The 72,089-nt window shown below is 42.5% G+C and overlaps 2 protein-coding genes across 2 annotated transcripts in view; one reads left to right on the top strand and one right to left on the bottom strand.

The window, feature by feature from the left end:
• Positions 1–39,613: 39,613 nt before the first annotated feature.
• On the bottom strand, positions 39,614–45,504 carry LOC124267462 (ganglioside GM2 activator-like). The gene is made up of 4 exons (XM_046702385.1): positions 45,262–45,504; positions 43,770–43,946; positions 40,812–40,982; positions 39,614–40,259 (listed from the first exon to the last, which is right to left on the bottom strand). The coding sequence occupies exons 1-4, from the start codon at positions 45,430–45,432 to the stop codon at positions 40,122–40,124; spliced, it is 657 nt and encodes a 218-aa protein (XP_046558341.1). The 5' UTR covers positions 45,433–45,504; the 3' UTR covers positions 39,614–40,121.
• A 22,318-nt stretch (positions 45,505–67,822) lies between these two features.
• Positions 67,823–72,089, top strand: part of LOC124267501 (putative ankyrin repeat protein RF_0381) — a 10,926-nt gene continuing 6,659 nt past the window's right edge. The window contains exon 1 of the mRNA XM_046702425.1: positions 67,823–67,907. Coding sequence (XP_046558381.1) covers positions 67,823–67,907 — 85 coding nt within the window. The remainder of the gene's footprint in view (positions 67,908–72,089) is intronic.

Below are 72,089 nucleotides of genomic sequence, written 5' to 3'. Positions count from 1 at the left end.
ATAACTCTGTCTATATGGAATTTATTTAATGAGAACTCTGTCTAACTCTGTCTATATTGGATTTATGGTCTATGGAATTAAATGAGAACTCTGTCTATGTGGAGTTTATTTGAATGAGAACTCTGTTGACTATATGGAATTTATTTAATGAGAACTCTGTCTATATGGACTTTATTTAATGAGAACTCTGTCTATATGGAATTCATATAATGATAACTCTGTCTATATGGAATTTATTTAATGAGAACTCTGTCTATATTGACTTTATTTAATGAGAACTCTGTCTATATGGAATTTATTTAATGATAACTCTGTCTATATGGAATTTGTTTAATTTCCAGAGAACCTGTCTGTCTATATGACTCTGTCTTTATTTATTTATGACGACTCTGTCTATGTAGACTTTGTTTAATGAGAAACTCTGTCTATATGGGACTTTATTTAATGAAGAACTCTGTCTATATGGAATTTATTTAATGATAACTCTGTCTATATTAGATTTATCTTAGGAACTCTGTTTAGGACTTTATTTAGAGGAACTCTGTCTATATGGAATTTATTTAATGATAACTCTGTCTATATGGAATTTATTTAATGATGACTCTGTCTATATGGAGTTTATTTAATGATGACTGTCTATATGGAATTTGCTTTAATGATAACTCTGTCTATATGGATTTTATTTAATGAGAACTCTGTCTATATGGACATTTATTTAATGATAAACTCTGTCTATATGGAATTCATTTAATGAGATGACGACTGTGTCTATATGGAATTTATTTAATGAGAACCCTGTCTATATGGAATTTATTTAATGAAACTCTGTCTATGTGACTCTGTCTTTATTTAATGAGAACTCTGTCTATATATGGACTTTATTTAATTTATAGACTCTGTCTATATGACTTTATTTGAATGATAACTCTCTCTATATGGACTTTATTTAATGATGACCTGTCTATAGTGGATTCTTTATTCTAATGAGAACTCTCTATATTGGACTTTCATTTAATGATAACTCTGTCTATATGGACTTTGTTTAATGATGACTCTGTCTATATTGACTTATTGCTCATGATGACCTCCTGATAAGCGGGATTTAGTTTATCGATGACTCTTCTATATTGACTCCTGGTTTCAATGATGCTCTCATATATGGATTTTGTTTAATGATTTGACTCTTTCTATATGGATTCTTTTGTTTAATGGAAGACTCTCTCTATGTGGAGTTAATTTCTAATGGATGACTTCTATATGGATTTTGTTTAATGAAGACTTTCTCTATGTGGAGTTAATTCCAATGATGACTCTCTCTATGGAGTTTAGAGCCTACCTGAATGACTTCTCCATGTTTTGCTTCCATTCTAACCTGATGACCTCCCACATGGAGTTTTCAATTTAATGATGACTCCCCCACATGGAGTCCACTACTTCCCACGACCCTCTGATGGTCTCCATATGAGCCAATAACACGACTCATACTGACCTTGACTTTGCTCTACGATGACTCCCATACTGGACTTCTGTTTTACTTTATGACTTTCAGATACCATTCTAGTCTCTACTGATGACTTTCTATATTTGACTTGTTGCCTTCATGATGACTTCTGTATAATGATCTCTTTTGTTGAATGATATTCTCTCTATATGGGACTGTTGCCTAATGATTTGACAATCTCCTTATATGGATTTAGCTTCAATTCCATTTGACTCTCCTCTCATGGATCTTTGCTGGTTTCCATGTGATGATCCCCCATACTTAATGGACTCTGCCTTTATGTGATTACCTCTCAGGTGATTCCAGCTTTTAATATTTGACTCCTCATGGATTTTGGCTTGGGAATGATTACCTCTTGATAGATGGATTTTGGGTTTGAATGATGATACCCCCATATGGATTCTAGGCTTTAATGCAATGACCTCTACATTGATCTCTTTGTTTCTAATGATAGCCTCTATATGGATTCTTGTTTAATGATGACTCTCTTATATGGATTTTTGGTTTAATGAAGACACCTTCATAATGGACTGAAGGTTTATCAGATGACTCTCATAGATTGACTTGTTTAATGAATGATGCTCTCTATGGATTTGGTTTAATGATGACTTCTCTATATGGATTTTGTTTTAAAATGAAGATACCTCCCATTTGGAGTTTCATTTCAATGAGGACTCCCATTCATAGCATGGGCTAAAGTTATTTAATTACGACGCCGTTCATATTGGAGTACATTTCATAAGGATTACTTGTTCTACAAGCGGCTACATAATGAGGATTCCACCCATATGGAAATTCTATTTAATTAGGACTCTGTATGGATCTCTTTGTGTTAGTGAGGTCTGTGTCCATATGGAATTTTATTTAATGGGATCCCCTTTACATGGAGATTATTTAATGGGGACTCCTACCATATATGGACTTTATTTAATTGATGACTTGACCTTTAAAATGCAACTTACATCAAGGTTATGAAACTCTACATTTAATGGTTTGACGGTGAACTTGGCAGAACTCCAATCTTTATAAGAAAAATTATTTCAAATGTAGTGTTATCCTCTGCACAAACTACAATATATACTGATACGATCTGGAATTATCCTCATGTGTTATATAATTACTGTTTATTTAAATAATACAATACAATCTTTCCTTTGAATTCACTTTACAAGGTGTATTAGATAGAATTGATTATCAGTGTATTTGTAAATCCTCGGTGTATACATATACAACGTCTTCCCCTAGCTTTGAAAGCTTTTGAAAGCTAAACAAGTTTCTAACGGACCCGTTTTCAACAGTGAAGGAAAGCATCAAATCTCAGCCCGAAAGGAATGTATTATCAACATTATAAACAATTACTTCTTGCTTTGAAACATACCCCTACTTTTACCGAACTATGTTTCTGTTCCTATTCTAAGATCTCAGAACCTTTAAATCTAAACCTGCCACTTGAAACTGGAAGGTAAGGTGCCAGCACACCGCAGGATGAAAGATATTGTACACTTCGGTAACTCTTAAATGTAATCGGTGATGAACTACACTATATTCTTAAATGTCCAGCACTAAATCTCACATCGTGAACAATATATACCCACTCAAAAATAAATGCCCCCAACAACATATCTAAATCAGTCTTTATAATTTCGCTAACTACTATTAGATATAATATTTTGGGGTCACATTTTATCATACAGTTACAAACCAAAACAATGCCAGCAAATCTTTAATAAGGCTTTATACTTTATCTACTTGTTAATATATGCACTTATGTATGTGTAGGACCCGTACATATATATATAGGAGTTATTCATTGTATTCAACTGCTCATCCAAGACGCATGCATATGAATCTGGTACGTGAATTCGTTGTTAAGCATATTGCCTTTTACCGAAGGCTGATTTTTTTAGTAGCGAAACCAGTCAAACAGACTATATTTACTCTGACTCTGGTTCATAAAAAGTTTAGTTAATGAGTACTGTGTCTCTTTGTGGACATGTGTAATGAGTAATGTGCCCGTATGGAGAATGTTCAATGAGCACTTCCATCCATGTTGACTGTGTCGGTGTGGCATCATGCCCGTGTGTGATCTGCACCTGTATGGACAATGTTTTAATGAGTAATTTCCATCCATGCTTGACTGTGTCGGTGTGTCACTGTGCCCGTGCGGGATTCCCAGCCTGTGTGGACAATGTTTAATGAGCGTCGATCATCCATGTTGACTGTCGCGGTGTGTATCATGCCTGTGTGGATCTGTGCCTGTATGGACAGTGTTTAATGAGTAATTTCTATCCATGCTGACTGTGCCGGTGTGCATCATGTCTGTGCGGATGTGTCGGTATGGACAAATGTTTAATGAGTAATTCCATCCATGTTGACTGTGTCGGTGTGTATCATCGTCTGTGTGATCTGTGTCTGTACGGACAGTGTTTTAATGAGTAATTTCATCCATGTTGACTGTGTCGGTGCGTATCATGTCTGTGTGATATGTGTCTGTATGGACAGTGTTTAATGAGTAATTCCCATCCATGCTGATCTGTGTCGGTGTAGTATCATGCCTGCAGTGATCTGCGCTACGTGTATGGACAGTGTTTAATGAGTGCTCATCCATAAAGTTGACTGTGTCGGTATCATGCCTGTGTGGATCCCGTGCCTGTGTGGACAGTGTTTAATGAGTAATTTCATCCATGTTGACTGTGTCGGTGTGTTCTTTCATGTCTCAGCGATAGCGCGTGTCATTGTATGGACAGTGTTTAATGAGTACTTCATCCATGTTGACTCGTGTCGGTGTGTACTCATGCCTGTGTGGATCTGTGCCTGTGTGGACAGGTGTTTAATGAGTTCATCATCCATGTTGACTGTGTCGGTGTGTTTCTATGTTCTGTGTGATATGTGGCCTGTATGACAGTGTTTAATGAGTACTTCTATCCATGTTGACTGTGTCGGTGTGTTTGGCGTCTGCGTGATATGCGTCCCAGGCTGGACAGTGTTTAATGAGTACTCATCCATGTTGACTCAAGTCGGTGTGTATCATGCCTGCGTGATCTGTGGTCTGTATGGACAATGTTTAATGAGTAATTCTATCCATGTTGACTGTGTAAGCCGGTGTGCATCATGCCTACGTGTGATCTGTGGGGCCGTATGGACAGTGTTTAATGAGTACTCTATCCATGTTGACTGTGTCGGTGCGTATCATGTCTGTGTGATCTGTGCCTGTATGGACAGTGTATTAATGAGTAATTCTATCCATGTTGACTGTGTCGTGGTGTGGTATCATGTTCCGTGTGATATGTGTTCGGTATGGACAGTTTAATGAGTACTCTATCCATGTTGATCGCAAGCCGGTGTGTATCATGCCTGTGTGATCTGTGTCTGTATGGGATAATGTTTAATGAGTACTCTATCCATGTTGACTGTGTCGGTGTGTATCATGCCCAGTGTGATCTGTGTCTGTATGGACAGTGTTTAATGAGTACTCTATCCATGTTGACTGTGTCGGTGTGTTTCGGCGTCTGTGTGATATGCGTCTGTATGGACAGTGTTTAATGAGTACTCCATCCATGTTTCGGATCAGTGCTCGGTGTGTTTCATGTCTGTGTGATATGTGTCTGCATGGACAGTGTTTCAATGAGCAATTTCTATCCATGTTGACTGTGTCGGTGTGTTTCATGTCTGTGTGATCTGCGCCTGTATGGACAGTGTTTAATGAGTACTCTATCCATGTTGACTGTGTCGGTGTGTATCATGTCTGTGCGATCTGTGTCTGTATGGACAGTGTTTAATGAGTACTCTCTATCCATGTTGACTGTGTCGGTGTGTTTCATGTCTGTGCGATCTGTGCCTGTATGGACAGTGTTTAATGAGTAATTTCATCCATGTTGACTGTGTCGGTGCGTACTGCGTCTGTGTGATATGTGTCTGTATGGACAGTGTTTAATGAGTAACTCTATCCATGTTGACTGTGTCGGTGTGTATCATGTCTGTGCGATCTGTGTCTGTATGGACAGTGTTTAATGAGTACTCTATCCATGTTGACTGTGTCGGTGTAATGTTTCATGCCTGTGTGATCTGTGCCTGTAATGGACAATGTTTAATGAGTACTCTATCCATGTTGACTGTGTCGGTGTGTATCATGCCCTGTGTGATCTGTGTCTGTATGGACAGTGTTTAATGAGTACTCTATCCATGTTGACTGTGTCGGTGTGTTTCATGCCTGTGTGATCTGTGCCTGTATGGACAATGTTTAATGAGTAATTTCATCCATGTTGACTGTGTCGGTGCGTATGATGCCCGTGTGATCTGCCTGTATGGACAATGTTTAATGAGTAATTCCATCCATGTTGACTGTGTCGGTGTGGGTATGATGCCCGTGCGATCTGTGCCTGTATGGACAATGTTTAATGAGTACTCTATCCATGTTGACTGTGTCGGTGTGTTATCATGCCTGTGTGTGGATCTGTGCCCGTATGGACAATGTTTAATGAGTACCTATCCATGTTGACTGTGTCGGTGCGTATCATGCCTGTGTGATATGTGTCTGTATGGACAGTGTTTTAATGAGTACTCTATCCATGTTGACTGTGTCGGTGTGTTTCATGTCTGTGTGATCTGTGTCTGTGATGGGACAGTGCGTTTAATGAGTACTCTCCATCCATGCGGTGACTGTGTCGGTGTGTTTCAAGTCTGTGTGATATGCGGCCATGTATGGACAGTGTTTAATGAGTACTCTATCCATGTTGACTGTGTCGGCGTGTATCATGTCGGTGTGTATGATGTCTGTGTGATATGTGTCTGTATGGACAGTGTTTAATGAGCACCCCATCCATGTTGACTGTGTCGGTGTGTATCATGTCTGTGTGATCTGTGCCTGTATGGGACAATGTTTAATGAGTACTCTCATCCATGTTGACTGTGTCGGTGTGTATCATGCCTGTGCGGATCTGTGTCTGTATGGACAATGTTTAATGAGTGCTCTATCCATGTTGACTGTGTCGGTGTGTATCATGCCTGTGTGATCTGTGCCTGTATGGACAGTGTTTAATGAGTAATTCTATCCATGTTGACTGTGCCGGTGTGTATCATGCCCGTGCGGATCTGGGTACATGTATGGACAGTGTTTAATGAGTGCTCTATCCATGCTGACAGTGTCGGTGCGTATCATGTCTGTCGTGGATCTGTGCCTGTATGGACAGTGTTTAATGAGTAATTTTATCCATGTTGACTGTGTCGGTGTATCATGCCTGTGGGATCTGTACATGTATGGACAATGTTTAATGAGTGCTCTCATCCATGTTGACTGTGTCGGTGTGTATCATGTCTGTGCGGATCTGTCCTGTATGGACAATGTTTAATGAGTGCTCTATCCATGTTGAGTGTGTCGGTGTGTATGATGCCTGTGTGATCTGTGCCTGTATGGACAATGTTTAATGAGTACTCTATCCATGTTGACTGTGTCGTTGTGTATCATGCCTGTGTGATCTATGTCTGTATGGACAATGTTTAATGAGTACTCTATCCATGTTGACTGTGTCGGTGTGTTTCATGTCTGTGTGATATGTGTCTGTATGGACAGTGTTTAAATGAGTAATTTCATCCATGTTGACTGTGTCGGTGTGTATCATGCCCGTGCGATCTGTGTCTGTATGGACAATGTTTAATGAGTACTTCTTATCCATGTTGACTGTGTCGGTGTGTATCATGCCTGTGTGATCTGTAAAGCACGATGGACAATGTTTAATGAGTACTCTATCCATGTTGAGGTGTCGGTGTGCATCATGTCTGTGTGATATGTGTCTGTATGGACAGTGCCTAATGAGTACCCCTATCCATGTTGACTGTGTCGGTGTGTATCATGTCTGTGTGATCTGTGCCTGTATGGACAGCGTTTAATGAGTACCATCCATCCATGTTGACTGTGTCGGTGCGTATCATGTCTGTGTGATCTGTGTCTGTATGGACAGTGTTTAATGAGTACTCTATCCATGTTGACTGTGTCGGTGTGTTTCATGTCTGTGTGATCTGTGTCTGTATGGACAGTGCTTTAATGAGTACTCTATCCATGTTGACTGTGTCGGTGTGTATCATGCCTGTGTGATCTGTACATGTATGGACAATGTTTAATGATGAATTCCCATCCATGTTGACTGGTGTCGGTGTGTATCATGTCTGTGCGATCTGTGTCTGTATGGACAGTGTTTAATGAGTACTTTATCCATGTTGACTGTGTCGGTGTATGTATCATGCCTGTGCGGATCTGTGTCTGTATGGACAGTGTTTAATGAGTACTCTATCCATGTTGACTGTGTCGGTGTGTATCATGCCTGTGTGATCTGTGTCTGTATGGACTATGCGTTTACTTAAATGTGTCTAATGTGCCCCGCATTTGTGTGCCCCGTAGACCGTGCCTGACCGGGACGTCAGTGATTCGTGCTATTGACGTTCAACTATGGCCAACATATAGCGCCACAACCCAGTGCACTTAAAAGAACCCACGAATCCGTTGGTATATGACCAGATGGTGGCCACATGAATACGTGCAAACACCTAGACGCGGGTACCAACAACGTGCACTGAACTTGGATAAAGTACTGGTGACTATGTGTCCCCAGTCCACCCAGCTGTGAATGGGTAATTCTGTTAGGATGAGAAAGCCATAATAACTCGGTGCGCCTTAGTGGCTGCAGGAGTTGTATACTCCCCAGGGAATTGAGATTGATAATACGATGTGCTGTTGAGGTTGACATCCAGTGATCGAGGGGAACAAATACCAGCGCCTTGGAGCATGCACCAGTTGGTGCGGATATGTGCGCTATATATCCTATAGCATACTATTAACATTTCCTGTCTGTTGTCTCTCAGCTGATGTATGAAATACGTCCCTCTGGTCGAGAACTCCGTGTTGTCAACCAGCCAGGGTCCTGTTTCACAAAATGATCTTTGCGTAATGACTCTCGTAATTCTACGTTAATGACTCTCGTAAGTCTACGTTAATGACTCTCGTAAGTCTACGTTAATGACTCTCGTAAGTCTACGTTAATGACTCTCGTCAGTCTACGTTAACGCATAGGAGTTGCGGTAGTCGCAGTCACTTCTTCTCGCAGTGTTACAGCAGCTTGGTGAGGCGGATCCCAGGCTCTGATCACCACCCGTCAATCACGTCGGACGTTAACTGTGACCGTCCCTCACGCTGTTTGCGTTGTGTCACGTGTCAACATACAAGCTGTTTTACGTAACCTCATGTTGGAGTGTTGTGACATCACCTGATCGTGACGTCGGTCAGCCCTGCTGTCGTGTTTCCCACACAGACTTATGTCACAGTCAGTCAGCAGTAATTGCCGTTACCAAGTGAAAGACATCATCGAGATGTGACATCAGATTATTTCACTGGAATACCCTATGCACTATTTTCGGCATTAAATCAACAACATATAAACATGTATGTTGTGAGTTTACACTTCTTTTGTGACCATTCATGACATATTCCAATATTAGGTGACGGCATCCGGGTGAAAAATTAATGCTTGGTGCCAAAGTTACCATTCAAGATTTCTATTCATGGAATAAGATAGTGGACTCTTATTACGAGTGACGCTTACTAAACACCGTCACGTCTTCAGCTGGAGTGAGTGAGGGGAGTTTGGTTTACGCCGCTTTAGCAATATTCCAGCAATATCACGGCAGGGGACACCAGAAATGAGCTTCACATTGTACCCCATGTGGGAATTGAACCCGGGCCTCGGCGTGACGAGCGAACGCTTTAACCACTAGGCTACCCCACCGCTCCTCTTCAGCTGGAGGAAGACCGGATCGTTAGTAACATCTGTGAGGGTTAGGAGCCGTTTGTTGTGTCTACAAGAGCACGAAGCATCAACTAAACGTAAAAGCGATTCCTTGACCTTGGGAAATATATAACACTCAGAATCAGATATTGAAGTGATGTATCTGACATTCAAGGTTTACGTTCGTTATATAGTTGACGGTTTCTGGTGTTGTGGGTCACATAGAATTTACATCCATCAAATCCATCCTTGTGTTTGTTTATACATCTCCGTGGTCGGCTCCAGATTGCCCTCTCTGGCCGAGGAAACAATAATACCTTATTTATGTTATTAGCAGGGGGTAAAAATAGTTCATAACTATTTGTTCAGCGTTGTGATACACATGAAGTACAACGGAAGCCGTGTCTGTCTGAGACAGGAAACACAAATAATGCAGGCCAGTGTTATCTTATTCAAAAGGGCCGGTGGGGTAGCCTAGTTGGTAAAGCGTTCGTTCGTCGCGCCGAAGGCCCGGGTTCGATTCCCCACATGGGTAAACTGTGTGAAGCCCATTTCTAGTGTCCCGCGCCGTGATATTGCTGGAATATTGCTAAAGGCGGCGTAAAACTAAACTCACTCACTCACTCCTTATTCAAAAGCATATTTGACATTTCCGAAAATTCATTGTAGTATGTTCACGGCGAGTTGACAATCTGAACCTAATCCATCCCATCAGGTCCAAGTATCATGATTCAACCAAGTCACAATGTCTGACCTACGTGTACCCTGGACCACCGGATCTGACTTAGTCACAACCTGCTACTCGCTTGATTACACTATTTAAACCAACACCCTAACGTCAAGCCTGATTGTAATAAAGGAGTTGTTCATCCACATAATTATGTTATCTTCACTCTGTACTTCAACTTCTAAATGCCGTTTAAAGACGTCACGCTGGGAACATGTTCTCTTACCGGAACATCAACAGAATACCGATCACAGTGAATCCGACAGGGGGTGTTACACATGGCACACTGATGTTAAAACCACACGTGCTCTGTCAGGCATGTCACTTAGCTCTCCATCTCAAGGGTTATTGTTAAATTGAGTTAAACTTGAAAATACATAACGAATCGAGTTGTACCGACTCGTTTGCCAGGAGGGGCCATCAACGGCCATCAGCTATCTTCTACAACTGTATGTTCTGGGGGAACCACGGCCATCAGCTAGCTTCTACAACTGTATGTACTGGGGGAACCACAGCCATCGGCTGGCTTCTACAACTACATGTACTGGGGGAACCACATCCATCAGCTAGCTTCTACAGCTGTATGTACTAGGGGAACCACAGCCATCAGCTATCTTCTACAACTGTATGTACAAGGGGAACCACGGCCATCAGCTATCTTCTACAACTGTATGTACTGGGGGAACCACAGCCATCGGCTGGCTTCTACAACTACATGTACTGGGGGAACCACATCCATCAGCTAGCTTCTACAGCTGTATGTACTGGGGGAACCACGGCCATCAGCTATCTTCTTCAACTGTATGTACTGGGGGAACCACGGCAATCAGCTATCTTCTACAACTGTATGTACTAGGGGAACCACGGCCATCAGCTATCTTCTACAGCTGTATGTACAAGGGGAACCACAGCCATCAGCTATCTTCTACAGCTGTATGTACTAGGGGAACCACGGCCATCAGCTAACTTCTACAACTGTATGTACTAGGGGAACCACGGCCATCAGCTATCTTCTACAGCTGTATGTACAAGGGGAACCACAGCCATCAGCTATCTTCTACAGCTGTATGTACAAGGGAAACCACGGCCATCAGCTATCTTCTACAGCTGTATGTACTGGGGGAACCACAGCCATCAGCTATCTTCTACAGCTGTATGTACAAGGGGAACCACAGCCATCAGCTATCTTCTACAGCTGTATGTACTAGGAGAACCACAGCCATCAGCTATCTTCTACAGCTGTATGTACTGGGGGAACCAAAGCCATCAGCTATCTTCTACAGCTGTATGTACTAGGGGAACCACGGCCATCAGCTATCTTCTACAGCTGTATGTACTGGGGAACCACAGCCATCAGCTATCTTCTACAGCTGTATGTACTAGGAGAACCACAGCCATCAGCTATCTTCTACAGCTGTATGTACTGGGGGAACCAAAGCCATCAGCTATCTTCTACAGCTGTATGTACTGGGGGAACCACGGCCATCAGCTAGCTTCTACAGCTGTATGTACTATGGGAACCACGGCCATCAGCTAGCTTCTACAACTGTATGTACTGGGGGAACCAAAGCCATCAGCTATCTTCTACAGCTGTACGTACAAGGGGAACCACAGCCATCAGCTATCTTCTACAGCTGTATGTACTGGGGGAACCACGGCCATCAGCTATCTTCTACAACTGTATGTACTGGGGGAACCACGGCCATCAGCTAGCTTCTACAGCTGTATGTACTAGGGGAACCACGGCCATCAGCTAGCTTCTACAACTGTATGTACTGGGGGAACCACGGCCATCAGCTATCTTCTATAGTTGTATGTACTAGGGGAACCACGGCCATCAGCTATCTTCTACAACTGTATGTACTCGGGGAACCACGGCCATCAGCTAGCTTCTACAGCTGTATGTACTAGGGGAACCACGGCCATCAGCTAGCTTCTACAACTGTATGTACTGGGGGAACCAAGGCGATCAGCTAGCTTCTACAGCTGTACGTACTGGGGGAACCACGGCCATCAGCTAGCTTCTACAACTGTATGTACTGGGGGAACCACGGCCATCAGCTAGCTTCTACAACTGTATGTACTGGGGGAACCACGGCCATCAGCTAGCTTCTACAGCTGTATGTACTAGGGGAACAACGGCCATCAGCTAGCTTCTACAACAGTATGTACTGGGGGAACCACGGCCATCAGCTATCTTCTATAGTTGTACGTACAAGGGGAACCACGGCCATCAGCTATCTTCTACAACTGTATGTACTAGGGGAACCACAGCCATCAGCTATCTTCTATAGTTGTATGTACTAGGGGAACCACGGCCATCAGCTACCTTCTACAACTGTATGTACTAGGGGAACCACGGCCATCAGCTATCTTCTATAGTTGTATGTACTAGGGGAACCACGGCCATCAGATATCTTCTACAGCTGTATGTACTAGGGGAACCACAGCCATCAGCTATCTTCTATAGTTGTATGTACTCGGGGAACCACGGCCATCAGCTACCTTCTACAACTGTATGTACTAGGGGAACCACAGCCATCAGCTATCTTCTACAACTGTATCTACAAGGGGAACCACGGCCATCAGCTAGCTTCTACAACTGTATGTACTAGGGGAACCACGGCCATCAGCTAGCTTCTACAACTGTATGTACTAGGGGAACCACGGCCATCAGCTAGCTTCTACAACTGTATGTACAAGGGGAACCACGGCCATCAGCTATCTTCTACAGCTGTATGTACTGGGGGAACGACGGCCATCAGCTATCTTCTATAGTTGTATGTACTGGGGGAACCACAGCCATCAGCTATCTTCTACAACTGTATGTACTAGGGGAACCACGGCCATCAGCTATCTTCTACAGCTGTATGTACTGGGGGAACCACGGCCATCAGCTAGCTTCTACAACTGTATGTACTAGGGGAACCACGGCCATCAGCTAGCTTCTACAACTGTATGTTCTAGGGGAACCACAGCCATCAAGTATCTTCTACAGCTGTATGTACTAGGGGAACCACGGCCATCAGCTAGCTTCTACAACTTTATGTACTAGGGGAACCACAGCCATCAGCTATCTTCTATAGTTGTATGTACTAGGGGAACCACGGCCATCAGCTACCTTCTACAACTGTATGTACTAGGGGAACCACGGCCATCAGCTATCTTCTATAGTTGTACGTACAAGGGGAACCACGGCCATCAGCTATCTTCTACAACTGTATGTACTAGGGGAACCACAGCCATCAGCTATCTTCTCTATAGTTGTATGTACTAGGGGAACCACGGCCATCAGCTACCTTCTACAACTGTATGTACTAGGGGAACCACGGCCATCAGCTATCTTCTATAGTTGTATGTACTAGGGGAACCACGGCCATCAGCTATCTTCTACAGCTGTATGTACTAGGGGAACCACAGCCATCAGCTATCTTCTATAGTTGTATGTACTCGGGGAACCACGGCCATCAGCTACCTTCTACAACTGTATGTACTAGGGGAACCACAGCCATCAGCTATCTTCTACAACTGTATGTACAAGGGGAACCACGGCCATCAGCTATCTTCTACAACTGTATGTACTAGGGGAACCACGGCCATCAGCTAGCTTCTACAACTGTATGTACTAGGGGAACCACGGCCATCAGCTATCTTCTACAACTGTATGTACTGGGGAGGGGAACCACGGCCATCAGCTATCTTCTACTTCTACAACTGTATGTACTGGGGAACGACGGCCATCAGCTATCTTCTACAGTTGTATGTACTGGGGAACCACAGCCATCAGCTATCTTCTACAACTGTATGTACTAGGGGAACCACGGCCATCAGCTATCTTCTACAGCTGTATGTACTGGGGGAACCACGGCCATCAGCTAGCTTCTACAACTGTATGTACTAGGGGAACCACGGCCATCAGCTAGCTTCTACAACTGTATGTTCTAGGGGAACCACAGCCATCAAGTATCTTCTACAGCTGTATGTACTAGGGGAACCACGGCCATCAGCTAGCTTCTACAACTTTATGTACTGGGTGAACCACGGCCATCAGCTATCTTCTACAACTGTATGTACTAGGGGAACCACGGCCATCAGCTAGCTTCTACAACTGTATGTATGTACTGGGGGAACCACAGCCATCAGCTAGCTTCTACAGCTATCTTCTACATCTGTGTACTAGGGGAACCACGGCCATCAGCTAGCTTCTACAACTGTATGTACAAGGGGAACCACGGCCATCAGCTATCTTCTACAACTGTATGTACTAGGGGAACCACGGCCATCAGCTAGCTTCTACAGCTGTATGTACTAGGGGAACCACGGCCATCAGCTAGCTTCTCCAGCTGTATGTACAAGGGGAACCACGGCCATCAGCTATCTTCTACGGCTGTATGTACTGGGTGAACCACAGCCATCAGCTATCTTCTACAACTGTATGTACTAGGGGAACCACAGCCATCAGCTAGCTTCTACAACTGTATGTACTAGGGGAACCACGGCCATCAGCTATCTTCTACAACTGTATGTACTAGGGGAACCACGGCCATCAGCTACCTTCTACAACTGTATGTACTGGGTGAACCACAGCCATCAGCTAGCTTCTACAACTGTATGTACAAGGGGAACCACGGCCATCAGCTAGCTTCTACAACTGTATGTACTGGGGGAACCACAGCCATCAGCTAGCTTCTACAACTGTATGTACAAGGGGAACCACGGCCATCAGCTACCTTCTACAGCTGTATGTACTGGGGGAACCACGGCCATCAGCTATCTTCTACAGCTGTATGTACAAGGGGAACCACGGCCATCAGCTACCTTCTACAACTGTATGTACAAGGGGAACCACGGCCATCAGCTACCTTCTACAACTGTATGTACAAGGGGAACCACAGCCATCAGCTAGCTTCTACAACTGTATGTACTGGGGGAACCACAGCCATCAGATAGCTTCTACAACTGTATGTACAAGGGGAACCACGGCCATCAGCTACCTTCTACAACTGTATGTACAAGGGGAACCACGGCCATCAGCTAGCTTCTACAACTGTATGTACTAGGGGAACCACGGCCATCAGCTAGCTTCTACAGCTGTATGTACAAGGGGAACCACGGCCATCAGCTAGCTTCTCCAGCTGTATGTACAAGGGGAACCACGGCCATCAGCTATCTTCTACGGCTGTATGTACTGGGTGAACCACAGCCATCAGCTATCTTCTACAACTGTATGTACTAGGGGAACCACAGCCATCAGCTAGCTTCTACAGCTGTATGTACTAGGGGAACCACGGCCATCAGCTATCTTCTACAACTGTATGTACTAGGGGAACCACGGCCATCAGCTACCTTCTACAACTGTATGTACTGGGTGAACCACAGCCATCAGCTAGCTTCTACAACTGTATGTACAAGGGGAACCACGGCCATCAGCTAGCTTCTACAACTGTATGTACTGGGGGAACCACAGCCATCAGCTAGCTTCTACAACTGTATGTACAAGGGGAACCACGGCCATCAGCTACCTTCTACAGCTGTATGTACTGGGGGAACCACGGCCATCAGCTATCTTCTACAGCTGTATGTACAAGGGGAACCACGGCCATCAGCTAGCTTCTACAACTGTATGTACAAGGGGAACCACGGCCATCAGCTACCTTCTACAACTGTATGTACAAGGGGAACCACAGCCATCAGCTAGCTTCTACAACTGTATGTACTGGGGGAACCACAGCCATCAGCTAGCTTCTACAACTGTATGTACAAGGGGAACCACGGCCATCAGCTACCTTCTACAACTGTATGTACAAGGGGAACCACGGCCATCAGCTAGCTTCTACAACTGTATGTACTAGGGGAACCACGGCCATCAGCTACCTTCTACAACTGTATGTACAAGGGGAACCACAGCCATCAGCTATCTTCTACAACTGTATGTACTAGGGGAACCACGGCCATCAGCTAGCTTCTACAACTGTATGTACAAGGGGAACCACGGCCATCAGCTAGCTTCTACAACTGTATGTACTAGGGGAACCACGGCCATCAGCTAGCTTCTACAACTGTATGTACAAGGGGAACCACAGCCATCAGCTAGCTTCTACAACTGTATGTACAAGGGGAACCACGGCCATCAGCTAGCTTCTACAGCTGTATGTACAAGGGGAACCACAGCCATCAGCTACCTTCTACAACTGTATGTACAAGGGGAACCACGGCCATCAGCTACCTTCTACAGATGTATGTACAAGGGGAACCACAGCCATCAGCTAGCTTCTACAACTGTATGTACAAGGGGAACCACAGCCATCAGCTAGCTTCTACAGCTGTATGTACTGGGGGAACCACAGCCATCAGCTAGCTTCTACAGCTGTATGTACTAGGGGAACCACAGCCATCAGCTAGCTTCTACAACTGTATGTACAAGGGGAACCACAGCCATCAGCTACCTTCTACAACTGTATGTACAAGGGGAACCACGGCCATCAGCTACCTTCTACAACTGTATGTACAAGGGGAACCACAGCCATCAGCTATCTTCTACAACTGTATGTACAAGGGGAACCACAGCCATCAGCTACCTTCTACAACTGTATGTACAAGGGGAACCACGGCCAACAGCTACCTTCTACAGATGTATGTACAAGGGGAACCACAGCCATCAGCTACCTTCTACAACTGTATGTACTAGGGGAACCACGGCCATCAGCTACCTTCTACAGATGTATGTACAAGGGGAACCACAGCCATCAGCTAGCTTCTACAACTGTATGTACAAGGGGAACCACAGCCATCAGCTAGCTTCTACAACTGTATGTACTAGGGGAACCACGGCCATCAGCTAGCTTCTACAGCTGTATGTACAAGGGGAACCACGGCCATCAGCTACCTTCTACAACTGTATGTACAAGGGGAACCACGGCCATCAGCTAGCTTCTACAACTGTATGTACAAGGGGAACCACGGCCATCAGCTACCTTCTACAGATGTATGTACAAGGGGAACCACAGCCATCAGCTAGCTTCTACAACTGTATGTACTAGGGGAACCACAGCCATCAGCTATCTTCTACAACTGTATGTACTAGGGGAACCACGGCCATCAGCTAGCTTCTACAGCTGTATGTACAAGGGGAACCACGGCCATCAGCTACCTTCTACAACTGTATGTACAAGGGGAACCACGGCCATCAGCTAGCTTCTACAACTGTATGTACTGGGGGAACCACAGCCATCAGCTAGCTTCTACAACTGTATGTACAAGGGGAACCACGGCCATCAGCTACCTTCTACAACTGTATGTACTAGGGGAACCACGGCCATCAGCTATCTTCTACAACTGTATGTACAAGGGGAACCACGGCCATCAGCTAGTTTCTACAGCTGTATGTACTGGGGGAACCACAGCCATCAGCTAGCTTCTACAACTGTATGTACAAGGGGAACCACGGCCATCAGCTATCTTCTACAACTGTATGTACAAGGGGAACCACGGCCATCAGCTAGCTTCTACAGCTGTATGTACTGGGGGAACCACGGCCATCAGCTACCTTCTACAGCTGTATGTACTGGGGGAACCACGGCCATCAGCTAGCTTCTACAGCTGTATGTACAAGGGGAACCACAGCCGTCAGCTAGCTTCTACAGCTGTATGTACTACAACTGTATGTACTGGGGAACCACGGCCATCAGCTACCTTCTACAACTGTATGTACTAGGGGAACCACAGCCATCAGCTAGCTTCTACAACTGTATGTACAAGGGGAACCACGGCCATCAGCTATCTTCTACAGCTGTATGTACAAGGGGAACCACGGCCATCAGCTACCTTCTACAACTGTATGTACTGGGGGAACCACAGCCATCAGCTAGCTTCTACAACTGTATGTACTAGGGGAACCACGGCCATCAGCTAGCTTCTACAGCTGTATGTACTGGGAACCACGGCCATCAGCTACCTTCTATCAGCTGTACAACTGTATGTACAAGGGAACCACGGCCATCAGCTACCTTCTACAGCTGTATGTACAAGGGGAACCACGGCCATCAGCTAGCTTCTACAACTGTATGTACAAGGGGAACCACGGCCATCAGCTAGCTTCTACAACTGTATGTACTGGGGGAACCACAGCCATCAGCTAGCTTCTACAACTGTATGTACAAGGGGAACCACGGCCATCAGCTACCTTCTACAACTGTATGTACTGGGGGAACCACGGCCATCAGCTATCTTCTACAACTGTATGTACAAGGGGAACCACGGCCATCAGCTAGCTTCTACAGCTGTATGTACTGGGGAACCACGGCCATCAGCTATCTTCTACAACTGTATGTACAAGGGGAACCACGGCCATCAGCTATCTTCTACAACTGTATGTACAAGGGGAACCACGGCCATCAGCTAGCTTCTACAGCTGTATGTACTGGGGGAACCACGGCCATCAGCTACCTTCTACAGCTGTATGTACTGGGGGAACCACGGCCATCAGCTAGCTTCTACAGCTGTATGTACAAGGGGAACCACGGCCATCAGCTAGCTTCTACAGCTGTATGTACTGGGGGAACCACGGCCATCAGCTACCTTCTACAACTGTATGTACTAGGGGAACCACAGCCATCAGCTAGCTTCTACAGCTGTATGTGCAAGGGGAACCACGGCCATCAGCTAGCTTCTACAGCTGTATGTACAAGGGGAACCACAGCCATCAGCTATCTTCTACAGCTGTATGTACAAGGGGAACCACGGCCATCAGCTATCTTCTACAGCTGTATGTACAAGGGGAAACAAAGCCATCAGCTATCTTCTACAGCTGTATGTACAAGGGGAACCACGGCCATCAGCTAGCTTCTACAGCTGTATGTACAAGGGGAACCACAGCCATCAGCTATCTTCTACAGCTGTATGTACAAGGGGAACCACAGCCATCAGCTATCTTCTACAGCTGTATGTACAAGGGGAACCACGGCCATCAGCTATCTTCTACAGCTGTATGTACAAGGGGAACCACGGCCATCAGCTATCTTCTACAGCTGTATGTACAAGGGGAACCACGGCCATCAGCTATCTTCTACAGCTGTATGTACAAGGGGAACCACAGCCATCAGCTAGCTTCTACAACTGTATGTACTGGGGGAACCACAGCCATCAGCTATCTTCTACAGCTGTATGTACAAGGGGAACCACGGCCATCAGCTATCTTCTACAGCTGTATGTACAAGGGGAACCACGGCCATCAGCTATCTTCTACAGCTGTATGTACAAGGGGAACCACGGCCATCAGCTATCTTCTACAGCTGTATGTACAAGGGGAACCACAGCCATCAGCTATCTTCTACAACTGTATGTACTTGGGGAACCACAGCCATCAGCTAGCTTCTACAGCTGTATGTACTAGGGGAACCACGGCCATCAGCTAGCTTCTACAACTGTATGTACTGGGGGAACCACAGCCATCAGCTATCTTCTACAGATGTATGTACAAGGGGAACCACGGCCATCAGCTAGCTTCTACAGCTGTATGTACTGGGGGAACCACGGCCATCAGCTAGCTTCTACAACTGTATGTACTGGGGGAACCACAGCCATCAGCTAGCTTCTACAACTGTATGTACAAGGGGAACCACGGCCATCAGCTACCTTCTACAGATGTATGTACAAGGGGAACCACGGCCATCAGCTATCTTCTACAGCTGTATGTACAAGGGGAACCACGGCCATCAGCTATCTTCTACAGATGTATGTACTAGGGGAACCACAGCAATCATCTATCTTCTACAGCTGTATGTACAAGGGGAACCACAGCCATCAGCTACCTTCTACAACTGTATGTACTAGGGGAACCACAGCAATCATCTATCTTCTACAGCTGTATGTACAAGGGGAACCACAGCCATCAGCTAGCTTCTACAGATGTATGTACTAGGGGAACCACGGCCATCAGCTATCTTCTACAACTGTATGTACTAGGGGAACCACGGCCATCAGCTATCTTCTACAGATGTATGTACAAGGGGAACCACGGCCATCAGCTATCTTCTACAGCTGTATGTACAAGGGGAACCACGGCCATCAGCTATCTTCTACAGATGTATGTACTAGGGGAACCACAGCAATCATCTATCTTCTACAGCTGTATGTACAAGGGGAACCACAGCCATCAGCTACCTTCTACAACTGTATGTACTAGGGGAACCACAGCAATCATCTATCTTCTACAGCTGTATGTACAAGGGGAACCACAGCCATCAGCTAGCTTCTACAGATGTATGTACTAGGGGAACCACGGCCATCAGCTAGCTTCTACAGCTGTATGTACAAGGGGAACCACATCCATCAGCTAGCTTCTACAGCTGTATGTACAAGGGGGACCACAGCCATCAGCTATCTTCTACAGCTGTATGTACTAGGGGAACCACGGCCATCAGCTATCTTCTATAGCTGTATGTACAAGAGGAACCACAGCCATCAGCTAATTTCTACAACTGTATGTACTAGGGGAAGCACAGCCATCAGCTAGCCTCTACAACTGTATGTACAAGGGGAACCAAAGCCATCAGCTATGTTCTACAGCTGTATGTACTAGGAGAACCACAGCCATCAGCTATCTTCTACAGCTGTATGTACAAGGGGAACCACAGCCATCAGCTATCTTCTACAGCTGTATGTACAAGGGGAACCACGGCCAACAGCTAGCTTCTACAGCTGTATGTACAAGGGGAACCACAGCCATCAGCTATCTTCTACAGCTGTATGTACAAGGGGAACCACGGCCATCAGCTATCTTCTACACGGCTGTATGTACTCAGCCACGGCTTCTCAGCTGTAAAGGGAACCACGTGTATGTACAAGGGGAACCACAGCCATCAGCTATCTTCTACAGCTGTATGTACAAGGGGAACCACAGCCATCAGCTATCTTCTACAGCTGTATGTACTAGGGGAACCACAGCCATCAGCTATCTTCTACAACTGTATGTACTGGGGAACCACAGCCATCAGCTATCTTCTACAACTGTATGTACTGGGAGAACTTCACAACTGTATGTACCATCAGCCATCAGCTTCTACACAACTGTATGTACAAGGGGAACCACGGCCATCAGCTATCTTCTACAACTGTATGTACAAGGGGAACCACGGCCATCAGCTAGCTTCTACAACTGTATGTTCTGGGGGAACCACAGCCATCAGCTATCTTCTACAACTGTATGTACTAGGGGAACCACGGCCATCAGCTAGCTTCTACAACTGTATGTACTAGGGGAACCAAAGCCATCAGCTAGCTTCTACAACTGTATGTACAAGGGGAACCACAGCCATCAGCTATCTTCTACAACTGTATGTACTAGGGGAACCACAGCCATCAGCTATCTTCTACAGCTGTATGTACAAGGGGAACCACATCCATCAGCTATCTTCTACAACTGTATGTACTAGGGGAACCACAGCCATCAGCTAGCTTCTACAACTGTATGTACTGGGGGAACCACAGCCATCAGCTAGCTTCTACAACTGTATGTACTAGGGGAACCACGGTCATCAGCTATCTTCTACAACTCTATGTACTGGGGGAACCACGGCCATCAGCTAGCTTCTACAACTGTATGTAATAGGAGAACAACGGCCATCAGCTAATTTCTACAACTGTATGTACTGGGGGAACCACAGCCATCAGCTATCTTCTACAACTGTATGTACTGGGGGAACCACGGCCATCAGCTAGCTTCTACAACTGTATGTACTAGGAGAACAACGGCCATCAGCTAATTTCTACAACTGTATGTACTGGGTGAACCACAGCCATCAGCTGTCTTCTACAACTGTATGTACTAGGGGAACCACAGCCATCAGCTATCTTCTTCAGCTGAATTTTCTGGGTGAAATGTACCAAACCTGTGTATGTACAATGGCAAAATACTAAACATTTGTATATTTTTTTTTATAGGATATTTATATAGCGCACATATCCACGCACTGGTGCATGCTCAAGGAGCTTGTATTTTTCCCTCGATCATTGGATGTCAATCTGAACAGCACATCGTATTATCAATCTCAACTCCCTGGGGAGTATACAACTCTTCCCACCAGTATACAACTCTTGCAGCCACTAGGCGCACCGAGTTTTTGTGGCTTTCTCATCCTAACGAGGTACCCATTCACAGCTGGGTGGACTGGGACACATAGTCACAGTACTTTGTCCAAGTTCACTGCACGTTGCTGTACCCGCAACTAGGTGTTTGCACATATTCATGTGGCCACCATCTGGTCAAATACCAACGGATTCGTGGGTTCTTTTAAGTGCACAGGGTTGTGTACTGTACACTAGGGGTTGTGACAACACTGAAAGAGTCTGCACGCAAAGTTGACTCCAAGGTTTTTACACCCGGTCACAGGTGGGCTCGATCCCGACACCTCAACCTCGCTGGATCACTAGCCTGGCGCCATTAATATCTGTATGTACACCGGAGAAAATCATGAAACATCTGTACGCACACCTTACATCTGTATGTACATATGGGAAATACTAAACCGATGTACATGTATATACGCTTTTTTCTGTATCTACGTCTGGCAAAAATGCAAAACATGTTTGTACACCTGGTCTAAACCATTAAACATGTTTATGTACACCTGGACGAAAACATGTGTATGTACACCTGGATGAATACATGAAACATGTGTATGTACACCTGGACGAAAACATTTGTATTTACACCTGGCTGAAAACATGAAACATGTGTATGTATACCTGCACAAAAACATGGGGTTTTACATCTAGACAAAAACAGGGGTTTTTACACGTGGACGAAGGCATGAAAGATATGTATGTACACCTGGACAAAAACATGAAAAATGTGTATGTACACCTGCACGAAAACATGAAACATGTGTATGTACACCTGGACAAAAACACGAAACATATATAGATTCACCTGAACCAAAACACGAAACATGTCTATTTACACCTGGACGAAAACATGAAACATGTGTATAAACACCTGGACGAAAACATGAAACCTGTATTTACACCTGGAGGAAAACATAAAACATATGTATGTACATCTGGAGGAAAACATGAAACATGCGTATGTACACCTGCACGAAAACATGAAACATGTGTATGTACACCTGGACAAAAACACGAAACATATATAGATTCACCTGAACCAAAACACGAAACATGTCTATTTACACCTGGACGAAAATACGAAACATGTGTTTTTACACCTGGACGAAAACACGAAACATGTGTATTTACACCTGGACGAAAACATGAAACCTGTATTTACACTTAGACGAAAACATGAAACATATACAGGTTAACCTGAACGAAAACATGACACCTGTGTATGTACACACCTGGACATGAAAACTCTGTCAGTGCACCTGAAAAGCGACTTAACAAATGTATGTGCACCTGGAATTTACATGGAGCATATATACGTAAACATACGACTGGGAAAACACGTACGACTGGGAAAACATCAAGTATCTGTCTGTACAAAAATATACTATACGTCTGAGTATTTCAACACGAGAAACACAAGTGCTTAACTTACTTCCAGCTGTATAACTACAGGTGTGATCAGTTATACCTAATGTGATGGGGTACAAATAGCACCAGGCAAGCCAAGCGTTTATAACTGGAGAAACCGACGAAATATCTGAAGCCCGGTGGATAATAATGCCAATATTAATGGACGCCTTTCACTACAGAATGAAGTTCTCTTGTCCAATGTGTACCTATTAACGCATAGTTCGGTTCCAATGGGTTTCAGCTGTTCCCCAAAAGAAATATGTCGTCCATATATGTCTAATCCCCTGCCCTTAGAGAGAGCCCCTGTTACGACCAGTCTTTGTGTATACCCCTGTGTGTCCACATAAACCATTGAACGGTCTGAAAACCGAACCGATATTATTACGACCAGAACGTTTGATTAAGTCGGAGTTTCCTTAACTGCATTGTATTTTCCTGTAATGGGATATTGGGATTAGGGTACAAGAAATGGCTTTTATATATATTCCACTCTGACATGATGTTTGTGAGGGTGGGGTGAGGCATTATGGCAGGTACATGTATGCGACAGTAGACACACAATAGTAACTGTATTTCAACTGTTGAGGTGTACATTTCCCGCTCTCACTGAAGCCACACTGTGTGGACAACTAACAATCACTGAGTGAGTATAGAGTAACTGCGAGCCAGGGTATCATTGACTTGATAAAATGGGAAATTATAAGAACGAACGCGAAGGGACATATATATCAAACGTTGCCTGAATGATGAGCAAATACAAAGTGTAATTGTGTACAGAGGCATGCATTCATCGATACATAGAGAAGGTCGTCCCTTTGCATTAATTCAGGAAAAAGTCACATCTGCTTCTTTACATTATTAGGATTTGTAACATAATCGGTTAAACACTGACCCTTGTCAGAACCCAAGAAAGTCAGACATGTGAAAGGCATGTGAACCTAATAGATTGCTATATGCAAGATTTGGGGAAAGAAAGCAACATTTGCCAAATCATGCCACCCAGCCTAGCCTGTCCCTCCTCATCATTCTCCCCGCCCGGCCACCACCATCACAGACGCCACCACCCCGCATTCCTATTCACCCCTACATCACCTCACTATTCACTATTACCCCATATCATCACGTCCAAGGTCCGACCAACCCCCACCTTCCCATCTTCCACCTCCCCATCGATCTTCAAACCTTCACACCTTCCGAACAACCCACCTCTCCAGCTCCCAGCTCCCCACCTTCCCATCTTCCACCTCCCCATCGATCTTTAAACCTCCCCACCTTCCCATCTCCCCACCTCCCCATCTCCCATCTCCCCACCTCCCCATCTCCCATTTTCACCATCTCCCCACCTCCACATCTCTCCCCGCCTCCCCACCGACCATCCTTTCCACCCCACCCACCCCCTTCCTATCTCCCCACCTGTTGCAGGGTGCACTAAGGACAGTAACCTCTTGAACCCAGCCATCAATGCATCCATATCTCCCCTACACGAAGACGTATACAAACCACAATCAAACAGCTCTTGCTGCTCGTTCCCCCCTGTTCTGTGTTCAAGCAGCCTAAGGCAAACAACACCCGCATTGTCTCTGTCACTCAGGGGGGACACCCGACCGCGCTGCAGGAGCACCTTCACATGGCCTCAGGGTTATTGTCAAGTTCAGACAACGATACTGAATAGGGACGTAAGCCGGACTGGATTGGGTATCAAGTTGATTAGTCGGGTCACAAGAAAACCCTGTCAGCGTTGACCTGGTCATTCCATTGGACACCCCTATTTGTGGGACTCCTACTCTATCGCTACACACAAGACCGTCTTACTTCAACCGGCAGGGGAAAGGCAAACGTAATTGAAAACTGAACTGATCCATGTGACCCAGTTTGACTTGAATGTAGACAGTTGGTTCGTGATAAAAGACACCTGAAAAGGTCATTTATGTAAATTGATGAATTTATCTCTCCATGCGTTTCAGGAATCTGGCGTCATGTCATCTCTATCACGCATAATTTGCAACAGAAGTATTTGGACAATTCACTCCCTTGTTCTCGGGCCATAAAAATAATGAGTGAGTCATGCGTGAACGATTTTGCGGGCAGCTCCATGCTGAAGCCCAGCGTCGCTGAAACTCTACCCTAAACCCCTAACTTCCCGGCATATAGTACAACGCTATAGTCCGTCTGTGGCCCTCTTCCTGGGAAAATATTTGGGGTCATTTTTCACTCAAGCCGGCCTGGACAGGTGTAGTACATTCCAGACTTTGATATCCCTTTAACATGCAATCTTTTCTCCCTGGAAGTACTTGTTAAGTGGGTGGACCAGTACTCACCCATTGTGTACTGGGCACCACGGAAGCCCCTTAAACCCACGTGTACATAGATCTACCGCAGGTAGCTACAGTGCCCCAGGGTGCCCGGCAGTCGGCTCAGCATCACCGTACGTTTGAGTCGCACCAATAGCTAGGAATTAACTACACCAACAGGGAGTGATATTTGTAAACCCAACCCGGGTTTTAATAGCTTTTCTGCATAACTGGGAAATAAACGCCGAAACGTCCCACCGTCGCCCGTTTAACAGCGAGTGAGAGTCCCCTTCCCAGGTGGTACGGCCAGGGTCGGTGATGGTCACTTTACTTGATGTACACGCTGACCATTACAAGACTGACCTCACGGGTCAGGTAGCGTGTTATCGCATTCTTCACGCCTGGGCTACTGGAGTGGATTTTCTTATTGAAAATGTTAACTGCAGCTGAAAATCTCATCTCTTTATTCTAAGCTTGACCGAGATTAAATATCTATCGCCGATTGATCTTTGTGGAGCAGTTGATAAAACAAACATAAAACTCTTACTGTCTGTATCAGCTAAAAGGGAATGTCATTTATCAAACTGCCGAGTAAATTCAAGCAAGTTTATTATTATACCTGCTCTTAAGACCTACATGTTTGTGTTCAGGCTCATATTTGGTTAGTCATATAGTTCGCGCACGATCACTATTGTCAGCGACATTGCACAACACAATTACTTGGATCGTTAACGTCTCATGCCCCTAGCTGGTGGCGTTTTCAAGCGGACAAGACCCATGGGAACGTCAGCACAGATTTACTGTTAGTTAAGTGTACGCGTTTGACGTTCTACAGACTTACACTGCTCAGAAACATTATCAGATAGTACCAAGCATCATTCCTGTTCAGCACCGTGTACCACGACAGTATAGGGGAGTTCCGTTGTGAGCAAGATACCCATCGCGGATCGTTGGCTCTTAGTTGTTTCACGTCTTAACCTTCAACCAGCAGGATAGAGAGCGGGAGAAATAGACAAAAGACGCAAAACATTATTACTGACTGTGGAAAATATTTTATGAAATTTAACATTTGACATCTCTTGACTATAACCTTTAAATCAGTTCTTGATATGGATGAAGGCGAGTTTTAAAATGTATATAAAGAAACATCATGCTCACCCAATGTTTTATGGATGTAGAGTAAGAGCATTTTGCATCGTGTCAAAGCATGTATATCCACAGCGCAAACTGACGTTAGAAAACTTGCTTATTTCACGATCGGAATGAACATTCAGAGCGGGCTGGAGAATGCAATCACAACAATACAACCTAACCCTCACATGCAAAGAGGGGAAAGCGACTGTATTGTGGGCATATGAAGGCAAACCCGGGTAGGACGGTCTGTATGTCTTTGGTATATGAGGGGGGGAGTATCATGATCTTGTCAATATCTCAACTTGTAAGTATGATTGCGTATCAAGACACACGCATTTAATACTATAGAAATCAGTGACAGCTAAACCCATGCATACCTAATAAATTCGACCTTCAGTACAACAATTTGTCCTCCTTATTGCAACCATAAACTATCACTTTAAACTTCAAATATGCCTTCAGGAGTAGAAATGAAATGTGAATCTTTCTTTAGTTGATCATATACTATACCATGTGCACTTCATGTATATGAGCCTTATATACAATAAACATTTGAATTGAATATTGACTTCCTAAACACCACACCCTGGTATTAAGGCAATTTATATTGACTTGAAATGTACGTCTTCTCAAAATGTAGAACATTAACGACATTACAAACAGAACCCTATGATTACCCTGCTGATCTGTGACGCTGATCTGTGGTGAACTGTGTCGACCTGCGAGCACTCGACTCGCACTTAATAGGAACATGCTATTATCCCCGCTAATTCACATGTGACTTTCATATACCACTCGTCCAAAGAAGAACTTGTCTGCTCAAGTACATAATTTGTATTGAACTAAATGGCCTTTCTGTTGTGCTCTGTAATATTTACCTACTACACCTCTATCCTTTGTTACCCAACAGATGACTCTACCATTGAGCATTCACATAATTATACGCCGCCACAATCATATGTATGGCCATGTCACTGAACAACCTACTATTGAACTCTTGTAAATTTACTTTCCATTCGGCCAGCCTATATTACCCTACCATTGCACTCTCATATAATACCTTACCATAGTGTAATTCTATGTTACCGGGCCATTGGGTATATTGTTCCATATATCTACCTACCATTACCCAATAATTGCCATCTCCACGATTGCACTTGGTGCTTCTTAATTACCGTACGTATTTATACCCTTCTATGGCATTTCTCAACTGCCCTAACACTGGACACGAACGTAGTGGTCAACCATTGTGTTCCCCGTGTTTGAGCATCATGTTGTATGACCATATCGTGCTATTTCCTACACTGTCATCTCATGAAGATGTGAACTGTCATTTGTAGGTACACGTAAATCTCACTAATAGCTAGCTCTACTATTGTGCTCTCTTACTTAGACTGACTGACTGACTGAGTTTGGTTTTACGCCGCTTTAAGCAATATTCCAGCAACATCACGGCGGGGGACACCAGAAATGGGCTTCACACATTGTGCCCATGTGGGTATGCGAACCCGGGTCTTCGGCGTGACGAGCCAACGCTTTAACCACTAGGCTACCCCACCGCCCCCTCTTATTTAGACCTGCCATTGTTGTTTATGCGTACATTTCCCTTCCCCAATATTTCTATATTACCTTGTCCTTTGGTCATTTTTGTATCGCCCTACCCTGCTGCATGTTGTGTTTTGCCCTACATCAATATTTCTATATTACCTTGTCCTTTGGTCATTTTTGTATCGCCCTACCCTGCTGCATGTTGTGTTTTGCCCTACATCAATATTTCTATATTACCTTGTCCTTTGGTCATTTCTACATCGCCCTACCATGCTGCATGTTGTGTTTTGCCTTACATCAATATTTCTATATTACCTTGTCCTTTGGTCATTTCTATATCGCACTACCATGCTGCATGTTGTGTTTTGCCCTTCCGTTATGACATCAGTAACACCCTTCTTTGTTGTACCCTCCCATATTGTCCTGCGTTTGACCTCTATCATCAGTATCTAGATATACAATATACTGAGTCAAAAAAGAAACTTCACAAAATGTAATTTGAAAAATAATGAATAATTTTTCTCTGATGACGGATACATCTATGTATCCGAAATGGGATCCCTATCTTTCGACTCTAGAAAAACGTTAGCAAAACCCACTCAAACCCAGCCATTCGTCGTGCAAATGACGTTAGTGCCAAATCAGGTTTTGCACGTGCAGTCGATCACGTGATTTTCGCATCGAAGTTTTCGTCATATGCACGTGTTTGCATTGGCCTCAAGAATTGAAAAAACACTTTTAAACCACAGTTCTAAAGGTATTTGAAATGCCACGATTGTCCAATGTGCAACGTGAACGTGCTGTTGGCATGTTGCAAGCGGGAAGATCAGTTATTGACGTCGCAAGAGCAATGGGATGCAGCCGTCGTACTGTGTATGACTTGTGAGGTCGTCTACAACAAACTGGCACCACTTCTGATCGCCCAAGCTCGGGTCGTCCACGTGTAACGTCACGAGCAGAAGACCGTCAAATCGCCCTACGTCACCTACGTGACAGGTTTCTGCCGGCTACACGAACCAGGGCTGAGATGTTTAGAGGTCGACTGTCCTCACAGACCATTCGAAATCGGTTGCGGGCTGTCAATCTCCATTCTCGACGTCCATATCGTGGGCCAATATTGACGCCGTTTCATCAACGTCAACGTCTGCTGTGGGCCCAACGTCACCTCCGATGGACCCAGAGAGACCGGAATCGTGTCGTCTTTAGCGATGAATCCAGGTTTACCCTCAGATTCGCGGACGGCAGGCATAGAGTCTGGAGACGACGTCGTGAATGGTATGCCCAATGTTGTGTACAGGAAGTCGACAGATTCGGGGGCGGAAGTTGCATGGTGTGGGGTGCCTTCTGTGGGAACAACCGTTCTCGACTTCTGGTCATCCGTGGAAACCTCATAGCTGCTGCTTACCGCGACCAGGTGCTCACCCCTGAACTCGTTCCTTTCATGGCGGCTCATGGCCCAGGTCTACAGTTCCAGCATGATAATGCTCGGCCGCATACCGCGATGTTGACACGAAATTTCCTTCAAAACGCTGAAATCAACGTCATTGACTGGCCATCGAAGTCCCCTGACCTTAATCCAATAGAGCATGTTTGGGATGCACTTGGGAGAAGGCTTCGTGGTCTTAGGAACCAACCTCAGAATTTGCAGGAACTTGGCTGTGCCTTGCAAGAGCAATGGCGCAGAATCCCAACCACCAGTTCACAAGGATCAGGCAGTCGATGAGGAGACGGTGTTTGGCAGTGGTGAATGCGCGGGGCGGCCATACACGAAATTGAACTGAAAAATGTGGCATTTTTATTCTTGTGACTTGACATTCTGTATACCCATGTTTTGGAACGGCGGTGTAGCCTAATGGAACTGATGATGGCACTGTCAGTGTATCGAGTACATCACACAGATCTCAGCAATGAAATAATAACAATTTAACCATCTTACTATCTGTTGTTCTTTTATAGTGCCCTGAAGAAAGAATGTGAAGTTTCTTTTTTGACTCAGTATATGTACCCAGGAATCAAGGTGACTCGGAATTTGTGACCCCAGTACGATCAGATCATGGCTGCAGAGCACGGTATCTCCCGCCGGTGCCTGGTAATCTCCCGGTCACTACTGGATGTTTGGACAGCACAATGTGTAGACATCCCCGAGAGACGAAACCAATATGACCCTCCAGTAGGTGCTGCTGTGATCCCAGCTTGTGATGTCTGCCGTGTATATCATCACATGACATGTCAATACAACAGCTTCTGCTACTACATCACACTGCTACAGCAATTGTGTAGCGACATCTGTTTGATGTCATTGCATTACATGTCTCCAACAGCCCCAACCAGACATGTCTAACATGTCAACAACTATTGACACTGGGGCATGTATTTTTATTTCGTGTATTTGAGGAGAGTGACACGTTTCAAACCAGGAAGAAACTGCAGGCAGACGCAAACAACACACTCATAGCGAGAGACAGCCAATTTGAATAGGCGTGACCCAAACCAGACGGGATTACAGCAATACAGCGGTCTGTAAATAATCGAGTCTGGACCAGACAAGCCAGTGATCAACAGCATGAGCATCATATTGCCCAATTTGGAACCGATGACATGTGTCAACCAAGTCAGCGAGCCTGACCACCCGATCCCGTTAGTCGCCTCTTATGACAAGCATAGTCGCCTTTTGTGGCAAGCATGGGTTCCTGAAGACTTATTCTACCCCGGATCTTCACGGGTCTTGAACACGTTATGCTCCAGATTTTATGTAAGCATAACTCTGTGTGTTCCGGTCTATTTACTGAGGATAGATAACGTGAGGTAGACAAGTACAACAGACAGGGAATTCTTCACCATTGTCAGCAGCAGCAGTGTGTAACGACCGTTAATGTCAGTGATTACACACTGTTCAGCTTCAAAGTATGTTTCATTCTCAAAAGCTTGTGACAAATCTTGTAGCGGGGAAGCCTTTTGGTTAAAGCGTTTGCTTTTCCGGCCACACAGATAGGTTGTCCTAACATTGGAGCAGTGCGTGATGCCGGCCACACACCTAGGTTGTCCTAACATTGGAGCAGTGCATGAAGCCGGTTTCTGGTGTCCCCGCCCTGGTGGTGTGGAATGGAATACGAAAGGTCCGCACTCACTAACTCATCTGTGACTGTGCTTTTAAACATGAATGCTCGGAAATATGGGGAACAGTATATACTGCCATAAATAAACCTATGCTGCCATAAATAAAACCTATAACATAATTCATTTCAAACTGTTTGGTAGGGGTACATGTCCTCCAGATACAGTAACTGTAAGCGAAACTGGGCGCCTCTATATATACTGAACATCAATGAAAACGCACGAGTCTAAAATTGTCCATATTTTCATCAAGATGGATTTCAGCATGACAATGATCAATGAATATAACTAACATGAAGTCGAAGGGCATGTCCAGTTGAAAACATTCTTTAGCAACACAGTATGACAGTATGACTCTTAATTCCAAACTGCTTCAACATGCAGCCACGCCATGAAAAAAAGCGCGAATTTCATTCTGAAGTCATACTGACTGTGATATTAAAAGCAGGTGTATGAGAACCAATTCGCATTGCTTCACTAACGATTGTGAAACAAGGACAGAGATGCCGAGGTTAACACCTCACGAAAGAGAACGTGCACTAGGCATGATTCAGGTTGGCACCAGCAGCAGGGATATTGCTCGACAACAGTTACTTAGGCGTGCCCACTCCACCATCGTTAGGCTTCACAGAAGACAGGCAGCACCCGTGATATTTAATGACCTTGGCAACAACGTGTTACGACGCTCCATCAGGATCGCCATGTTGACCTTGTCCATACAATGATTGAACATTGCCGACTCCCAGGACTGCTGCACTAGTTCAAGGTTGACGTGGGGGTCATCAACGCTGACTCCATGCGACGCCGTCTACACACTACAGGGCTCCATGCTCGACGTCCTTACGTTGGAACAATTCTGACTGACAGACACCGTAATGATCGTGTACAATGGGCTAGTAGGCATTTTCAGTAAAGGTTACAACAATGGCATGGTGTGGTAGTCACTGGCGAGTCACGTCTTCATCTACGTAATGCTGACGGCCGATTACGTGTTTGGCGTAGACGTGGTGAACGTTATGCTGATGAGTGTGTGGTTCAGACAGACCTTTGGGTGGTGGGAGTGTCATGGTCTGGGGTGGAATAAATTACAATCACAGGACTGCCTTCATGTCTGTCAAGGGAGAGTTAATGCACTTTATTACCTTGAGAAGATTCTTCAGAATCACATCGTATCTGTCTTCAATCACCACCAAGATGTCCATACTTTTCAACAAGACAACGCATGGGCACTCACAACAAGACTATTATTCACTGGCCAGCACAGTCGCCAGATGTATGTATCCCCCATGGAGCACTTGTGGGACGAAATTGGTCAAAGACTTTCGCGGCGACAACAGATGCGACACATCCAGGAACTTGAGGCTGCGGAAGTGGAATGGCATCCTCAAGAACTCTATTCGGACGCTTATTGACTCAATGAGGAGACGTTGAACTGCATGTGTCAATGCAAATGGCGGTCACGCGCGATATTGACTTTTCGATTTGACCCCAGGTGTGTTTCATCCTTTCTGACTGTGGAACATTTCAATGAATGAGCGTCTTTTCTGTGTTGTTGTTTTTTGTCAGTCGTCCATCTGTTATTATCCACTCAAGAAATATCAATGCCTGACACGTGCTTTCAATAATCTGAACCTTTATAAGTGGTGCGTTTTCATTGATGTTCAGTATATTTGTAGAGCGTAGCAAATAACGAAGTGTTAAGAACAGAAGCATGCAGATATCCCCTCAGTGTTCATACACAGTTGCTAATGCTAAATATAACTTAGTATTTGATTTACTAAATAGCAGCTTTTCCACATCAATAATGAATCTCTGCGAAAGGTCTATGTTCCGAATATATATACATATGTACTTCTCCTTTAAGCGGGTAGCATAGCATAATGTTGACATTCAAGATTTTATGAATATATTTAAGCAGCGAGTAAAGGATGCACAAAACAGACATGGAATGTTTTCTTCTTCACATTACCTTAGCATTTATAGTAATCTATAGTCACCTGACATATGATTACATTCTATCTATTACGAGACGAATGTTTAATATGATCTTTTTGTAATTGTTTGATATTTCAGTAGATAATATCCATGTAAATGGATGTTGTAGATCCAGCTAAATATATTGACGTTGCTTAAGGCATATATGTAACTTGTCATACAGACAAAATTGAACACGAATCCCACGGGTTTAAGTTTAAACGCGTTAACTTATCGTTGTTTCCTTTATGCCAATTTCAAATATTAATGATACGTGGTAAAACTCACAAAATGTCCTCTCAATGGCTGCGTATATACACACAAGCAACCAAACCTTTTCCATATTCATAACGGCTCTACTAAAAGTCAGAGTTTATTGTGGGTTGTGACAGTATGATGGGCATCTGTTCATGAGCCGCCACCCAGGAGAGACGACAAACGATGTTGGTATATGGGCTAGTTCTCTAGAAACAGAGCATATTTCTATGAGTCTAGATATCAAGACCTCATTTTTGTCACACTTGCATAAAATTTGAAATGTTCCGCTATAGCACATTTGGAACGCTTTACTGAGGTTTTGGATGTGTCAGCCGAGCTCCCGCGTGTTTTGAGTGAGAGTCCTACGTCGTTCTGTTAAATTTTCTTTGAAAACACTTGTTTAATTGTAACGACAATGTTCGGAAATGTGGACACTAAAGGCTTGAGTTGTTTGAATATTGCTCGACATAAAGGGAAAGTTGAGCTGATGGAAAATTGCTCGACGTGGAGGGAAAGTTGACCATTGAAAAGTAGAAGTCTCTCCCTTCTCATAGATCTTGTGAAACCCATTTCTGGTGTCCCCCACCGTGATATTGCTGGAATATTGCTAAAAGCGACGTAAAACCAAACTCAGTCAGTCATAGATCTTGAACAGAATTTGTGTTACTCCGAATTGCTGTGCACAGATCTACATATGAAACACACAAGTCGTTCCCACTCGACTCTTGTAATGGTTCTACAGGTAGGTAAATCAAGGAATCAGTAATCTGACGGTTATTGAACATGTTTTAAATTGGATTAAGAGAGATGTAATTCTTTTTATCACATGACAATACATTCTGTTTGACAAGTAAAGTATCTCATGTCCATGATGCTGACTAAACCTGTCCCACTGTCTGATTACCAATGCTCACGGTATAGTGTTTATATTCAGTTACATACATGTATTTTCAAATTCTATATCGTCAACTATCACAGGTGCATAAATCGTTCGGAAATATAACTGTTGTTCTGGTCGAGAGGAACTCTAAACGCATAAAAAAAGTTATTGTGGATTTGTATGCTGTCTATATGGATGTGTGGATGCAAGTATATGTACCGCCTCCTTGGTGTAGTGGTTTGAGCGCCCGGCCGGAGAGTGGAAGGTCGCGGGTTCGATCCCCGGCCGCGTCATACCAAAAGACGTTAAAATATAGTACTTGTTGGTCCCTGCCTGGCGCTTGGCATTAATTGTACAACTTTCCAAGGCGTTCCGACTAGCACCTTTACCTGGCAGGTAGATGGTATTTTACCTGTCGGTATCCCTCACCTGGGATGGTGTGTCGTTACCTGAACTACGGTATACCCCCCGTACTTCGGTCCTGACGATAAGGGATGTGCGAGCGGTACAGTGTCAGTACCCGGGGGCCCTTGGACCTTTACCGTAGTCCATCCAGCAAACACAAGACGATGATCTTCGTTCAATAGTTTTTATTAACACTGTGTTGCTGGTCAACCTACTCTATGGTCACTCTATAAGACTTCAGCCGCAAAGCTTCAGTCTTAAGCCAAATGCTGGTGCTTCAAGATAATTTCTCAGACGATTCCTTGTGACCAACAGCAAGAGCAGGCCCGCACCAGACTCCCGTTTCTGGGCTTTGCTCCAGCTTAAACCTGGGTTCCTACGTCACAGCCAACACCCTTTTCATTTTTTCTATTGGTCAATAACCCATAACTTGACTATCTATTATTCTCCCCCCACCTCTATTTCGTACCCCCATTACCATATTTGTACGACCGTGAGGTGGATTCCAGGAATCTCAGAGTCTCTCTCCCCTAACCATATATGGCTCGTAGAGTACCAAGAACTGGTAGCCAGGTCCCCGGCCACGTCGCTCCATCTTGATAGTATAGTAATTTTCCCTATCTAAGCTATGAGTCACCTCACCCTGCCCTCATCAGCTCCAACGACCTACTTTCATGTTCATTACCTACGTTACTGACTTTCTACCTTACTTCCTACCTTACAACGTTATTAATCACTTCATATCTTAAATATATTATTAAATCCTTTCATACTTTATATCTTCTCCCCTCTTAATCACCTGTCATTAGTAATGTTAATTGTATATCTCTTATTGTGGCAAGTACCATAATCTCTTGCCTATAATACAACAACGACTGGTCGGTTCGGAGCCAGTGTAATGTGTCTGAGTGGGGTATTCATGCTTAACTGCGGAATGGTATCTCAGTGAGCTAGCACTAAAAAACCAGCCGAGGTCTGGGCTAGTTCAAGCAGCCGCACATACACACGTATGCAAGTCGTCATATTTTTTTAAGTGCGACGTTAAACACCATTTCACCTCACCACACCCATGAGTATGTTTGGTATTTATGTTCGTGTGTGTTGTTTATGTGTGTGAGTAGACTTGTGTGTGATAGTAATGTGCAAGCGTCTGTATGTGTGTGAGGTCTTTCTGTGTATGTGTGTGCATGTGTTAGGTATTTGTGGGTTAAGCTCCTGCATGTGTGTGGTGTTTCTGTGCTTGCATGCCCATGTTTGTGGTGTATATGTGCATGCGCGTGCATGTCTGCGGTGCGTGTACAAAAGCGTGTGGTTGTTGCTGGCGCGTATGCGTATGCGTGTACACATGTGTAGTGTCTCTGCGCACGTGTGGGAATGTATGCGATGTTCGTGTGTCAGCTTGTCAATGTTGGTGGTCTTTCACCACACAAACGTGCCTGACAACGAATGAGATTTTACAACGCTTCGTGTGGTTTCTGTGAACTACCGTAACATTTGTAAATGTATACATTATATTCCATAACCAAACTACTTATGCACTGAGAAATACAAATTAAGAGAGATTAAGAGAGATTAAGAGAGATTTAAAAGGGACTGATCTACAAGAGTAGCTCCAAGATCTGTAGAACAAGAGATTGGTGGCTGAATTGATGGTGGTTGGCGATGAGGGAGTACTTACACGAAGTAATAATACTCCAGCAATATCATAGGGTACTAATTACATGTTTCACACATTGACTCATGTGTGAAATCGAACTCAGGTGCCGAAAGAAATGTTGAACCAACAGGTCACTAAATCGTCCCTTTCCACACCAGGTTCGTTGGCGTGACTGGTGCTCAATATATTCCTTACAGCTTGCACAACAAGCTACTGAACTAAGCACATTTCGTCTACCTGATGTGTAATGCCCTAAGTGGTTATGCTGCATGTATGATGTACATTGTATCATCTCACGCCCATAGCAACCCAGACACACAGGCTAATGGCATAGACGGGATAATTCAGCGGACTCTGGTCTTGTGGGTTGAGGAATTGGTAATATCTCTTGTATTGCTGATTATCAGGATGTCCGGTTGTAACGCACCTTTACAGCAATGTTTTCCCCCTATGCACCAGAAATCCATACTTCTATTTAATACCTGACACATCGACTTTGTTTAATGTGTTTAAGGTTATTACACCTCAATGATGACCCTTGTTCGTATAGACAACTCATGACAAACCCTCAACCCAGTGAAGATGAAAACATTCGATGTCAGTTTTGTGCATCGTTTACTCGCTGCTTAAATCTTGAATGTCAACAATATGCTATGCAACCCGCTTAAAAGAGAAATTAGTTGATTCCGTAAACTCGAATAACGCTACAGCTTGTCATCTTGTAGCTGTAATGCAGCGAACAGCGTCGATAAACAACGACATCTAACATATTGATCAACGAGTTGATTGATGGTGTCATTGGTCATACATGTAATGGATCAAGACTACAGAAGGAACTCACTCACCCTTAGCTTATATGACATTATATCGTGTCATTATATCGCTAGACCTCGTTGTCTGGTGATAAGGCGTCATCTTACTGCGATCCCAGTGTTACACAGAATTCACTGGTCCCCGCTGTTGTCATCCTCGACTGAGGGGCAGTGGGGTAGCCTAATGGTTAAAGCGTCCGCACGTCATGCTGAAGACGTGGGTTCGATTCCCCACATGGATACAATACAGGTGTCCCCCGCCGTGATATTGCTGGAATATTGCTGAAAGCGACGTAAAATCATACTCATTCACTCACTCATCCCCGACTGTACAGGGTGTTTTATCTATAACTCAATGAATAATCCCCAATATAGTCACTGAGACTTATCGATTATAATTGCAAACTCATCTCAGGCCTTCACCCGTTCAGGGAATACTTTTATTGATTTGTTTGGGGTTCAATCCTGCTGAGATCAAAGATAGAATTAAGGGGACTAGATCAATACCGAAATATTCTGTACACAGACGGTCATTATTTCAGATAAACTCTTATTATGACGCAATGTTTAAACTGTTTACTGAGCCCAAGATCTTCATACTATGACATGCACAGAAACCGACGTATGCACGGGTACTAGGGTGTCTTCTCTATAGTTACTAGGTAAATGATATCTTGGTATGTACTTACTAGATACTAAGATATATTAGTACCGGGGTTCCCGTACGGGAAATCACTGTTCTAACGATGAAACAATTTAACCATAATTAAGCCAAGGGCTTAAATATCGAACATGCACACGCAATATGTTGATTACATAAATAGACTCGGGTTATTTTTAAACTCTTTTATCAGAAAACTGGTCAATAAATTCAAAATTGAATGACCACATGGGTCAATTTAACTACAACTGCATGCACATCATTAAGATGATGAATTTCTGTCATGAATGAAAAAAACCCGTCGAGGTTCGCCATGCGTTTGGAAAGTGTGTTAATACGGTAATTCCCGGCATGTAGTAGGTGGGTACAAGGCAAACTTAGCATCTAATTACGGGATGTTGAATATCTTAGTATGTAGGCATTTGGCCGCTGTGTGTCGTATTGTTTAATTACGTGGTATCTTAGTTTGCGATAACTGTGTAATACGAAGACATCTTATTATTACTGTGTAGTAAGATATCTTAGTATGTTGTAACTGTGTACTATCATGATGTCGTATTATCTAACTACTGGGGTATCTTAGTATGTAATAACTCTAATCATGGTATCTTATTTATTGTCTAATAACTCTGTACTTGTGCTTTATAGTGTGTAAGTACTCGGTACTGAGGTATTTCCGTATCAACTTCTCAAGGAGGCTCTTACTCCAGTATCACTTACATTGGATCATTATTAGAATAACCTTTACTAAGTATGTATTTACAAAATACCGGAGTATCATAGTATCTCATTATTGACTACACGGTTATTGATACTCCATTAATTGGCATGAAGTATTTTATAAAACTATTAAACTATACTCATGCCAATAATGGTTGTCACCCCTTCAATTTTTTTTATTGGAGAGGGGGTGTGAGGATGGGGTTTGTGGGGTGGGGGGGAGGGGGTGACAACCATTATTGGCATGAGTATATTTCCCTGTCACAGCTGACGTAGGTGAGTGAAACGGACATAAAATGTTTCCAAACTACATTCGTTTAACACTGTAAATATGATTCTTTTACTTAGGAAGAATGTCCGTGTCAAGAGTTTGACTACCGCAGAAGTCGGGATTCGAATCCGGAGTGTGCCGATACTTTCTGGTCTTCGATATTATCTAACGTCAGCAGTTCACTGACACTTACGACACACCAGCATGCCAGCGACCTCCACATGCGTGGTACGGAACTTCGGCGGGAACGATGAATCCACACCAACGGCGGAGGTTTCGCCGATCTTGTTACATCACAAGAGATACGAACAAGATTCCCTTTACACAACCCTGACCTGTTCCCCTTTCATCATATGTTCCACTATTTTTATTCAAATGAGTAGGTACATTCAACCATAATAAAGGCCATAATTGTACACAGTGAAGAGTCATGACTCATCAGTTTCATCTTAATCAAATCGTTTAACCTGGGTAGTTGCATAGAAAAAAATCCTGCTCAAGCAATTGGCTTGACGTTCATTTTGGGGTTACATCTTAAAACGCAAAGAATGGGTTTGGCAAGGCAAAAATCATTCAGGGAACTGTTAGAGGTACCGGTGCTATGGCACAAGAACACGGCATGGTTGTCCTCAGAAACTGCATAGATTGTACTGACTGCTCTGGAGGGATGCGACTTTGACATGGGTCGAAATATGTTAATATTCCGTCAATGAGACTATAAATCCATGATAAGATTTTTTCCATATACTGTGCTAGGGTTGATTTAAGATTAAGGTTGAGTAGAAGTTGAAATGGTCATGATGATGGTAGAAGAGAGGGTGTTGGTAGACTATTACAGCTGTGGCGGACACTGGAACATGTCAGGCCAACGTGAGGTAGACCTGGTAGCAGGCCACGGGGGCGTTGTTCATCGTCATGTTCAGCTGACCAAAGTAGTCCCCAGCAGGCAGGAAGGAGGCATCCACCTCAAACTGAGTCTTGGGCAGTGTGTAGTTTCCCCTGGAAACAGATACACGGTGTCGTGTGTTGTACAGAAAATAGACCGGAAGATAAAACTGTAACTATTGCTTACATCGTATACAAACACGCACACAGACAGACACACACACGCACACTGTAGTCCGTCTCACATTTCTGAACTTTATTATTCTATTTTCCACCCAGCCTTCCTTTCTGCAATGCTAAGGCCCTAAATGAAGCAAGTCTAGATTTCCTCAGGGTGTGAGTCTCCGATCTCAGTGGGGCTCATATACATTTATTCTGAGACTAAGCGTTAGCCCAACACACAGAGGTGTTCGAGCAAAGGATAGGCATAGGTTACGCACTAGTGATCCAGTGGTCATGCAGTTGACAGGCGTCTTGGTCTGAATCCAAGATCTGTCATCATTATGAGTGTATGACTGTCAGCGTAACTGATTTTGCTCTCAAGAGAGATTCACGCCATTTTGTAAGCGTATGTTTGCGTGTACAAAATATGTATGGTCAGATGGTTCCTGAAACAAGGGCATTAACTCATGCGTGACATAAAAGTTGATTGCTTCCACATTCACCTGGTTGAAGGGACACTGGCAGGGCACGTTATTGTCGATGAATGGTTGTGGACATTCCGGTATCATGTCCAGGATTTCACAGAAGTCATCATAGTCACAGGTGCCGAACTGGTTGATACAGGGGATAGTGATCCAGTTGGACGTCACCCTCTTCTTGATCTGCACAGAGGTCTGCAAGGGGGTGGCAGAGGAACGTATGTCGTAATGGACACAAATATAGATATCAATACCAATGACTAATATGACAAGTTCTATTCGTATGCATGCAACATAACCATCTTCTACACAGTCGTTAAAGTATTTCGTTGAAACACGACAACAGTCAGTGAAACATTCCTACAGCCACTGGCACATACAGCCATTCGCATTGCAACTGGTCTACAGTAATTGATACACAACAGACAGTGTTAAAAACTAACTGACATTGAACCTTGTCAACTGTTCCCAGAACATGCACACAGTCACTGACATATGTCTCAAGTCACATTGAAACATGCATATAGTCACTGACACATGACTCAAGTTATAATGAAACATGCATATAGTCACTGACATAAGTCTAAAGTCACAGTGAAACATGCATATAGTCACTGACACGTGTCTAAGGTCACATTGAAACATGCATATAGTCACTGACATATGTCTAAACTCACAGTGAAACATGCATATAGACACTGACACATGTCTAAAGTCACAGTGAAACATGCATATAGTCACAGACACATGTTTAAAGTCACAGTGAAACATGCATATAGTCACTGACACATGTCTAAACTCACATTGAAACATGCATATAGTCACTGACATATGTCTAAGGTCACATTGAAACATGCATATAGTCACTGACATATGTCTAAAGTCACTGTGAAACATGCATATAGTCACTGACACATGTCTAAAGTCACAGTGAAACATGCATATAGTCACAGACACATGTTTAAAGTCACATTGAAACATGCATATAGCCACCGACATATGTCTAAAGTCACAGTGAAACATGCATATTATAGTCACTGACACATGTCTAAAGTCACAGTGAAGCATGCATATAGTCACTGACACATGTCTAAAGTCACATTGAAACATGCATATAGTCACTGACATATGTCTAAAGTCACAGTGTGACATGGATATAGTCACTGACACATGTCTAAAGTCACATTGAAACATGCATATAGTCACTGACATATGTCTAAAGTCACAGTGTAACATGCATATAGTCACTGACATATGTCTAAAGCCACAGTGTAACATGCATATAGTCACTGACACATGTCTAAAGTTACATTGAAACATGCATATAGTCACTGACTTATGTCTAAAGCCACAGTGTAACATGCATATAGTCACTGACACATGTCTAAAGTCACAGTGAAACATGCATATAGTCACTGACATATGTCTAAAGTCACAGTGTAACATGCATATAGTCACTGACACATGTCTAAAGTCACAGTGAAGCATGCATATAGTCACTGACACATGTATCAAGTCACAGTGAAACAGGCGTATAGTCACAGACACATGTCTAAAGCCACAGTGTAACATGCATATAGTCACTGACACATGTCTAAAGTCACAGTGAAGCATGCATATAGTCACTGACATATGTCTAAAGCCACAGTGTAACATGCATATAGTCACTGACATATGTCTAAAGCCACAGTGAAGCATGCATATAGTCACTGACACATGTCTAAAGTCACAGTGAAACATGCATATAGTCACTGACACATGTATCAAATAACAGTGTAACATGCATATAGTCACTGACACATGTCTAAAGTCACAGTGAAGCATACATATAGTCACTGACACATGCCTAAAGCCACAGTGTAACATGCATATAGTCACTGACACATGTCTAAAGTCACAGTGTAACATACATATAGTCACTGACACATGTCTAAAGTCACAGTGTAACATGCATATAGTCACTGACACATGTCTAAAGTCACAGTGAAGCATACATATAGTCACTGACATATGTCTAAAGTCACAGTGAAGCATACATATAGTCACTGACACATGTCTAAAGTCACAGTGTAACATGCATATAGTCACTGACATATGTCTAAAGTCACAGTGAAGCATACATATAGTCACTGACACATGCCTAAAGCCACAGTGTAACATGCATATAGTCACTGACACATGTCTAAAGTCACAGTGTAACATACATATAGTCACTGAAACATGTCTAAAGCCACAGTGTAACGTGCATATAGTCACTGACACATGTCTAAAGTCACATTGGAACATGCATATAGTCACTGACACATGTCTAAAGTCACAGTGAAGCATGCATATAGTCACTGACACATGTCTAAAGTCACAGTGAAGCATGCATATAGTCACTGACACATGTCTAAAGTCACATTGAAACATGCATATAGTCACTGACATATGTCTGACGTCACAGTGAAACATGCATATAGTCACAGACACATATCTAAAGTCTCGGTGAAACATGCAAATAGGCACTGACACATGTCTAAAGTCACAGTGAAACATGCATGTAGTCACTGACATATGCCTACAATCATTGACCCATGGATACAGTTATTGAAACAATCTAACAGTCACGTAAGCATGGGGGAGCATGTCAGCTGTCACGGAAACATGTCTACAGTCCCTGAAACAATGAAACTGACAATAGTCATTACGTCATGTTGACTATATTCATTACTGCTGTTCAGAATAGCGTGTTGTGAATTTCATAATAAATAAAAATTCATTATTCGCATAGACCAACTGGATTGCTTTAGCGGAGATATTCAAACTAATGCCAACTAAAAGCATTTGAATTATAGTGCAATTATATTATTTATGGAGTCACGATGTCAGTTAAGCAATGAAAACGAGCTTAAGGGTTATGACCCCAGAATTAGTATGTGAGTGAAAATATATATTAGAGTTCGTGGTTCAAATTGTGGTACGGATATTTGCAGCCCAAACCTTCAGAGGAGACTGGACTGCCCTGTAGATGTTCAAAGCGAAAGCCACACCTATTTCACCCGGAAGTTGTATGGGGTCAGGGGTTACTTGAAGAGTAACAAGCTTGCCGGCTTCAGTTGCGGGGTTGCCACAGTTCTTGACACTAAACGTTGTCAGCCTTGTTGCTGGCTGTATTCCCTGAGTGAAACAAAACATTGATGCTTTATCAGTAGTTATAAATTCTACTCCCAGGTGTTCACTCTAAGAACGTCTCTGTTTCCGTGTTTCTCATCAAAATAAGTAGTGTATAGAATCGCGTCAGTCATGCCATGCAATACCTTCAACGCTGCAACTCTGTCTGATATACATTAATGACGCCAATCTGGAGGATGTATACGTGGTGCTCGAGTCATTGTAAAAACTACCACGAATTCCAATACGAAATTGTACTGTTCTGTTTATCCAAAAAAATATATTAAGCCTCCCTATGGCATTCTCTGGATGACATTAAATAGAAGCGACAAAACCCTTTTCCCAACCAGAAGAAATTAAGTTCAGTTCCCGGATGGACTAAATGGTCAACAAAAAGCGCGAGGCCGAGTGTGTTGTTGAAACTATAGGGTTACAGCTTTAATAACCTATCTACAGAAATGACAGTTTTAATTACCTATCTACAGATAGGACAGTTTTAATGTTCTCGGAGATATGTCATACTCTGTGGTGTAAACAGCATACAGATAATTTTGAGGGACACCTGTGCTAGACACACAGATGTGCCTTCGTTGTTATAAGCGGTGAGATAACATGTAGAGATAACTGTTTGTATGTGTCTGGAGATCCACGAGTGTTGTCCCTGTTGTCAGTCGTGCACAGATAATGAGAGAGTCTTATATCAGTAACCTTGGACTGTCAATATGTGTAGTGTAGGTACTAGTGAAAGATGCGGGTTATAATTAATCTTCAGTAACCCATGCTTCTCGTAAAAGGCGACTAACGGGTTCGGATGGTCAGGCTCGCTGACTTCGTTGACACTTGTCTTCGTGCGTACATCAATGTTCATGCTGTTGATCACTGGATTGTCTAGTCCACACGCCACACTCAACAATAATCTAGCTATATGGTCTGTAAATAAATCGAGTCTGGGCAAGACAATCCAAAGGTCAACAGCAGGAGCATCTACGGGATACGACGACATGTGTCAAACAAGCCAGCGATGCTGACCACCTGATCCCGTAAGTCGCCTCTTACGACAAGCATGGGTTACTGAAGATCAATTCGGTTTTGGCTGCTTTAAGGCTACAGAGTGAGTGAGTTTAGTTTTACGCCGCACTCAGCAATATAAGGCTACAGAGGCATGTAATAGTTGTTGCGGGCTGAGTTATTTTTTAGATAAGCGTTACTGTAGACGTCAGCGGGAAAATATGTATATAGTGTAACCAAAATGGACTTTCACCGGGTGGTAGGGGTTTGGAGTAGTGTTACAGTGGTCATATACGTGATCTTAACAACTCACGTGTTTCTGGAAATATGACTTCGGCATGTACCTCTCTGGTGTCCGAGGTCGCATTAAAATCTGAAAAATATCTTGCGCATCCTTCTCAGCATCATCGTAGGCACTGAAAGTAACGACGCCGTACGCCGCTGCAACCACTCCAAGAAGTGCTGCCAAAGTTAGACCGTGCATGATGAGATGCTTCAAGCTCTGGTGTGTCTGTCACCGGGATGAAGTGATGACTGGTACTGAAGACCACCTTTGTACCGTTCCCCGTCTGGCACACCACTCCAGAAAGATAACACACAGATAGACTGGTGTGCAATGTACAGTACTTAGGTACTCGGCGTGTGATAAAACGATGTATAGATGCACCCAACATGTAATAGTTAGATACTTGACAGACGGTGATCACTTATCTTGATTCCAACACCTTGAGGAGGTATCTGACATGCTGACGATGCTGATAGTTGATAGTATCTTTGTATCATAGTCCACCCGATGTTAATTTTAAAATAAATATGTTACACTACTGATCACAATAAAGTATACATCTCGGACATCCTTTCTGACAACCCTGTGACGTTTGACTTTCCCAGTTACACTGAATATGACATTACGTGTCATCAGTTTACATCAGACCGTTGGCAAATATATGAAATTCATCAAAAATTTCAAGACGTTGCCCTCTCTTAACACATGGACCTCACCCTCGATACACCGAAAATCAAGGACGAATACAAGTTCAACCTGGTCTACATCGCTGTACAATACCACTGAACAATAATATCTCAGTTAACGTTGCACAGTTGCTAACAACGCTGAACTCGATCGCTGGTGTTGACGTGTCATTGCCGCTTTGCCTGTATGTCCGTATTCCCGAAGAACGTAATCGTCGTTACTCTGACGCCACAAAAACATTCCATATGCACAAATGAATGTCATGGAGCACGTGGGGTGCCTCTCACATGACTGTAAACTTGACCTTTTAGCTATCTTACAAAATCTAAATTGGCAACGGTACATCTCAGACATCCCAGAGAGAGTTGTTGTACCACATGTCGATGACCATCTTTAATCAAAATGCCATTCTTCATGGACGACAATGCTAGGCCATAACATGCACGTGCCGTTTGTGATTTGACGTGTAATACCTTTAGCGGTCTACTCCCATTTGCGAGAACTCCCAGTTGCGAGACTCCCAGTTGTGAGACAGGGGAGAAGGTAAGCAGCAAAGAAAACACACCTTACTCCCCTATCTGATAGAATGGATTAACCCCAGCTAATTAGGGATTAGCTATTTAACTGAATCTTGTGGAGGTAGCTTAAAAGATAAAGTAATTAACCTACTCAGGTAAATGGCTTTAAAAAATAAACACTTTGTGTAGGTAACTTCGTGAATTAATCCAAATGTATTTATTAACCTGTGACTGCTCTTTCCGATCACCATTATGGCAGGCCTTCAACAAGTAGAATACATCACCAGTTCACGAGGCAGTATTCAGGTGCTCTTTCAGGGTAACCTGTATTACAAGAACAAGCAGCGGCAGACTTGTACCTATTGGAGATGTACAATACGAACGTGCAACGGCAAATGCACTACAGTCGGCGACTATATTCGGAATGTGACTGACCCTCCAGAAGATGTCCAACGCCTCCGTTTTGTGAGGGAAATAGACAATCGACTACCTAGACTCAAAGATCAACTTGCAGATGGATCGAAAAATCACATGCAGTATCTCGATGCAGTCGGCAAACGGCTGAAAATATGAAAAGTGTCAAAATCTCCAAATATGGACCCATGTAAAAAAGTGTTTTATAATGACACACAAACATCATAATAACGCAAATCATCAAAATGTGAGAATAAAAAATGATAATGAAGTATTTTAATGAACTATTTCTTCTGTGTAAATATAATGATAATCTTTTTCAGTATTTCAGTATTTAACTTGTTCTTAATTGAAATCAATAAATGCTCTTCAATGAACAATGTCTTCTGTGTCTCATTAATGAACTATGCCTCCTGCGGGTACTCTTCAGCAACAGGGCTGTTCCCACTTTCATCGTAGGGATTGGGAAGCACCACCTGTGTGCAACTGGGAGTTCTCGCAAATGGGAGGACACCCCTTCAGTGGGGAGGAGGGTCGGGGATGTTATTGCAGACAGCGGGGTTTACATCAGATATTGACACTGTGCTCGGTTAAAACGTATGTGATTTCTTGTGGACTGCATGACATACCGCCATATGCTTGATAATGTCACACGTCCATAGTTACCAACACTAAAATTAGCAAGTCTTTTCATGTTTCAATTGCTTCTCCAAATATACTACAGTTATCGGTTCTTTTGCAATTTAGATTTGTCATTTACTTGTTTCGTAGGGATCAGTTGATCCTGATAGTAAGTCAAATTCAGGTTTGGAGAATTTTTTTGCTTTGGGTAATGGTGATGTCGCCGACAGCCTTTTGTTGCTCTATCTTTCCATCAGAAGGCTGCTTCTCCACTGTCTTATATGGGGAGTTGTACGTGCTACCAGTACTCAGGTCAACACCAAAATCACGGGCTTCTACACCTGTGATGTATGACAATTTGAATTCACATTCTGTTGTCATCCGTCAGCCATCACACATGTATGGCCGACACAACATCTTACTAATGTTGTATAATTTCATAATTCACAGGTGAGCACCCTCTCTATATGTTTTCTCTATTTCTTAGTGCTAAATATCTAATTATTATTAGTTAAATACCTTAAGTTAGTAAACATATTGTTACCGATCGCGCATAAAGTAAACATATCTATCGCGTTTCACTTACTAACTTTAGCACTAGCACTTAAGACAGTGTGTGAGTATATTAATAATTTATTTTATAACCCTTTTATTATCAACACCAACTGTGTCTAGTTTTAGCAAATAATATGATGCATCATTTGCATGTGAAGTCATGATGTAAACAATCACTTACTTATTCAACTGTTACCATAATTATAACGTATGTCACTGTGCTATGATGTTATTAATTGTATAATTAATATGCTTGCTTGATTGGCATTCAATTGTCATCCGTCAGCCATCACACATGTATGGCTGACACAACATCTCATAATGTTGTACGATTTCATACGTCACAGGCAATAAACAAGATGGTTTACACAAAGAGGATCTCCGTCCTATATTTTGTCTACTTGGCAAGACTAAGGCCTGAACCCGCGACAGTCACATATTAATACTGTGAAAAACATGGGATGCTGAGATACTTTGTCCGTGTGTAAAGACCGACGTCAAACTCCAGTCTAACCAGGCGGGGTGACAACAAGTACCATTATCTACTTAGTTTAGGATGACGGTTAGGAATCGAACCACCTACATTCCGCTCTCCGGATAAACGGTCTCTCCACGTTGGTGGCCCAAACTGCCATTCAGTACGTCTGTTACTCGCATGTGACGTAGCACATAAGCTCCGCCCACTAATGACTATTCATCTTCATTGTGGACTTAACACTGTTTGGGTTTAAGGGTAGCACATACGTAACTGTATTCACACTGTCTAACATGTACAGGAACTATTCCGTTTCCGAATAGTGCTGTAAGGAGGCGAGCGGTAGCTATTGTACACCAGTCATGTCTCTGTAAGGGCCTTTGAGTTGTGGAGTGGTTCAAGTGGGTATTAATGCAATGTTGTCAGAACTTCAGCAACCTCTGCTACTGATACTGCGATGCTTGTTGTGTGGTGAAGATTTATGTGAACTTCCAAACTCTCGACACCGAATAAACAGCAAGTCGGTCATTATAACTGGTATATGACTGAAGTGTTAATATCTTGTATATGGTAAATCACATGCCTCTAATACGCATGTAGATCGGTCAGTATAAATGAATTGCAGTAACAGCCAGTGTACTGGTACCTGGACAATATACATTCAAAGTATATTTGAGTTAGTTATTCGGTTTAGTTTAACGCCACTTTTAGCTTTATACCAGCAATATAGCGAGGGAGACCAGAAATGGGCTTCACACGTGTTGGGCATCGAACCCGGATCTTCGGTTTGACGAACAAACGCCTTAACCACTAGGCTATCCCACCGCCCCAGTTACATTAATGAAGTAGCAGGATAATGTAGGAAATGAGCTAGAATACAAATCAGCCACAACTGGGTTAAATGCAACACATACATTTGGTTTAATGTTTATTTCTACAAGACAATATATCATTAGGTTATCTCAAACGTCGCAGTCTAAAATTGCATCAAGGGACAATATTTCACCCCCAACACGGCAGTTCTAATATTGTGCGTTCTATGAGATAGCAAGGACATTCTAATCGAAAATGTGGACCTGTTCCAGGCGGTTCATCAGTAAACTGACGAAATCTAGTTAAAAACTTCATCATGTCTGTAACGACGATGCGTTTTCTAATTGTGTGCGACTTAAGGACACAGAGTGTGTCCATTAATCTTCCTGCAGAACATTCGTCCCGTATTTGTTGCCATCTTCTAAGACAGACTTCACTATGGTGTATTTAAAGTCACTATGGCGAGACGTGAAGTCGAAAGGATCAACATTATCTTTTTGTAATCCTACCCTAACAAGATTATCTTCTGTGTCAAAACAATGTAAACCGACATAAATTGTGACTGTGACTGTGTTGGTATGACTGTGACGGTGTTGATACTCATGTGGCAGTGTTGATATGACTGTGACGGTGTCGATACGCATGTGGCAGTGTTGGTATGACTGTGACGGTGCTGATGCGCATGCAGCAGTGTTAATATGACTGTGACAGTGTTGATACGCATGTGGCAGTGTTGATATGACTGTGATGTGTTGATACGCATGCGGCAGTGTTGATATGACTGTGACGGTGTTGATACGCATGTGGCAGTGTTGATATGACTGTGATGTGTTGATACGCATGCGGCAGTGTTGATATGACTGTGACGGTGTTGATACGCATGTGGCAGTGTTGATATGACTGTGACGGTGCTGATACTGATGCGGTAGTGTTGATATGACTGTGACGGTGTTGATGCGCATGCGGCAGTGTTAATATGACTGTGACGGTGCTGATACGCATGTGGCAGTGTTGATATGACTGTGACGGTGTTGATTCGCATGTCGCAGTGTTGATATGACAGTGACGGTGTTGATACTAATGCGGCAGTGTTGATATGACTGTGGTGTTGATACTAATGTGGCAGAGTTGATATGACTGTGACGGTGTTGATACGCATGTGGCAGTGTTGATATGACTGTACGTCCAAGACGAAGGAATACGTTGAGTTCAAACTTCTTTAGTTACATGACTAACGAATAGACAAGACATAAATGAATTGAGCGGATTACCTGCTCAACCCCAGGGCGTTTCCTACGAGCGGCATTCTCCTGCTCGTGGCCGTCCCAACACAGACAGTCGGAATACCGGACTCGTACTCTGCTTTTCCCATATACATGTAGATGTGACCATATATATACAGTTTCTGAAAACAGGCGACGACTCAACAATGGACAGATAGAAAAACAATATCCCTTCCTTGACCAGTTGATGTGATGGCAGACACGGCCAAGGGGGATGACCAATAGGGCAATAAATGTCATGTACAATAATTAATAACAAAGACAGAGTGGTGTAGGGTGGCTGCCAAGACAATGTACACTGTGGTAGTGATAAGAATTAAGATTGCAGATTGAATAATTACAATTAAGTCTAACATGGCTTGGCTACATAGTTTTTGGTGGCTGTCCTGAATTAGTAACTATAACAATATGACTGAGGCAGTGTTGATATAACTGAGACAGTGTTCATATGACTGTGACGGTGTTGATGTGACTGTGACGGTGCATATGACTGTGGCAGTGTTGATGTGACAGAGGCAGTGTTGATGTGACTGTGACGGTGTATATGACTGCGGCAGTGTTGATGTGACAGAGGCAGTGTTGATGTGACTGCTGCAGTGTTTATATGACTGCGACAGTGTTGATGTGACTGCGGCAGTGTTGATGTGACTGTGGCGGTGTTGGTGTGACTGTGGCAGTGTTGATATGACGGCTGCAATGTTGATGTGACTGTGGCAGTGTTGATGTGACTGTGGCAGTGTTGATACGGCGGCTGCAGTGTTGATATGACTGTGCCAGTGTTTATATGACTGCGGCAGTGTTGATGTGACTGCAGCAGTGTTGATGTGACTGCTGCAGTGTTTATATGACTGCGACAGTGTTGATGTGACGGCGACAGTGTTGATATGACTGCTGCAGTGTTGATGTGACTGTGGCAGTGTTGATATGACTGTGCCAGTGTTTATATGACTGCGGCAGTTTTGATGTCACTGCTGCAGCGTTTATATGACTGCTGCAGTGTTGATGTGACTGTGGCAGTGTTGCGTCAACATTGAAAATAACTCAATACATACACACAAATTCTTTAAGACGTGTCACGGATAATTTCAAAGCTTATATGAAATGCAACGAAAATCGAACAAACGCGTATTTACGAGTGATTAAAACTTGTATTACAGTTTACGTAAATATTTATAAAAATATTAATTACATTTTACCGCAACTAAAAAATTTACAATTTACGCCAATTTTTATTACAATCTGCGTATTACAAATTGCGTCATTTTTTATTCCAATTTACGTTTTTATTCCAATTTACGTCAAGGGTTGTTACAATCTGCTGCAAGTATTACAATTCACGTTTTTATTACAATTTACGCCGTAACACCGCCTTAACATCGTAACATCACTGTCTTAAATTACATTCAGATGCGCCGCCGAAAATGGCGATGAAGCCTCACATATCAATACAGGAATCTTTTTTCACTTTATTAATCGTTGAAATTTGTAAACTACTCTTACAGCGGTATTAAGATTGATTGAGAATTCCGAAACATACGCGTTATCTCTGGTACGTCAAAACTTGGAACTATCGAAACTGTGCCTGGTAGTATCTACCTTGTGGTTCAATGTATACTGAACGAAAAATGAAACTTCACACGATTTACTAAATGACGTAGCCGAATGTTATTGTTATCTGCATGTGACGTCACACTTGGCCGTCCTAACCAGGGGGATAAGATGTCGTATCCGTTTGATGCCTACGTCACCACAGACTACGAATTGTCAATCTACTGTATCCCACTGTAATTGCAAAAGCCACTGCAAACATATCAGCCTGGAGCATGCGAGTTGCAACTACCTTGTACTACCCATTTTCAGTATATTTCATTTGTCCCAGTGTGAAGTTTCCTCTTTTGGTTCTGTATATTACTATCTGAACACTCATAGCGGAGTCATGGCCATGCATTTCCCAGTGTTCCATTGATCTTTACCAAACAGAATCTCTAGGAATTACGTTTAGATGATATGGGACGGTTTTGTTTATGTGCAGGGATTGGCGATCAACTGACTGTGATATTTGAACGTACATAAGCTTGTCGTGCAATCAAGTTCTACAACACTTGTCAATGTGACAATGAATCATTTGTAATTACTAATCCTCACAGCATGAGACACATACGCCTTTTCACCCAATAATTCTTTTAAACACGGGATAAGGCAGGTGTCTCAAAAGTCTCTATCTATGTTACTGTGGTACAATGGCATATGATTTGATATGAATAACTACAGAACATTCGGAAAGTCTAAACAACAACATTGGTGTCATGAAAATACCTCAATCGATGATCGTAATCATTTAAAGCTGTTAAATATGCACAAAGGCACCTGCCTGTAACAACTCTATGTTGGAGTAATACGTGCATATATTGTGTGTGGACGTCACTAGTATACTGATCAGAGCAATGGAGGGACACTGTAACAATCCACACCGTCGCGTCAGAGGCTTCTCACGGACTCACAGTGTCAGGTATTATTCAATGGTTAAAAACTAGGCATTGAAAATTTCAAAAGGGAGGGCAAAAGTCAATTCAATTGTCAAGAAGAGTCGAATGAATTTCATAGGGGAGAATGTATACTGAACGACAAAAGAAACGTCGCCTTACAAAACCAAATGCAATAGCTTGTTCTTACAAGGTGATGCTTGTATTATGATATTTTTTTTTTATAAAAACTGACAGTTATTACCAACATCAGTGTGTTTTCTGATGAAAAAGCGTATCGACCAAACGCACCGAAAAAGGCAGACATGGTAAAAGGTTCTGTATGACATTCGTGAAAATGAAAATGGACGTGCATGTCGTGATAACCCTACCAATGACAGCGAGTCCCAAACTTACCTGAAATATATTCTTTTTTGACACAATCACCATGCCACAACTTACGAGAGATTATAGGAACCAAGTCTTTGGACTATTGCAAGTTGTCAAGACTGCACGGAGGGTAAGGTCATTTTAAAGTTCATGTTAGGACAATCTACCGACTGCAGGAGTGGTATCAGGTCACAAACAGCATCAAAGTGAGTCCACGCAATGGGAGACCTTCGGTAGCATCACAACGTCAAGACAGACAGATTGTGCGCAACCATCTGCAGGATCGCTTCCCCCAGGGCGACGGAAAGAGAACGCCAGACCATTGGGACTCACAACCTCAGTGCAAATACTGTGCGTCGACGTGTGCGCGGAAGAAGTGTCTGCTCTTACAGATTATATCGTAGTCCTGACCTCACGGCTCATCACCGCAAAAAACGACTGCAATAGGCAACTCAGCATTGAAGTTGGCGTTATCGACATTGGGGAACTGTGCCTTTACCTCATGAAAGTCGATATTGTGTTTCGACAGTCGATGGCAGAGTGAAAGTATAGTGAAGGCGTGGGAAACTGTTTTCAAATGAGTGTATTGTTGAAAGAGACTCGTGGGCTGGTCCAAGCATCATGGTGTGGGGTGCAATCGGTCTGAGACAGTTAGTTGACTCCTTGGTGTTCCAGAATCTTGGTCCCAGATGAGGAAATGACATGACAGCTGACAGCTATATTGACCAAGTCATAAGACCCCACGTTGTACCACATTTTGGACGTTACAGAAATCACATCTTCAGGCAAGACAACGCTCGTACCACACTGACAGAGAAACATTGGACTTCCTAAGACAACATGGCCTTCCTACCGGCTAATTCATTCCATGTACAGACGATGCAACGCTTTCATCGATGCCCATAGAGGCCACACACGATACTGACTTTAGTGTATCTTAATGGTACCACTTTTGGTGATTTTGTTTGTGTGAACTCTCAATGTGATTTCCGAAAATGTGTTAACGATAATTGCCAAGTTTGAACTCAATCCTCTGTTTTGATTATTAATAAGAGTGAATTGAAGTGTGTGCTTTAAGAAACCGATATCGGTGCGACATTTCTTTGGTGGTTCAGTATATTACAGTGGAGCTGAAACTTAAACCCAATATGGAAAACAACTAGCAATAATTACTTCACTGAAGCTAGCCTATTTAGCACACAGAACATGTCTACACACCAGATGTGTACACAGAACATGCCAACACAGGACATGTCTACACACAACATGTCTACACACAACATGCTTACACAGAGCATGTCTACACACAGCATGCTCACACAAAACATGTGTACACACCAGGTGTTTACACAGAACATGCCAACACACAGAATGTCTACACACAACATGCTTACACAAAACATGTCTACACACAGCATGTCTACACACAACATGTCTATACACAACACGTCTACACACAGCACGGCTGCACACAACAGGTCTATACACAACATGTCTACACACAACATGTCCACACACAACACGTCTATACACAACATGATTACACGCAACATGTCTACACACAACATGTCTATGCACAACATGGCTACACACAACATGTCTACACACAACATGGCTACACACATCATGGCTTCACACAACATGGCTACACACAACATGTCTACACACAGCATGGCTACAAAGAGCATGGCTCCACACATGTCTACACACAGCATGTCTACACACAACTTGGCTGCACACAACATGTCTGCAAACAACATGGCTACACACAACATGTCTACTAACAACATGGCTACACATAGCATGGCTGCACTCAACATGGCTACACACAGCATGGCTGCACACAACATGTCTACACACAACATGTCTACACACAGCATGGCTGCACACAACATGGCTACACACAGCATGGCTACACACAACATGTCTACACACAACATGGCTACACACAACATGTCTACACACAGCATGGCTACACACAACATGGCTACACACAACATGTCTACACACAGCATGGCTGCACACAACATGTCTGCACACAACATGTCTACACACAGCATGGCTACACACAACATGGCTACACACAACATGGCTCCACACAGCATGTCTACACACAACACGTTCACCTATGAAGCCTGTGTCTAAGTATGCAAAAACTACTATGCAGAGTATCTTTGGACAAGACGTTGGTCTTTCTTGTATGAGACCAATAAATCATCATTAAATCCATATCAGTGCTGGCGAGACTTGTGACTGCAGCGAAGCACGTATGCAGATAGCAGTATGCAACAGTCATGTATGGTGTGACGCATACACTTTCTCCATGTGAATGCAGTTAACCTTATAATTACCATATAAGGAAATGTACAACATGCTCAACATTAGACATGGGCTGACAAATTCACTATGCACTATGCACGCCACTACATAGAGTATATACTGATCTCAATCAGTTGACATGTCAGCCACGAAAATGACAAAAGTAAGTGGAGTCAACACACCATTCTACAAATTAATGAACTGTAATTGACATTACGTCGGTGCCATGAAATCATACTCTTTCCCCACGGAGATTTTATTAACGCAAACAAGTTCAAGTGTTTTGATTTTGAAATGAAAGCTTTAATTATCAACCATATGTAAATGTCCTTTCAAATGTTAAAAGTGTGTCCGTATTTCGTGGAAATGACCATGAATCACCATGCAGGCAACACAAAAGATGAAAACTTTGGAAGAGGTCGCCAACCTTAATCAAGACAAAGCAGAGGCGACTGTGTAACAGGTGAGGGATAGTTACACAACGTATAACACTGCCTCATAAAAAATAATAGCTTATGCAAGTCAATTCAATTGTTGTATGTATGAGTTGTGTTACGAAAGGTATACCATAAAGATAGTTAAGTGTTTCTCGGGAGACACCTCTTCAGGAGTACAGTGGTGTGAAAGGTGTAGGTTAAGTTAACCTTGGCTCATGTGTGCGCTATTGATGTTAATGAGAAATAAATGGTGGTGTTTTCACATTCAGTATGGAACTGATGTCATTTCATTCCCCAGACATGACAGGTTTCCATAAATAGTCGCAGCTTGACAATGGCATGAAAACATATTGATCAATATTGAATATGCTTGTAAACAACATATTGCGTTCTTGACAACTGCACCAGTCACACACAAACACAACGTATAAACACTGACTAGAGGCGATCAAGAACACTGTGAATGACTACACCTTGTCACGAGACTTATACACAAACAGTATGTCATCACTAAAATCACAACCTGAAAGGACTTGTCACTTCGACAACGTTTATTACAGAGATGACCTTTACATTGAGTCCGTTTGAAACTGTCCCTGTTATACGATTTCCGAAACCAGTTCGCCAGTTCGCCAAGAAGTGTAATTCTTGAACACGTGATGGTAACGAAATGTAAATATCGCTTCTAAGAGGAATATGTTATCAATCTTTCGGGAAAGAGAAATAGAAACCTAAAATATCTAACGGGTTATCTTTTTCCCCCTACTCGTGTTAAGAATATTTTATATACTCTCCCAAAAAGGAGACGCATAAGTTATATTGCTTTACGAAATGTATGCAGATATTATGCAATATTGTAAAAAGAGCGTTTGCTATATATTGCTGGTTTGTGTACAAGGAACCAATGCACAGCGCAAAAACGCATTTTCGGAATCTTTAATGTGCGTTGTCGTTCGAAAGGCCAAAAAAGGTGGAAAAAAGTGGTTCACAAGATGTACGTGCAGTTCTGAGGAATCGCGAGTAGGGACACTAACTATTAGCATTTTGTAGCTAAATGAAATAATGGCGTTATGCCGTTATGCCGCGGCTCGCTGGTTTAAATCGAAACATTGCCGTTCGACGTCTGGAGGGTGGCAAGTCTCAGTCTGCCGTTGCACGTCACCTCAGTGTGCACCAGAGTACCATCAGTCGTTTATCGGACCGATATCAACAAACTAATGCTACGCAAGATCGGTACCAAAGTGGGAGACTTCACATTACCATCGCAGAGCAGGGTAGGTACATCATTCGAACTGTCGCAGCAACTACTAGTGCAGTGCCTGGTTTGAGGAGAGTGTCGGTGTAAACCATTCGTTATCGTGTGCAACAAGCTGGACTTCGAATCAGAAGACCCTTTTGGTTATGTGCTGCGACGACTACATGGGCGTCGACAAGTCCAGTGCTGCAATAACGTTCGATCATAACATCTACAGAAGTGGCGACGTGTATGGTTCAGTGACGAATAACGCTTTCTGTTTCAGTGCCGTGACCAAATAGTACGTGTCTATCGACATCGAAATGAACTTTTTGCCCAGATATGTGTGGCCCAGGTTGATCGATATGATGGTAGGAGTGTCATGATGTGAGGAACCATATCCTACATGCAGAAATCTAACTATGTGCGCCTTGAGGACGGTTTAACTGCTACTCGGGACAGAGACGAAATCACATGGATTCACATGGTTTATTGACCGCCAGAGGGAGTTGTTCCGTCAAGATAATGCAGGTCGTACACAGCACATACCACTATCTTCAGAATGAGAACATTACAGTGCTTCCATGGCATTCCAAATCGCCCGATCTCAACACCATCCACCATTTGTGGGAAAACAAAGTCAAATTCAAGGAGTTATCCAGTCCATGCCGAGAGTTAACATAGTCTTTACATGTTAACAGACATTTGATCTTTTACACTGTGAAATTTAAGTGAGTGAGTGACTGAGAGCACATCAGCAATATGTCAAGCTTATCGTGACTAAGACATGTCCCACATTGATAATACAGTTACTTAGTATTCAGGAGACTATTCAGGAGAAGACAATGTACAGCCGGGCTGTAGATCACATACAACTGAGGGTAGACCACGATACTAGGAACAATGAGGACTTTTACTACCATCATGGACCGACATTATCACTTCGGGTTTAGTCATGATGCCAAGAGCATATGCTCACCAACCTCAGTAGAATATTTAACTTATGTCCATGTTAGAGAGCAGTTCGTGTATAATAAAAGGGGATTATTTTTACCGTTGTATTAATCTCGGCTGATCATAACTGTCCTGAGGCGACACGGGTTCCAGTCCCGTCAGGGCCATTTAACTTTAATTTTCATTACGTGGATTCAACTATAAGGTGTGTCATAGTGCAACACAATTGGTTATAAGATGAAAATACACCAAACATGTTTCAACATATATTTAACCTCCTTTAGTATCGAGTCAATGTTGCAAGAGTTCAAGCACCATATTTCAATATGACACTGTTTTTTCGCAAATTAATATATACATTTTTTTAAGAAATGGTATTCTCCTTTCAGATATCGACTATATAGTATCAAGGATGACTACTCGCTGACGTTGGCGGTTGTTATTTATAATCTATAATCAGTCTGATGATTTTGTTGCTTGTATCTAGTGCTTTCACGTGCATTCAAAATGCTAGTTTCTATGATACGATGTCCGTTTCAATGTTGTTCATTAGAAGGTTGTTCCCAAAGAAAATACAGATTCTATACCAATATCATAAAAAGAGCAATTGGTCAAAATGTTTATTATATATATATATGACTTGTTCTTTCCAAGTGATGTTTGCCCAGACGTATACGATGAAAAGTTGCTGATATTCCTGATAATACCAAGTCCTGTTACAGCTTAATGCATAATGTTTGTTCTGTTGTAGAAGAGGATACTTATAAATGGAAAATTGTACAAGAATCAGAATTAGACAATAAATACAAACAATTATAGTTAAAACTTCTTAACTCAATTTTGCCTTGCAGTTAATACCTGAACAAGTTAAATGTTAACGAGAGCCAGTTGTACAAGTGAAGTCTTCCCGATCAACAAAGGAGAGGTTATTTGTCCGATCACACTGTCAACACATCATGAATACGTGTTAAGGTTTACAATGTTCAACAAATCGATAGCAATAGTGGTACTATATAAGCTCAGAACTAAGACGGCAAAGGCAGATTTAAGGAGAGGCACATATCATTCAATTCTTAAAGGTGTTTGATATAGAGCACAACTGACGTTAACACAAAAGCCATCTTCGAGCGAAATCTGGTAAGTAGCCATACGGGGTGAGGCGTATTTCATCACGTTTGCTGTAGGATAGTCTGGGGCTAGATATGTTCGCGTCAAAATTTAAATTATTCGAGCCTTGATGTATATATGAAGGTCACTGTTGGTGCCATCCTCTTACGCTTATATTTTGCGATTACACCGTGAATTTTGGTTCGGTTCATATATATACATACATATATATATAATATATATATGTTGTTTCCTTGTTTCTCAAAGTAGCAGTATTCTGACCAGTGGCCTAACACAGACAAAGCAATGACTGATAGTGTGAGCATCGCTCAAATCATACGAGCCAAATTGTACAATAGATTCTGATTTTAGCTGAGATTTTTTGTGGACTTCGAAAGGGTTTGCCGTTTTAATCATGACGAAAATCGGTGATAAAAACAATATATGCGTTGATCAGAAGGAGTGTGATTTATTTACTGAAGAGTACCCAGTGTCCGATGAGAGAACGGTTCTTGTAACATTTGGGACGCTTATATCTATACCTCTTTTCACATTTACAGTTATTGATACAGTTCACCTAATTTCAGGTGAACGTCAACATGACTTCTCACTACATGGACTGGTGGAGATTTGTGATAGTTGTGGTTGTTTCCAGTAAGTGGTTTTACTGTTTCTTGTACATAGAGCTGTCTTTGTTTCCAGTAAGTGCTTTTACTGTTTCTGGTACATATAGCTGTGTTTGTTTCCAGTAAGTGTTGTTACTGATTCTTGTTCTTATGGTTGTATTTGTTTCCAGTAAGTGCTTTTACTGTTTCTGGTACATATAGCTGTGTTTGTTTCCAGTAAGTGTTGTTACTGATTCTTGTTCTTATGGTTGTATTTGTTTCCAGTAAGTGCTTTTACTGTTTCTTGAACATATAGTTGTGGTTGTTTCTAGTAAGTGCTTTTACTGTTTCTTGTACATATAGCTGTGTTTGTTTCCAATAAGTGTTGTCACTGGTTCTTGTACATATAGTTGTGTTTGGTTCCAGTAAATGCTTTTGACTGTCGGCTGTATATATAAACTAGTGCTCAAAAGAATGTATACCAAACTTGGAAAGAAAAGAAAAGCATTTATCAATAAACTTCTTTTTAATTTTAGTAGAATATTCAATTCAACAAAAAAATTCCACAATTTCATTTTATACAAAGTCGAAAGTACCGTTTGACTGACGTTGAAAGACATGCAGTGTCATAATCTAAAATTTTACACAAATCAACAAGGCTGTTTTTGTTCTGCAAAATGTACTGAGTGAAACTAGAAACTTCACAATCATACATTAAACAATATATAAAGGAAAGGACACAAGAATGGGGTATAGAGGTTATCATTTACTTTTTAAGGTCGATAGGGTGAACTGAGAATAACCACAATGCCAAAAATAGGTTCCATGTGGTTACAGAATGTATCAATAACAGGCGTAAACAAAGTGTCAAGTCACAAACTATTTAATCTGATGTTTCAAACGTTCAGTAGCGTGTATGGCCACCCAATGTATTCACAACTGCCAAGCAACGCCTCCTCATGGACTGTCTGATGCGTGTAAACACAGTATTGGGGTGTCGGCGCCATTGTTTCTGCAATTAGCACCAAGATCCTGCAAATTCTGGGGTAGGTTCCTGAGAGTGCGCAGACCTCTGCCAAGAGTATCTCAGATGTGCTCAATTGGATTGAGATCAGGTGAACATGACGGCCAGTCAAGAACGTTGACTCCTACGTTCTGCCGGTAATTCCTGGTCAAGTTGGCTGTATGGGGTCTGGCATTGTCATGTTGAAAGTGCAGACCTTGATCATGTCCTTCCATGCATGGAATAAGTTCGGGGGCTAGCACCTGGTCGCTGTAACCTGCAGCATTAAGGTTCCCACAGAAAACCAGAAGTCGGGAACGGGCAATACCACAGAAAGCACCTGAAACCGTGACACCTCCGCCCCCCAAATCTGTCAATTTCCTGTAAACAACACTGAGCATAACGTTCACGGCGTCGCCTCTACGCTCTCACCCTTCCATCAGCGAATTTGGGGGTAAATCTTGATTCATCACTGAAGACAACTCGATTTCAGTCTCTCTGAGTCGATCGGAGGTGTCGTCGGGCCTACAGCAAACGCTGACGTCGATGTAATGGCGTCAAAATGAATCCCCGATAGTGGTGTAACGATTCATCGATAGTATTGATGTTTGCATCGTCAACTACGCATCGATACAAAACACATTTAGACAATATATCAGGATATATATTCAGGAGTCCATGATACATCGATGTATCGCCACAAGAGACGATATCTCCCGATACTACTTAAAAACTACTTAAGGTTGTAAGGAGTATTGCATTAGGATTACGAAAGGAGTCTTTTTGAAATATTTCTAAAATTTAGAAACAAACTGAACCTTATAGGAATTTGTTTGTGTCTGCCATCTGTGTTACATCAGCAAAGGGGCTGGTGTATCAGTGAAAGAATGTGAATATTTTTCAATCTCTGTGAACTGTTAAAAACTTGTCTTTAAGTAACTGAAACATGTTTTGTTGCTTGCCAAATAACACCATTTATTAACAACTATGAATTATGTCTTAGCTTTGTTAAGAAAGAGAAGATAAAATTTAGAAAGCATACGTAAGAGTTTTTTTCAATGATTCTGGTATGAATTATATTGAATTGTCTGTGAAAGCGTTGGTGCAGAAACACAACTTTCCAAGGGAAACCTAGATCAAGGTATACTGAATCTGTTTCATTGTACTTTCTTAAGCATTAAATGCTGAAACTTAATCACATAAACAGCCTTTTAAGTGTGTGAATGTAACTCATGTTCTGCTGTATAACAAATAAAGATTAATTCATTATATGTATCATATATGTCCTGTTTTTATAATTTTATTGTAAAGTATCGGGATACGTATCGTTTCGCCATCACTGTGTCGTGATGTGATCGTCTTGCAGGTTCCTTGCCAATACTTTCCTTGCCTCATTAAACATGTATCAGGACAATCGTCTCGCCACTTAGGCACCGAGACACAGCTCTAATCCGCGACATGGTCGTCGAACAAGAATGGGAGCAGCTCGCAGCGCGACGTAAGACTTGGCTGTTCTTGTAAGTGCTGTAAAGCCTTTTTTCACTTTGTACAGTTGATGGGAACACGTGCCATCGAATGCACGTGTAATGATAAGATCAGGTGACCAGTGGCACGTGAAAAAACACGTTTTAGCACTACTGTGGAGTGCACGATGTTTGGATTGACTTCAATGTGCTGTGGTGACTTTATTCTTGAGTCGATACTTGTGGATTAATATTATTATACCCGAAAACTGTCTACTTGAACAATAGATATTTTTATTTACAAGTATAAATTGTGAGGTTTTTATTTTGACTCAGTATATCATCAAATGTTGAATCAGTAGTGAGTGTGACCACAATTGGCTTCAATGCACGCAAAAACACGTCGACGCATTGATGACGTAAGACGACGGATGGCGTCAGGCGTGATCCGTCACCATTCCTGGTGACATTGTTCCAGTTGTTGAGCGGTGGCAGGTGGCGCTGGTAGTCTACTGATTGTTTGATCCATGGAGTCCCATAAGTGTTCATGTCGGCAGAACATGCTGGCCACGGCAAAATAGCGATGTTAGCGTTATGGAGAAAATCGTGTGTCAGTCCTTGCGTTGGTAGACAATGCCACGTGGATGTTGCTGGATAAATGGCAACACGGCTGGTCGCAAAACTTCATTCCTGTATCTTCGAGCATTGAGGTCTGATGACTTGCCAGGGTGCAGCCGAAGGTTCTGTCAATGACGGTGTGGGTGGGTCCTTGTTGGGCCAGTCCGACAGCTCTCTCTCTTTCGATTTGCCTCAAACGTGGCATATTTTGTGTGTTCTGTCTATCACTGTGTTGCTCACGTGTCGCCTAGGTTGCCTTGTACCGTCAGTCTGCACGTGCATTTCGTGTTACATCAGAAAAAGTTGTTCCGGATTTTTTGCGATGTTTAGGCGATTCGTTAACTCGTTTCGCCGTTTGATCCTGGAAAGGATGGGTCTGTACGTGCGTAACATGGCTCACTATAGTTTTATTTTTTAGGGGTAGTATTTTTTGGAGGTAATATTTTGCCGTGTGTAGTTTCTTTTGAGCACTAGTTGAGTTGTGTTTGCTTCCAGTAGGTACTATTGGCTGATTCATGCACTCACAGTACCTTTTGTATCAATTGTGTTGTGTAGCTACCTCTATGAGACTATTGCTCTCATTTATCATGTGAAGTATCATCATGATGTGTTAAGGAAAGATGTGTGATCTGTGTTAGATTAAAGACAAATATACATATATACGTGGATGATCATATACTGGTACTGTAAGAACCAAGTCGTTTTTTAATACTTTATTCTTGTCTTCTAGTTTTTTATCTATTTTCGTTACAAACGAAGTTTACAAATGCAGCTTTCAAATGCAGATTGATTGAAATAAATTAAAAAAAACACAACAACAACAATTGCTTCAGGTTTGAAGCAAAAGTGTAAAACTGGCTTACCATTGTTGCGGATCAAATACATTGTAACTGGTTAACTGCCATTATCACTGTTCAATACCTTTAACCTTTTCCCATGTACACATTCTCTGACTCTGATACTTATGTGCAGGTATAACCTATGTCGGTTCCACCACCGATAATAGCACAACCCATACCGCCCGAACGGAACCGAGTGACAGAAACGTCTCTGTTGGCCAAGTCATCATACCAGTTATCGGCGTAATACTTCTGATTGTTATCGCTGTCGTCGTGGCCTGTTTCCTCGTAAGGTAGGTAGCACTGCTAGAAACAACTAAAAGAAGTCCATATATATTTTTCGTTATTAAACATGATTCATCAGGGCGGAAATTTTCAAAAGAGAATGTTCAATGTGAACTAGTGCATCTGACCAAATACATCAAATGTAAGATTTGCATCTACGAACATAATAGTGTACTACATATTAATATTATACGATAAAGCATTTTGTAGTTATTGTATTGTTATTTCTTCCAACAGACGCTAATTCCAGGGAAAATCTCACTACTTAAATCACACATAAATACATTTAAGCAATCTGACAATAATTACAAGATATATATGAATTAGAATAAACACGGGCATTTATTCTTTCAGGGTGAGACAACTTGCATCAAGATGAAATTAGAAAGCCTACAAATATGTCAAGAAAAGAGGATGTTGAGAAGACAAATTTAATAGCCTGAAGGCAAGAAAGAGAGAAATATACTCTTCAACAACAAAAAATTGACATGCTGTTTTGCTGTTTTACTGAGAGCATATAACTGATTCAAAAATGACATCAATGGTGAATTACGGTGAAATTATCACTTTACAAATTTCCAAAACATGATTATCCAGAAAGTGTTTCGGAAAACCACAGAGGACTATTAAAACTACTTGGTCAGAGTAAAATCGCTCCATGAGAACTTTTTTGTTCTATCGTCATAAATTAGGTCATATTGACCTTTTGGTATGGTTTGAAAGTTCTTGGCGAGCTCTAAACGATAGAATTAACATCAATAGAATTTCTCAATAATAAAGCTGTCAGGGACAGAATCATTTTGTTCTATCTAAAAACACTTCACTTGATTTCAGTTCTATACTATTCTATCATTTCATCCTATCAATTGAGTGAATTTGCATCATGTGATCAAAGGTTTCTTTGATGTTTGGACGGAACTGGTGGGATGTTGATGATCATCATAAATTCAGGTGAATAAATGCTAAAATCATTGTATCAGCGTATTCATTCAATAATAGACTTAATGATTTGATCGTGCTGTAATTTCCATTTAATTTTGTTCAGAAATAACGTCATTGGTGAGAATTTAATCTAGCAATTAATGACAATTTGGATACGTTAACAGTCTTTAAGGTTGGTACTTTAAAGGACATCTCATCAGACAATGCTCTACAATATTTCTACAGGGTCTCCTTCACTGGCGTATAAACTATAGTTGATGATCTTTGTAGTTCCAGGCAATTTATAATGTTAATATTTTAGGAGTATGCCCTTTGGATTCAGGCACTTTAAGGTGTTAATGTTTAAATCTTTGAACCAGACAAATAAGGTTTGTGTCGATGTTCATAACCCATGGTTTGAAAGCCTGATCTATTAAAATGTTTTCTTCATTCTTATCTTTTATATCTGGTCAGAAATGTTCATATTAAAAAGGTTTTTAATACAGAAAAAGTTGGCACAGCAATTGTTTCTTTGAATGGTTGATGGCCATGTTTAAATCATTATGTTCATTATTGTTTAGAAATGTTTATAAGCCAAGGCTGGCTTTCAAACATTTGGCTTACTCATATTTATCCTTTTCATCGAAAAAAAACCAGTATGCTGAGCTGAGATTATTTTTATTCGCTTGTTTTTGAGTTGCATTATTTACTTAAGTAATTTTATTTTTAAGTAACTCTTTGCCTCAATACTAATAACACCTTTCGATAAAACAACAAATACACGCAATTCCCATATTTATTATTCTGTATGCTTTCGTTGTAGTCGATTGTTTCTGAATTATAGATTATAAAGAAAGTGAAGAAAGAAATAGAACACTTTAAGACTTAATATGTGCTTAAAAAAGTATAGAATAGTTTCAGATTTTAACTCAAGCGTTCTACTTCAAGCATAAAATCTTCGTTTTCCCTTAAGTTACGTTTAAATGAGGGATTAGAGGAGTAATTTTATTAAAGTCACACGGAATAAATACCAAAAAAAGCCATTTGCAACGAGACAATATTCAAAATTACATAATACCATTATGCCAAAATTTCAAACTCAAATTTCCACAAATGTAAAAAATGGCAAATAGAACAAAATAGTTGTCATGGAGCGAAATGTCAGTATCTGGTGTGGCCATCATGAGCATCGATAACAGCTTGGCAGCGGTGACCCATAGAAGAAAGGAGATGCCGAATGCTGTCTTGAGGAATGTTTTGATACTCTTGCTGAAGTGCTATGTGCAGTTCTTGTAGGGTCTGAGGTGGCGGATTACGCTCGCGCGTGCGTCGATCAAGAGTATCCCATAGGTGTTCAATGGGGGACAAATCCGGTGATCGAGAAGGACAAGGACTGTCTGGTCGGAGATTTGGCGCTGTCCAAGGATTTGGATTGTTGTGGATGATGCGGCCGTGGTGTTTTAACGAAGATGTCTCAACCGGATATAGCGATTCTGGGCGGCGGTGCTAACTCTAGGTCGACCTGACCTGGGTCTGTCATTAACATACATATTGTTGTATCGGGTCCTTAGGGTTGAGATGGTCTGTCTGCCACCTCATGCTGCGATACCCGTCCTTGTAAACGGCCGATGGCGTTGTGTCGTTGGGCTTCTGCCATTCTTTTCATTCTCTTGTCGTCTGTGGTGGCTTAAAGCAATGCATGTGGAGTAACATTGATGTTACATAGGCTTCAGCTCAGGGCGATTCACTACAGACGTGAGTGTAACGTTAGGTTTTTGTTCAACGTTTCTCTTTTCAAACGTTTTGTCGTCGGCAACTATTCCCTCCATTCAGCATGGATTGGTTTGTGTCAATATTTTTTAAGAGTATATTATGTATTGTTATATTTACGATGTTTAAGAGTTGTTAATATGGCGTTAGCTTCTTCTGTTAAATAGAGCTGTCGTCTGGTAATCTAGAAGACATTGTTATGGATCCAATGACAGTGTCACAAGCAACAGCGCCACCGTCCTTGGACTAGTTTTGTAAATAAAGATTTGTATGTATTATAAATATTTCTTAATTGATTGAATTAGTGTATGTACTGTAATTCATTTGTTTCCGACGCCAAGGAGTGAGTGAGTGAGTTTAGCTTTACACCGAACTCAGCAATATTCCAGCTATATGGCAGCGGACTGTAAATAATCCAGTCTGACCAGACAATCAAGTGATCAACAGTATGAGCATAGATCTACGCAATTGGGAACCAGTGGAGTAAGCTGACAGGAGATACGGCATACGACACACAAGACGAGGGGGAAGCCGAAGTAAGCAGACAGTAGATACGGCATACGACACACAAGACGAGGGGGAAACCGAAGTAAGCAGACCGGAGATACGGCATACGACACACAAGACGAGGGGGAAGCCGAAGTAAGCAGACCGGAGATACGGCATATGACACACAAGACGAGGGGGAAGCCGAAGTAAGCAGAACGGAGATACGGCATATGACACACAACAGAAAGTCGGCAGCAAATAAAACAGAAAATTCTGAACCCACTGACAGTTAAAATCTTGTGTACCCTGTCTACCCACCCGACAACATGGCTACCGACATCAAGCAGTTTGTTGCGGCCTCTTTCCGTAGCCAGTCTGAAGACATTACACGCCAGCTGAACGACCTGAAAAGTGACTTCACAGAAGTGAAAAAACAACACTCATGAAATTATGAAAACTGTAGAATTTAATTGTGCGCGAACAAAACGGCGATATAGCGAGTCAGTGACGAGGGATCGAGTCTTCGTGACGGAGTCGAAAAGAGATTCATGACTCAGGAGCTGTGCAGTAGGAAGCTAAACCTGCTTATCTACGGGGACCGACAACTGAAGACCCAGAAGAGCCTGTCAGAGACATATTCCACGCCATAGGAAATAACGACGCTCGCGACATGTTCCCCGGCTGGGTGCGGATCCAATATGGCCGTCTTCCGGACCGGCCCAGTTATGGTCAAGTTTGTAAGGATGACAGACAGACAGGAGGTCTACAACGCGAGTTTCAAACAAGGCGGAGTATATTATTTTGTTATTTTATTTTATTTTATTTGCAAGGTACGTATGGTGTGTGAATGGTGTGAATGTGATTCCATTGCATCAGTAAGTGATTCCATTGCATCATGTAAGTTATGGATAGCAATTTCTCGTGTGGTTCCTTCAACTGTCGAGGTCTTTGTAATCTAGCTAAGAGAAGAGATGTCTTCATCTTTTTGCGTTCCGAAAAGTTTCCCCTTTACCTTATCCAAGAAACACATTTTACTTTTCAACAGGAAAAATATATTGAGAAAAAGGCCACAGCTCTTGACTGGCTTCAATGACAATTATTCGTAATTGTCATTGAAGCCAGTCAAGAGCTGTGGCCTTTTTCTTTAATAAAAAACTGACCATACGATCCATGAAGTTCATAAACATGAATCCGGTAACTTTCTTCTGATTGATATTACTCTCAATGGCGCGCCGAGTAATATCTATGGTTCGAATTCTCATTCACCAGATTTGTACAAAATGATTTTAACAAAATTAGTTTCCATTTGAATATTGAAAATACAGCAAAGCGAAAGTCCACTGAAGTTCAATAACTCGTTGTTGTAGGACAAGGAATACGTTGAGGAAATTAAAAATATTATACATTCACTAAAAAAGGGATTATGCTGCCCGAATCTATAACTTTGAAAACCTTCAACATGTTCCAAATCTTTACCCTTGACCTTGAACTTTCAATCAATGACCACCATCTCATGCTTCATTCAAAAAGAAATAGTTAAACAAAAAGAAGAAAAACTTAAAATAGATATTACAACAACACTGGAGAAACTGTTGTAGAATAATAACAAATTAAAAAAACAAGACCTGCAACTGCTACGACGAAGAAAATTAGATGTAATTTTGGCAAGATCTAAAGCCAAATGGATTGATTAATGGGAATGCATCAGTAAATATATTATTGAAGGGTCACCTATATTACATGCATCTGCAAAGAAATTAAAACAAATATGAGAGACATAGTAATTTGTAATGGTTGTATGGAGTTTCATTTCAGCAGTGATAACAAAAGAAATTGCATAAATACAAAAGGGCGCTTGCGACTAGCACAGGTAACGTTTCAGGGTACCCTTCAAAAGCAAGTTCACACACAGAAGTCAACACTCCTGGTGGCGAAGAAGGCCAGGCCGACAGACAAACATCTATTTCAGTATGAGGCCACTGGCCAAACATACTTTTATACACATGAAATAGATATACAACATGCTTTAAGTCAGATTTTGTTTTAATAAAGCGTGTAACTTTAAAAAAAAAATAACACAAATTCTGCAAAGTAGTTTTTCCAGTGGATTGTAGAAGAGCTTTTAGTATTTTCATCGTTGGATTTTGTAAATGAAATGGTTTTAGATGTGTCGTCCTTAGATCACTGTATATGATGGGCACTTTTTTTGCACATGGAGCTCGTCTTCGATGACATGAATGTTATTATTCTTGCATCTCAGAATGAAGTGTGAACGGTTTTTGTGATTTTACTGAATGACGTTCCCCACACCTCAGCACCATAACACAATATTGGAACCACCATACTCCCATACAGCTTAAACATATCACTGTAGGCAGAATCACCGAACCTCCTTTGATATTGGTATATAGCCAACATAGCCTTTCGTGCTTGTGCAGCAAGGCTAGGTTGAGCCTTACTCCAAGACAGCTCCGGCGAAAACACAATTCCTAGATATCTGTACTGGTTCACTGTTTCAATTTGTTCGCCTTTAAATTGCCATTTCTCGTAATTTCGAAGAGGTCCACCATTTCTAAAAACTGTTAATTTTCATCCCAGTTTTGTCCCAGAATTCTTCTATAACAGTAATCTTTCTTTGTAATTGTGCAGTCGGCAACAGATGACACATCGTCGGCATAGAGCAGAGCATATATATCTGGTATTTCTGTTGTAATGAAAATAACCCTTCCCCCGTCCTGTTCATCATAGACATTAGTTCGTTTATGACGATTATAAAGAGTTTGGGGCTCAGCACACATCCCTGCCTGGTACCCATGTTGCAGCTGAAGTACTTAGACAGAGCACTTCCAGTTCGTACACACGCACTGAGATTCCTGTACATTGATATCAGACCGCCTCCGTGATGTAGTGGTAAGAGTGTCCGCCCGGAGAGCGGAAGGTCGTGGGTTCGATCCCCGACTGCGCCATACCAAAAGACGTTAAAATATGGTACTTGTTGGTCCCTGCCTTGCGCTCGGCATTAATGGGTACAACAAGGACTGGTCGGCTCGGAGTCAGTATAATGTGTCTGAGTGGGGTATTCATGCTTCACTGCGGCATGGTATCTCAGCGAGCTAGCACTATAGAACCAGCTTCAGTCTGGGCTAGTACAAGCAGCCGCACATACACATACACACGCATGCACGTCGTCATATGAGCGAAATATTCTCAAGCACGACGTTAAACCCAATTTCACCTCACTTCACCTCACATTGATATCAAAATGCTCAAGAGATTCCCTTGAAGTCCAACACTTCTCAACGTATCCAGTAGAATATCATGATTGATACAATCAAACGCTTTACTAAAGTCTATAAAATCGCCCGTTTCTTTTAGAAAGGTATTTTGTGCCATTGCATGAAGCGTAAAGACTTGATCTACGTCGAGTAGCAGGGTGTGAACCCAGCCTAGGCTTCATCAATAACCTATTTTTCGTCACACCAGATTAGGAGTCTTGTATTTATTACTGATGTGAAAACTTTACAAACAGTGTTTATTAAAAAAATGCCTCTGTTGTTCCCAGGATCGTCTTTGCTACCGGATTTGAACAGTGGACATATGATGCTCTTTCCCCATTGAGCCGGAAGATTTTGTTAAAAAGTTTAGTTAAAATACCAATTACATAATATTCAGTAGATTTGAGAAATTCGCTTGCAATTCCATCTTCCCCTGGAGATTTATTGACTTTCAGATCTCTCAAACATTTCCTTATTTCCTCACTTGAGAATGGCTTGTTTATATCAAGGTCATTAATATAGTCCAGTTCGCTAGGAATGTCATAATTGGGATTGATATCTTGATGTAACTGTTTCATAAAATGTCCATACCACTGTTGAGAAGATATTTTTCCGGAGATGTAGGATGTACGGTCGAGCGTTATCATCCTGGAGGGAGACCTCTGCAGTGACGCATGGTCCTCATGAATGGTACCACAATTGGGGCCACTATCTCATCTCTGTAGCGCAGTGCAGTGAGATGTCCCACAATAACGTGTAATAGTGACTTTGCTGTAGCCCGACATCGTCTGTAGATTCTCCTACGACCATCATGAAATGAAACATTAATATAAACCAACTTTCCTCAGTAAACAACACTGACGACCATTGACATTGATCCCAGCGCTGAAGACATGTGCACCATAGTAAATGTGCTTGGCAGTGACGTGCTGTCAGTGGTGGGCGAACAGCTGGACGTCGGGAACGGAGGCCAGCTGAATGGAACCTGCTTCTTACTGTAGTCTGACCAATGCGGACGTTGGCGGCGTTAAATAGTTCATCTCCAAACTTGCATGACGTCAGAAATCGGTTGCGTAGGGCAATGTTGACGAGATAATGGTCCTGTCTCTCTGTGGTAACCCTAGGACACCCAGGTCTTTGGGTATAAGCAAGAGTTCCAGTCGCCTGATGCCGCTGCCAGAGTCTCCTAATCACACTCTGAGTGACGATACAATGTGCACCAATGTGCAACGGTGGCTTCCACCCGCCTGGTGCATGCCAATAGCTCGACCTCGATTTTCCACCGCATTCAATCAAGTGAATTTTTATTGTCAACGAG

The sequence above is a fragment of the Haliotis rubra genome, unplaced genomic scaffold, assembly GCF_003918875.1.
Source record: "Haliotis rubra isolate DU_JTF1 unplaced genomic scaffold, ASM391887v1 Scf1004, whole genome shotgun sequence".
NCBI lineage: Eukaryota > Metazoa > Mollusca > Gastropoda > Lepetellida > Haliotidae > Haliotis > Haliotis rubra.
The sequence above is the reverse complement of the archived record's forward strand: the minus strand, read 5'-3'. Positions and strand labels throughout refer to the sequence as shown.

Bases quoted from the DNA above. Each gene is read 5' to 3' on its own strand.
- LOC124267462 (XM_046702385.1), bottom strand. From the start codon at position 45,432: ATGCACGGTCTAACTTTGGCAGCACTTCTTGGAGTGGTTGCAGCGGCG. The intron at 43,947-45,261 runs GTGAGTTGTTAA...TGTTTCACTCAG, and splicing joins AGTCATATTTCCAGAAACAC to GGAATACAGCCAGCAACAAG. The intron at 40,983-43,769 runs GTTTGGGCTGCA...ACCCCCTTGCAG, and splicing joins CAGTCCAGTCTCCTCTGAAG to ACCTCTGTGCAGATCAAGAA.